The 70,940-nt window shown below is 38.5% G+C and overlaps 7 protein-coding genes across 7 annotated transcripts; 1 reads left to right on the top strand and 6 right to left on the bottom strand.

The window, feature by feature from the left end:
- Positions 1 to 11,634: 11,634 nt before the first annotated feature.
- On the bottom strand, positions 11,635 to 12,570 carry LOC308660266 (olfactory receptor 10K1-like; the record flags this gene model as incomplete). Its single annotated transcript, XM_081314522.1, has 1 exon — positions 11,635 to 12,570. One exon carries the CDS (start codon positions 12,568 to 12,570, stop codon positions 11,635 to 11,637), a length of 936 nt encoding a protein of 311 aa, XP_081170648.1.
- A 4,438-nt stretch (positions 12,571 to 17,008) lies between these two features.
- On the bottom strand, positions 17,009 to 18,022 carry LOC308660269 (olfactory receptor 5J3-like; the record flags this gene model as incomplete). The annotated part of the gene is made up of 1 exon (XM_081314525.1): positions 17,009 to 18,022. Exon 1 carries the CDS (start codon positions 17,930 to 17,932, stop codon positions 17,009 to 17,011), a length of 924 nt encoding a protein of 307 aa, XP_081170651.1. The 5' UTR covers positions 17,933 to 18,022.
- Positions 18,023 to 23,484: 5,462 nt separating this feature from the next.
- Positions 23,485 to 24,432, bottom strand: LOC308660254 (olfactory receptor 5J3-like; the record flags this gene model as incomplete). Its single annotated transcript, XM_081314511.1, has 1 exon — positions 23,485 to 24,432. One exon carries the CDS (start codon positions 24,430 to 24,432, stop codon positions 23,485 to 23,487), a length of 948 nt encoding a protein of 315 aa, XP_081170637.1.
- A 13,989-nt stretch (positions 24,433 to 38,421) lies between these two features.
- LOC308660028 (olfactory receptor 5AR1-like) lies at positions 38,422 to 39,411 on the top strand (the record flags this gene model as incomplete). The annotated part of the gene is made up of 1 exon (XM_081314235.1): positions 38,422 to 39,411. The coding sequence occupies one exon, from the start codon at positions 38,422 to 38,424 to the stop codon at positions 39,409 to 39,411; it is 990 nt and encodes a 329-aa protein (XP_081170361.1).
- A 9,264-nt stretch (positions 39,412 to 48,675) lies between these two features.
- Positions 48,676 to 49,617, bottom strand: LOC308660255 (olfactory receptor 5AS1-like; the record flags this gene model as incomplete). The annotated part of the gene is made up of 1 exon (XM_081314512.1): positions 48,676 to 49,617. One exon carries the CDS (start codon positions 49,615 to 49,617, stop codon positions 48,676 to 48,678), a length of 942 nt encoding a protein of 313 aa, XP_081170638.1.
- Positions 49,618 to 57,829: 8,212 nt separating this feature from the next.
- Positions 57,830 to 58,705, bottom strand: LOC308660027 (olfactory receptor 5F1-like; the record flags this gene model as incomplete). The annotated part of the gene is made up of 1 exon (XM_081314234.1): positions 57,830 to 58,705. One exon carries the CDS (start codon positions 58,703 to 58,705, stop codon positions 57,830 to 57,832), a length of 876 nt encoding a protein of 291 aa, XP_081170360.1.
- Positions 58,706 to 63,677: 4,972 nt separating this feature from the next.
- On the bottom strand, positions 63,678 to 64,622 carry LOC308660026 (olfactory receptor 5F1-like; the record flags this gene model as incomplete). The annotated part of the gene is made up of 1 exon (XM_081314233.1): positions 63,678 to 64,622. The coding sequence occupies one exon, from the start codon at positions 64,620 to 64,622 to the stop codon at positions 63,678 to 63,680; it is 945 nt and encodes a 314-aa protein (XP_081170359.1).
- Positions 64,623 to 70,940: the final 6,318 nt, after the last annotated feature.

Below are 70,940 nucleotides of genomic sequence, written 5' to 3'. Positions count from 1 at the left end.
TTATAAGTAATAGTAATTGATTGAGGAGATGCTGTAGGTAACACTTTCCTTCAATCTACAAATAATAGGATTAACCACTGCAGCCTGTACTAGTAAGCTGGAAGAAAGAACCATCCGTTCACTCATGAATTTCATACGTTGCCACCCAGGAGCAAAAATCAAAGATGTGATTGAGACTCTTAGCAAAATAATCAAGTCCACAGATTACTATCTCTTTCTTCTTTTTCATATGGGGATGAGTGATATGACAATGAACCTGAAAACAATATCAAGAGATTATAAGCAACTTAGCAAGATAATCAAAGAGTTAGGAGCACAGGTAGTGTTTTCAACTTTACTTTTAGCAAAAGGTCAACATTCAACGAGAGAACAAAAGATTTTATAATTAAACTATTGGCTTAAGGGATGGTGCAGTCAAGAGAACTTCAGATTCTTAGACCATAGTCTATGTTACCTACCTGAAGGGCTTCTGACATGGGATAGACTGCAACTGAAAAGAATTAGAATGTATTTGGAAAATGACTGGCTTAGTTTATCTGAAGGGCTTTAAACTAAAACTGAGGGAGAAGGGTGACCAATCTTTAGGATATTTAGGACTTAATCCCAAGCATAAACATCAAGACAACCAATCAGACAAGGAAATAGGGAGTGGTGGAAAAGAAGGAAAACTCAGATATAGAAAGGGAGATATAGGAAGCAAACCTGGGGTCACCCATAAAGGACTCAGATGGCTATACACTAATGCTCAAAGTCTGAGGAAGAAACAGGGTGAACTTGAAGTAATAGTATACAAGGGCAGGCATTATATTGTTGCCATTACTGAAACTTGGTGGGATGAAACTCATGACTGGAATGTCATAATGGGATACTTTAATTACCCTTACATCAATTGGGAGACAAACTCAGCATGAAGTGAGAGATCAAACAAGCTCCTGATGAACCTGGATGACAACTTTGTTATCCTAAAGGTAGAGGAGGGAAACAGAGGGTCAGCTAACCTGGACTTAATTCTTACTAACAGAGATGAAGTGATAGAGGGGGCTGAAGTAGCAGGAACTGTGGGTGACTGCAACCATGTCGTATTGGGATTCAATATAATGCAGACAGAAGCAATAGAAGAAAATCAAACTAGTGTTTTAGAATTTAAAAGAACTGACTTCAACAAACTTAAAGAGAGCTTGGGAAGGGTTCCATGAATGAAAACCTTAAAGGGGAAAATAATTAAAGACGCTTGGGAAACTCTAAAAAAATGTAATTATAAAAGTCCAGCAATGAAAAGAAAAATAAGAGATCCAAGAAGAAACCAGCATGCTTGTAAAAAGAACTATCTAATAAACTGAAAGACAAAAAGGACAAGTATAAAAAAGTGGAAAGACGGACACAAAACTAATACCAGCATACATACATGCCAATTGTGCAAAGATGAAGTCAGGAAAAGTAAGGGTCAGAATGAATTATTATTAAATTAAATTAAATTAAAATAGGCAAGAAAATAGTAAGAGAATAGCTGCCATCCAGATGAGTTCTAATCACCAGGACCATGGAATATATCCCAAAGCTTTGAAGGAGCTGGCAGACATGATCTCGGAATCACTGAGACATACCTTTCAAAGATCCTGGAGCACCATGGATTTACCAAAGGACTGGAAAAGAGGTGGCATGGTTCTCATCTTCAAAAAAGGGGAAAAAAGGGATCCAGGAAACTATAGACCAATCAGGCTGACATTAATACCTCAGAAGAATCTACAAAAGATAATCAAGTAACAGATCTGTGAACACCTAGAAGCAAGCAAAATTGTAACCAAAAACCAACAAGGGTTTGTCAAAGACAGATCATGCCGAACAAATCTTATTGCATTCTTTGACAAAATGATTAAATTAGTGGAGCGAAATACTGTGGATATACTGTAGTACCCTTGGCATTTGACAAAGTAGATCACCTACTTCTTGCTAAAATAGAAAATAGGATTTGTAACTGGCTGACAAACCACACTCAATGTGTAGTCCTCAATGGAACTACATCTACATGGAAGGAAGGAAGCAGCGGGATACGCCAAGGCTCTGTCTTAGGCCCAGTACTCTTCAACATTTTCATAAATGATTTAGATGAGGGGATAAAAGGGGAACTCATTAAATTTGCAGATGATACTAAGCTGGCACGAATAGCCAACACTTCAGATGGTAGGCTCAAAATCCAGAAGGATCTTACACTATAACACTGGGCCCTATCTAACAAAATGAAATTCAATGGTGAGAAAAGTAAAATTGTACATTTGTACAATTGTACAACCTGGTTCAATACCAGTAACTGTGAGAGGGTTCTAGGATTCCTAATGAACAACCACTTAAATATGAGCCAACAATATGCTGCAGCTGCCTAAAAAACTCAGTGCAGTACTAGGCTGCATTAACAAAGGGATTTAATCAAGTCATGTGAAGTGTTAGTATCACTTTATAATGCCTTAGTAAAACCACACCTGGAATATTGCATCCAGTTTTGCTCACCATGATATAAAAAAATGTTTAGACTCTAGAAAGGTTGCAGAGAAGAGCAACAAAGATGATTAGGGGGCTGAAACATATGAAGAATGGTTGCAGGAATTGGGTATGTATAGTCTAGTAAAAACAAGAGCTAGAGATGACATGGTAGTACTGTTCCAATATTTGAGGAAATGCCACAAGGTAGAGGGGATCAGTCTATTCTCCAAAGCATCTGAAGGCAGGACAAGAAGCAATGGATGGAAACTAATCAAGGAGGGAACCAATCTAGAACTAAGGAGAAATTTCCTGACAGTTGATGACTTGCCTCCCAAAATTGTGGGTGCTCTATCACTGGAAAGTTTTAAGAAGAGATTGGACACCCATTTGTCTGAAATGGCATAGGGTTAGGGTTGAGCAGGAGGTTGGACTAGAAGACCTCCAGGGTCTCTTCCAACTCTGTTATCTTACTATTCTGCATTTTTGTATTTAATTTACTACAGTACTACAATACAGGCTGCAGTGGTTAATCCTATTATTTGTAGATTGAGGGAAAGTGTTACCTACAGCATCTCCTCAATCAATTACTATTACTTATAATGTAGTAAACATATTAATGTTCAAATGGACAACAATTACATATACCTGTTCAACTGTAATAACCATAATCATTACAATGTAGCTATGAAGATATCATGCTGCCAGTGGAATAATCTATTGCAGGACATAGTTGGTCCCTGCCAGTTAAAATCCAGCTAATCTAAACTGCAGAGTTAGATATGTTTGCAATTGCACTTAAGAGTGTTTCTACTTGGAAGAAAAAATACTAAACAGAACTCTACTGTAGGACAGAGCCATAGTGTATGCTAATCAGTCAATTTGAAATGCTCTTAAACTAGTTGTAAAAGTTAAAATTATGAATCACAAACTTGAACTAATTTCTGATGATATTTGTTAATGAATAGTAAATACATTATGATGCATAAATGTTAATGCATAGTAGCCAATAGACTAGATAAATGTTAATGCATAGTATAAATGTTAATGCATAGATAAATGTTAATGCATAGTAGCCAATAGACACCAATGACTATTTCACAGAAAACTCCCTGCCAAAGTAAATTACATTTCATTCCACACAATTCAAATAATTGACCAAATTGAGCTTCTTTGGAGAGTACTGGAATGTAATGACTTCTAGCTTCTTGGAGCAAGAAGTCTACATTCTTTCACACAGAAAAATGCTTCCTGGAAAATACAATGAAGAGGTCAACTTATTTTCCAAACCATCGGAAGGCTTTGGAAACAAGAACAAGACAAGAAACAATGGGTGGGAACTAATCAAGGAGAGAACCAACCTGGAATTGAGCAGAAATTTCCTCTTGAGGTTGGACTAAAAGACCTCCAATGTCCCTTCCAACTCTGTTATCTTGTAATTCTGCATTTTTACATCTCATGTACTGCAAGAGAAATAATTCACACAAAGCATCATGAAGAATCTTTTGTCATTTTGGTGACAAGGGAATACTAAGTAAAATACAGATCAATATTTTGACATCTGAACAGTTGAGTATTCCTGTTTCTGCAAAAGGATGATGATGAAGAAGATAGGCATTTACTGAAGATATAAGCATTTAAAAGTATATTAGTCTAAGTAGAAAAGTTTAATTAAATTTACCAGATTAGAAATCAAGATTCCATTTTCAAAGATGAAAAATGAAATATTTGGATAGAATTGCTCATTTTATATTTTGTTTACCATTAATTAAAAACCAATCCATTAAACTCTCAGCTGAAGTATCAACACATCATTAACATATACAATATGACCTCCAGTCCCCCCACACACACACAACCCTGAGGATGTACTGGGAATTCATATTTCACATTCACAATTAGTTCATTAGTCCTTTGCAGTTCACTAAGAAACTTTATTACATAACTTGATCTCTTTTATCTTGAAACATGAACTTGCAGATTGAAGCATTATAGATTAAAGGACCCCAATCAGACTATGTTTAGATTCCTTAATCTATAAATTCCTCAATCTGCAAATTCATGTTTCAAGATAAAATAGATTGAGGGATGAATAGTCTGAAGGCAGAAACAATGAAGCTAAAACAATAATGGCCAAGTAGTAAAAATACCTGTTTTTAAATCATGCAGAATTGACAATCTAATGTTGCATGTTAGACATATAGTTAGTCCTTGTCTTATAACCATTTGTTTAACGATTGTTCAAAGTTACAATGGCACTGAAAAAAGTGACTTATGATTGTTTTTCACACTTACAACTGTTGCAGCATCCCAATGATCACATGATCAAAATTTGGATGCTTGGCAACTGACTCATATTTAATAATAATAATAATAAGTTGGAAGGGACCTTGGAGGTCATCTAGTCCAACCCCTTGCTAAGGCAGGAAACCCTATACCATTTCAGACAAATGGCTGTCCAGTCTCTTCTTAAAAACTTCCAGTGTTGGAGCATTCACCACTTCTGGAGGCAGGTTGTTCCACTGGTTAATTGTTCTAACTGTCAGGAAGTTTCTCCTTAGTTCTAGGTTGCTTCACTCCTTGACTAGTTTCCATCCGTTGCTTCTTGTCCTGCTTTCAGGTGCTTTGGAGAATAGCTTGGCTCCCTCTTCTTTGTGGCGGCCCCTGAGATATTGGAACACTGCTATCATGTCACCCCTCACCCTTCTCTTCATTAAACTACACATACCCAATTCCAGCAACCGTTCCCTGTATGTTTTAGCCTCCAGTCCCCCAATCATCTTTGTTGCTCTTCTCTGTACTCTTTCTATACTCTATTTATGGTGATTGCAGTGTCCCAGAGTCATACGATCACCTTTTGCAACCTTGTGACAAGCAAAACCAATGGGAGAAGCCAGATTCACTTTACAACCATGTTACTATCTTAACAATTGCAGTAACTCAACTGTCAATTGTGACAAAAAAGGGTTGTAAAATTGAGCAAAACTCACTTAACAACTGTCTCACTTAGCAATGGAAATTTTGGGCTCCATTGAGGTCATAAGTTGAGAACTACCTATAGTCTATCCAAACATGAAGTGGCAACATGGGAGTTTTCTCTTCTTTTAAATGTTTCTAGTAACTGTGAGAGAGATCTCGGAGTCCTAGTGGGCAATCACTTAAATATGAGCCAGCAGTGTGCTGCAGCTGCCAAAAAAGCCAACACAGTGCTAGGCTGCATTAACAGAGGGATAGAATCAAGATCACGTGAAGTACTAATACCACTTTACAATGCCTTGGTAAGGCCACACCTTGAACACTGCATCCAGTTTTGGTCACCACGATGTAAAAAAGATGTTGAGACTCTAGAAAGGGTACAGAGAAAAGCAACAAAGATGATTGGGGGACTGGAGGCTAAAACATATGGGGAATGGTTGCTGGAATTGGGTATGTGTAGTTTAATGAAGAGAAGGGTGAGGGGGGACATGATAGCAGTGTTCCAATATCTCAGGGGCTGCCACAAAGTAGAGGGAGTCAAGCTATTCTCCAAAGCACCTGAAAGCAGGACAAGAAGCAACGGATGGTAACTAGTCAAGGAGAGAAGCAACCTAGAACTAAGGAGAAACTTCCTGACAGTTAGAACAACTAACCAGTGGAACAACCTGCCTCCAGAGGTGGTGAATGCTCCAACACTGGAGGTTTTTAAGAGGAGACTGGACAGCCATTTGTCTGAAATGGTATAGGGTTTCCTGCCTTAGCAGGGGGTTGGACTAGATGACCTCCAAGGTCCCTTCCAACTTTATTATTATTATTATTATTATTATTATTATTATTATTATTATTATTATTATTATTATTATTATTATTATTATTATTATTATTATTCTATCTGGGCACATGTCCTTTGGCTTCCATTTTTATTTACTAGCAAAAACTATGGATTGATGGTTGTGAATGAACATTGTTGTACTACTGTAGTTGGGTAGAAGGGAGAGCTTTGGGGTGCATATCATTCCCTCTTTTAAAACATTTTCCTTAGATTAATTTTCATTTCCAGACTATAAGTATTAGAATAGTGATCAGGACAACTCATGAACATTAGAGATGTGTATACAAATTTTGACAGGTACGACTCAATAAAATACTGAATTGCTGTGAAATCTTGTAGCTTAGTTGTTCCCTCACAGTATTTGCCTTTTCCAATTCTTCATCTGAGTTGCATTTTTATTAGAGAATCTGAACAAAAATGAGATCTCTTCATGTGCAGGCTTCTGATCCTTCATCTGCTTATGATGAGTGGATCCTCACTCTTTTCAGAAATTCTAAAATTAATCTTGGAATATCTCCAGCATCCATAGTTTGCATATTTTCTGAAAAGCTTTCTACTTTTAAAATAATGTCCTTCATTATATTCACTGAATCATAGTGGTGATGGATAAATGAGAACATACAGCCCTCTCTGTTGAGCCGGGTGGCCATCCCTTTGCCCAAGGGGGCAGTTTGCAGTAGCCCACCAGCATGAAGAATGAAGAAGGCTATTGCTAAGCACATTGATTTGTGCTTCTTAGATTGTAAGCCACCCTGAGTCTTCAGAGAAGGGCAGGATATAAATGGGATTAAAACAACAACAACAACAACCCAGTTTTAATGTATTTGTTAATAAGATTTATATGGCCATCCAGGGCTTTTTTTCTCATAGAATGCTCAGAACGGAGTTCCGGCACCTTTTTTGGATAGAACCTTGTAGGGTAGGCAAGGTGGGTTGTATGACATGTGTGAGTTCCGGCACCTTTTTCTTTTACAAAAAAAGCACTGTGGCCATCCATCTCATTAGAAGTGACTCTGAGTGGTATACAATAATTAATACAGTAATATAAAAAACAATCCCATATAACTGGGCAAGAATCAGTCCCAGGGAACTCCTCTGGACCTGCATCGAGGCCGGTGTTCAGTTAAGTTTGATTTGAGTGATTTTGTTTAATCGATGCTGAGAAATTCCTCCACGTGTCCCTGCAAAATGTTTCCCAGGTCTCCATTTCTCATGAGGACTTTTGTCACTAACAACAGGCTTCAGGGGCAGCAGTTTGTGAGTGCAATAAGAGTGGAGAAGTACTACTGTTTCACTTCCCTACCATCAGAAGGTAGGCCTTGATAGAGACTCTGACCCATTTTCTATTGGGTTTGCCTTGGCTGTGTGCCACTTATGCTCTAGACACCTCTGTTCTCATTAGGCAGGATCCCTAAGAGGGACAAGGATTCCACAGAGAAGTGAGGCTGCATGGGTGCTATCTGCTTCAATGCCCCTTATTCCAAGCAGCAACCAAGGATTCAGATGAACGTTGCAACAGACTAACCGCAACAGTCCCCAGCACCTTCTGAAATGCATCAGGGTTCTTCAACTGTTAGAGGCAGACCCATTTAATGGTTCCAGCTTCCCTACAGTGGAGTATTTAGTGGATACTACAGAATCCCATGGAAATCAGGGCATGATCTCGCCATGACAAAGGGAGATCCCAAGAGTGTCCTCAGTTTCAGATCACATAATTTAGGCTTTGACAGGAACCAATTCTGCAATGTGACCACTACCCTGTATTTGGTTATGGATAATCTGAGATAGGTGCATGATTGTTAGGGTGGCCATTAACTTATGAACCACCTCAAATGTCATTCTTAGAGAAGGCAGGTTGGTTTCTGGTTTCATTAGGGATATACTCTGAGAATCTCCAGGGAGGAACTGTCTTAACTCTCTTTCTCCCAACCAAAGTATCTAAACTTCACTGTCTTTTGGTTCTTTGGAATGCAGTCCCTCCTTTCTGGGAATTCAGACTACATCCCACCATATTAGAGCATTTAAAAAAAACACAACACCAGAGACTTTGTATCAGAGATGTAGTGAGAAGATGAGTAAATAAAGGGGAAAAATAGTGTGATGTGATGAACAATAGGTACATATTCAAATATTTTAAACATTGTCTATCATGTTTACTAATTGGAATTAAAATTGGATCCTGAAATATCAGTATCATGTATCCCTAACCATGGAAGAAACATGTGCTGGTAACTCTTTTTATATGATGCTGAATTCAACACATTCCGAAGCTTCAATGGCTGCTTAGAATTGTCATTTTAGACACTGTAGTTTAAAAGTAAAGTTTCTGCTTCATCCAGAGAGTTTTTGTTAAACTTTTTATTTTCTGTGTAAATATTTTATTGAATTTTTTTAACATAACATAAATCATTATAAAACAGAATGTTGTCTGGGTAACATTTATAAAACAGTCCTTAACAATTAAATTCTATAATCTATGTTCCATATGTTAATTTCATTTGATTTCCCCTTTCCCCTACATATCTTTCTTTGCAAAACATTAGATTAAGACAGTTCTGTTTGCTTAACAACAGTTAAATATATAGTTTCAGTACTCCTATGTATCATTTTAATTGCCTTATCATAAATCCTGTCACCGTATTTATTTCAGCTTATTTCTCCCCACAAATTCTAAATACTTTTACCAGTAACAATCTTTTTTAGCACTTAACTATATTTAAACTGGTGGATTTCATTCTGTTTTTTTTCCATGCAAACCCTCTCATGATTTTATAATTCCCAATCAATAAGTAAAAAAAGTAAAAAGAAACAATAACAACAAAAAAAGAGAACAGCTTGTTTCTCCCTCCAAATTCTAGATTTTCTTATAAATAACAATCATTTCAACATTCCACTATATTTACATTAGTGAATTTAATTCTGTTTTTTCCATACATACCCTCTTATGCTTTAATTTCAAAACACGTTTTTTTATATTTTTCTTATCATCACATTTAAGTAGCTAAAATGTTTGCTTTTATTTACATCAATTCAACTCAGCAGAATAGAAAAAAAAACAAAGAGAAAAAAACAAACAAAACACAATTATATTGATTTGGAGGAAGAAAAGAAAGAAAATATTTCCCTCTAAGAGTAGTTTTTTTAAATTTTCCCATTTCTTAGCCATATTCAAACAAATGTTTCTTTTTGAAATATTCTTTCTGAAATATTGCATCCTTTTCCTGCTGTTTCATCATCCTTTGTTTCCCTACAGGGAATTTTTTCTCATTCTCTTCCTTATCTTCAAAGTTGTTTCCCATTTGGATTAAATCATAACTCTTTATTTTATATGATTCCATCTTTAAATTTCCATCCTCAAAATTATATTTAATCATCTCTGTTGTATTTTCCTGAGAACATTCTTGAAGTGAAATTAAATTGAAAATAAGTTGATTCATGCACTCAAAGTTCTTCTGCATTTCCTTGTGGTTTAAAGTCATTGTCCTTTGAATTTTTTGCTGCTTATCATATGTTTCCTTTTGTGAAATGAGCTGTTTATAAGATTCCTTTAAGTCTCTATCTTCAGAGGTTCTTTGAGTCATCTCTACTGTATTTTGAGAGATTTCTTGGAGTGAAATTAGGTTGGAAATAAGTTGGTTCATGTTTTCAAAGTTGTTGTGAATTTCTATGTAGTTTAAAGTCATTGTACTTTGGAATTGTTGTTGCTCATCGCAAGTTTCCTTTTGTAGAGTATTCATTGCTTCAGCTGTGTTATCCAATTTGTTTAAACAGGTGCATTCAAAGCTTAAGAGTTCAAAGGTAAAAAAAAAGAAAAAATTCTCCTCCACCAGCAGGGGTCAGCATTTGCTCATTTGTCATGTCTTTCTGGTTATTTTCCTTCTCTAAAATAGCAAATTTTGCTGCCCAAGTGAGAGAGAAGGAACGAAGTCCCCCTCCCCCTTTCCTTCTTCAGAGAACTCTTATTTTGGGGATTTTCTTCTTCAGGAAAGTAGGTAGGATAGAGAAAATCAATATTCTTACCCAGATTCAAGCATGCTGCTTTGCTATTCATTTAGTTTAACCGCTTGTGACTTTCCTTTGGTTCAGCTATGACTGGACAGGGCGTTGGCCAGCCTTTTCTTCGATTGGTTTCTGGGAGGCTTCTCCTGGACTGTTCGGAGAGACCGCCATCTCTCCTAAGTCCCTGGGATTTCCTTCCTTCAGTCCACCCCTTCAGGGTGGATTCTGGCCCCTTAGGGTCCCCAACAAAAAGAAATTTCAGCTGGAGGATCTGACGTTTTGGATTCTCCAACTGCTACACAGGAAGTCAAGTTTTTGTTAAACTTTTTAAACGTGGTCTTGATTATGTTTACAGAAGAGGATTAGCATAGAAATTCAAGAGAGGGAAGAGAGTTGCTGATTCTCTCTCTGGCTTGTGCATTAAACTTTTCACGCTGCTTCTGAGAAAAGGACTTTTGCCTGGCTGTGCTCTTTCACATTTTTATTACCTTGGAAGGCACCATTTTGTCAATCCATTGATTCCCTCTGGGTGCTGTGGGTGACATCTACTTGCTGATAGTCCAGCCATTCCCTTGCACCATCATGTTGATTTTTTAAAAATACAGACATGAAGAGAGTCTTTCAGCATAAATGATCAAATCATGGTGGACAGAAATAAAATTTATTGCTCAAGTACAAAATTATGAACAGTTCAGCTGGTGAGCAAAAGTTTTTGTCTAATCAGCATCTAATGAAAGTAAAGGCCAGTAGAAGATTTTATTAGGAGGTGTTGTTCCTGTCCTCCTGTGTGCAATTTTACAGGCTTTATTTCCAGGCTAAGTAGCAGTTCCAGTGCATAAATACTTCCATGTATGCTTGTATGCTTGTTGTTTGAGAGAGAAAGAATGGGATTATTTCTTAACCTCTTGGGAAAAAGAAAATGTTAATCATAACACTGAGCCTGGTGGCACAGTGGTTAGAATGCAGTATTGCAGGTTCACTCAGCTCACTGCCAGCAGATCGATCCTGACCGGCTGATGATTGACTCAGCCTTCCATCCTTTCGAGGTCAGTAAAATGAGGACCTACATTGTTGGGGGCAATATGCTGACTCTGCAAACTGCTTAGAGAGGGCTGTAAAGCACTATGAAGCTGTATATACTGTAAGTCTAAGTGCTATTGTTATAAATCATATGCTCAACACTAACTTTTGCTCTAAAGACTATACTTAAACATTGCATAATATTTTTCTATCTTTTCAGTGGTCTGTATTACAACTATTCCAATATATGCTAGTGTCTTGGCTCTGAGCTTCCTCAGACTTTAAGATGCACATCCCCCCCCATTAAATTACATCAAAATCACCTCTTCTGTTTAGAGATTCTGAGAACAAAATGAATTTCTCAGCAATTTTTGAATGGCTAATTTAACTTCCTTGTTTCTCAAGGTATAAATCAAAGGGTTCAGCAGAGGGGTTATAAAGACAAAAACGGTTGAGATCCATGTGTCTTGACCTAGTGAAGAAGCTGCCTTTGGTCTCAAATACACAAAACCAGCACAACTGAAGTGGGTGATCACCACAATGAGATGGGAAGCACAGGTGGAGAACATTTTTTTCCTTCCCAAACTGGAGCAGATCCTTAGGATAGCAGAAATAATATAGGCGTATGAAACAAAGGTCAATAGGACTGTGCCCAGCACAACAACAGCACATAAAAGAACCACCACCAGACGGGTTAGGGAAGTGTCAGTACAAGTCAGGCTCAGCACAGGGGAAATGTCAGAGAAGAAATGTTGGATTTCTTTTGGCCCACAAAAAGGCAACCTGAAAATAAGGATGCAAATAACTAGAGATATATAGCATCCTGTTAGATATGATGCAGCTGCTAGTTTGATGCAAACCCTTTTCTCCATCAGCACTTGGTACTGAAGTGGGTAGCAAATTGCTGCATACCGATCATAAGACATAGCGACTAAAAGGAAACAGTTGTTGGCTCCCAAACTAAAAAAGCAAAACATCTGCATGGCACATCCAAGAAAGGAAATGGACTGTCTGCCGGTCAACAGAAGGAATAGAAGTTTGGGGACAGTGACAAAGGTAATACAAGTTTCTGAGACAGATAATGCAAAAAGTAAAAAGTACATTGGACAATGCAGAGTCCGGTCTAGCCATATGACTGACATGATAGTGATGTTGAAAGACAGGATGGTGCCATAGGTGAGGGAGAAAATCGCAAAAAGTAAAGTTGATTTCTTTCCAAAACCCAGCAAGAGAAAATCATTCTCGGAACTGTCATTATTGTTTTTCATACCAGGTATAAAATTGCCAAAAATTGTCAAGAAAAAGGTGGGGAAGATATTTATAAATCATAAGATGATCCTTCAATCGTTTCCAATGAAACTAAATTTGATCTTTTGGTTCAGGGTTTTCACAGAAAAGGCAAGCATGCATGAAACAGGCAATCCACTTAAATGTCAGCAGGGACATCAGGTAAAATAGCTTTCCTTGTCTATAATGTAGGCAAATATAATAATAATATAAGGCAAAATAATGTAAGATACTGAACAAGTCAGATGATAGCTAATGCCACCACACACAAGTTCTTAATATTTCCTCTTCATGTGGCTACTAGTCATAACTATATTTGTATAACATTCCTGCTTCAGTTAATTATGCAAAAAAAATATTACTACCACAAACACAATCTTGCCCCCATTTCTTTTCCTGAAATTGAGTAGCACACTAAAAAAACCATGAAAATAAGCCCAAATTATACTAATTTCTTTCTTTTCAGGCTTTTAAAATATAAATCTGGTGACAGAATGTTTGATATTGACTGCCATCAGTGCCACAAACCTCCATCCTGAAAAAATCCCAAGTCCCACTGTTTCTCTATCAGGTTTTAAGAAGGAACTCTTCTCAATTTGGGGATGACATTTGTGACTTTATCACTGAAGCAGGGATAGGGGGAGGATCCAGCCACAAGAGCATATATAGGCTGATGCTGATACTTCCAAGCTATCCTCAAAGAAACAGCTTTATTTACAACAGATCTGTATTCAGTTTCATTAAGATTCACAAAGGTACTGATTTACTCTTTGGGAATAGGTTCCCCTGATAATGTAGGTGATTCACATTAGGAAAAAGTAATTTATCTTTAGAGGCATGAAGCCTTTTTCTCTGTTGGGCAAAATACTATGGTGTATTCCCTCAGTTTCTCCTTTTTAAACGAGTAAAAGAGTTGAGCTTTCTCCCAGTATAGCAAATAAACCTTTTAAGGAAACAGAACAGATGCTATAAACTAAAGTAACCAGAAGCAATGCCGAGTTCATTATTTGGTATTGAAAAGATGGAATCAATCCCAAGGCCTTGACAACAAATATATGACAAGCAAATAACAAACCAAATAAAATTGTATCAGTAATACAGTGAAACATTAAAAATTAACAATCTATATCAAGCCAAGACAGCTCTTTTTTGAAAATAGAGTCCAGTTCATTGTGACTGGAAAAGAGAGTGCTTTGGGGCATTGAAGAACATGAGTGCATCACTCATGTACAGAATGCAGCCGCGAGAGTTGTCTTGGGAGTCTCCCGGTACTCCCATGTTACACCTTTGCTCCGCGAGCTGCATTGGCTGCCAGTTGTCTTCCGGGTGAGGTTCAAGGTTTTGGTAATGGTCTTTAAGGCCCTACATGGCATGGGTCCGGAGTACCTCGGGGATCACCTGCTGCCGGCGTCAACTTCCCTTCGCCCTGTGCGTTCCCACAGAGAGGGCCTCCTCAGGGTGCCACCGGTCAGAGAATGTCGGATGGTGGCCCCCAGGGGGAGGGCCTTCTCTGTGGGTGCCCCGGCTTTATGGAATCAGCTGCCGGTTGAGCTCTGGATGGCACCTGACCTTCGCTCCTTCCGACGTGACTTGAAGACCTACCTATTTGAACAAGCCGGCCTGGCCTGATGGGGGATGCGCTGGGGTTTTTACTGGGGATTTTTACATTTTTCTACTGTTTTTAGTTCGGGCTCGTATTTAATTCTCTTTTTAATTTTTGTATTCTGTATTTTTATATGTGCCCTGTTCACCGCCCTGAGTCCTTCGGGAGAAGGGCGGTATACAAATATAATAAACAAACAATAAACAAACAAACTATTCTGCAATCCTCAAAGCTGCTGCATTTTTTCCTGAGACCACAGGGCAGGTGCAGAGAACAGCCATGCAACCTAGGAGAACCTGCAGCAACAACTTTCAGAGATTGCAGAAAAGTGCTGCAGTTTATGCAGAATGGATCTGAAGCTCCTGGGTGTGAGGATTAAAGCAAGCACTGGAGATTCTGAATAGCTAGGCCTTTGGCAAGCGAGAGTGAGAGTCCTTGCTTCATTGCACTTGACATCTTTTAAATTTAATGTTTTATTCTTTTTGTGTGTGTGAAATGCCTAGAATCTTTTTGAGAGTCTGATTGCGTACAAATTTAATAAATAATAATAATAATTCTGCAAGGATACCTTTTAACACTATCAAACAGCAACAGCTGCCTATTCAAGGTTGTTGGGAAAGACTTGACGGGTGGATAACATGCCAAATCCAGGCTAAACATTTGATCGTAAAAAAAAAATCAACTGCAGATCCTTGTAGGTCACATGAAGCACATACAGCATATATGTGCCAAGTGTACAGGATCATAATTATTTTTATTTGGTGTTTTGAATGATGACAATGTTGATGCAAGGCATACTGTTTGGCATAGTGGGAAAGGTGCCAGACTAGAAACGAGGCGACAAAGAGTTCTAGTTCAGCCTTAGCCATGAAAACCAGCTGGATGTCTGAGACAGTCACTCGCTCTCAGCCCAACTCACCTCAAAGGGTGGGAAAATAAGAGGAGGAAGCTGCCTTGACTTATTTGTAAAAATGAATAAATGAATAAATGAGTGAATACATGAAAAATAAATAAATAAATAGATAAAAAGATAGATAAATAAATAAATAAATAAATAAATAAATAAATAAATAAATTTCTCCCTGTGTGCCATATGTATCAACTATCTGTATTTAAAGTATTGCCAAGGGATGCGGTGGCTCAGTGGGTTAGGACGCTGAGCTTGTCAATCAGAAGGTTGGCAGTTTGGCGGGTAGAATCCCAAGTGCCGCGTAGCAGAGTGAGTGCCTGTTACTCGTCCCAGCTTCTGCCAACCTAGCAGTTCAAAAGCACGTAAAAATGCAAGTAGAAAAATAGGGACCACTACGGTGGGAAGGTAACAGCGTTCTGTGCACTTTTGGCATCTAGTCATGCCAGCCACATGACCACGGAGTTGTCCTCAGACAAGCGCTGGCTATTTGGCTTTGAAACGGAGATGAGCACCGGCCCCTAGAGTTGGAAACGACTAGCACGCATGTGTGGGGGAACCTTTACCTTTACCTTATTTAAAGTATCAACCAAAAATATTTTTAAAAGATACAGTAGCTTAATAATTTTCCATTTTACTTGCTTCAAAATTGCTCAAAATAGGCCTTTGCTTGCTAGGTTCATTATATTTAAAATCCTCAAAAACGGTGAAACAAAACAAGTCCCAGAAAGTTGGGTTCTGAATGATTTAGGCTTATCTATAATCAATAGTGACAAAAATGGGGTTAGGGTTACTTAATTAGGTTTGTTAATCATTGAAAGTGGAGTTAGTAAATAGGCTTTCTGAAATCATAGCAATATCATTTTGGGAGAAAGTTCATGACCAACTAAGGTCTACACTGGGTAGACCAATGACTCATCAAAACTATTGAGTCCAAAGGCATATAGAATTCCTGCTGTCCAGACCTTCAGAGAAATGGTGGTATATCATCTTGCATGGTTTTTCCTGTTCTCAAAATGCTACAATATTGTATCCATTTATGTGGGCATAAGCTGCAATGAAATAAAAATGGCTTTATGACTGCACTGTAAGTAATGGCCTGTGAGACCTGACAAGCAACTTTACTTGATGTTAATTTCCTCTGATGTAAAGCTTTTATTTCTATCTAGGAAATTCTTTAATGGCCAATTTCCCCAAGTATTTTAAATCATTAATACAGACATATATGATCTGTTAGGCAGCAGTTCTATGATCATTTAGAAGGACAGACTACATCCTACTACAAGCATGACCGGAGTTGGGTTTGTCTTTGGCTGCCATGACTTTTCTTTTTCTTATTGTAACTTTTTGTTTGGTTATATCCCTATGCATGACATCACAATTGTGAGATGGGTAGCTGTATAAATTGATTAAACAGTTAACCATAAACAGATTTGCATGTTCACTTTGCTTGTCTGAAGAATGAGATTTAAGTGTTTCATTCTGACTGTTTTCTTATCTTCATTGTTTCACAGAGTCGGTGGGGAATGAAAGAGCCAGTTGCTGGAGAGAACTCACAGGAATGAATGTGTGGTTTAATTTATTAATTAAATTATTTTAAAATAATTTCTTTTTTCCTTGTATTGGCAGATGGGAGACAGCATTATAAATTATAAGTGATGGATAAAGAAAAGGGGTGGAAATCACAGGAGGAGGCAATCGTTCTCCCTTCTATGTATACATTGTATATGCCTATCAAAAATTTTTGTAACTTGAATTTTCCACACTGATTGATTTTCAAATTGTTTTTTTTAATTAGGAGAATCATATGTGTAAATTGAATAAACTATCAGTTTCCTTCCAATTTTGCAATGAGAATCCCCCATAGGATTAAAAAATTATTCTAAACCATCTTAGGGCAGCAAAAACTTTATTCTTTTTGACAATTAATCACTTTCTTCAAGGCATCTTTTACCTCTTTGTTCCTCAAACTGTAGATCACTGGATTGAGCATTGGGACTATCAGAGTGTAGAACACAGCTGAGATCTTCTCTTGTTGCTGAATGTACATGGAGCTGAGTTGCAAATGGCTTAAACTAACTGGCCCATAGAACATGGTGACTGCTGTTAGGTGGGAAGCACAGGTGGAAAAAGCTTTGTATCTATTTCCAGAAGAACGCATCTTTATGATGCTAGTCAAGATAAACAGGTAGGAGATTATAATTATCAGGAGAGTAGAAAGAGCAATTATTCCAGAGAAGGTGACCAATATAAGTTCATTAATATGGGTAGCACTGCATGAAATTTTCAACATAGCTGGTGTATCACAGAAGAAGTGGTTAATTACACCTGGGGCACAGAATGACACCATAAGCAAGCCAGAAGTGTGGGTGAGGGAATTCACTATTCCACCTAGATATGAACCTGCTACTAGCAGGACATAGACCCTTTTTGTCATCATAGTGGTATAGAGTAATGGCTTACAAATGGCTACATAGCGGTCATATGCCATTACTGCAAGCAGAAAGCCCTCGGTACTCACAAAGACTACAAAAAAGCAATGTTGGGTGATGCATCCAGCATATGAAATAGTTTTAAATTGCGCTAAATTCATCAAGAGTCTTGGTGCAAAGACGGAAGAGTAGCAGACATCAACTATAGACAGATTGCTGAGGAAGAAGTACATTGGGGTATGAAGCCGGGGACTGACTTTGATCAATACAACCATCCCCATGTTCCCAGCCAATATCAGAAAATAGATCAGAAAAAATGTCATGAAGAGGGGGCCTTCAAGTGCCACCTTGTCTGTTAGCCCAAGAAGAATGAATTCCGCTACCATGGTGTAGTTGTTCATGATCAGTTAGAGAGACACTGCATCTGGTAAGCAGAAAGAAAGGCTGTCAGAATGGCATCGCTTAACTAAACTTTAAGGAACCAGTTTGAAATTGGCATCTTAGCAGAAAATTTGATTTTTAAGTGAGATCAGAATTTTTGGAAGATCTTTTTTATGTGAGAGGTATTTTGTTTGAAAAAAATACAAACAGGATGAATACCAAGGAAAACTGCTTGATGGAGGGACAAGACAGCTTATGCAAAAGATCTTATTTTTCCCTTTCTCCTCCTGGAACTCCCAGCCTTTCTAGATATTCAGATGAACCCCAAATTGTTGATTGTGTCTTACATGATTGTAGTAGGAAACAAAAATTAACCAACAATTATGTAGAATAACTTTGCATTATTTCTTATACTGGCTGTATGCTTCTCCCCATTGCTCCCTTGAAAAAGGGCACAACTCACAATGTTAAGAAGGTCCTTCTGAATCATTTGAAGAGGTTTTTCAAGAAACATGGAGAGCTTCAAAGAGAGGAGACAAAGGGAAAAATGCAAGACATGAGTTGCCCTTTGTTCAAATAGCATAGGATACAATTTGAGCACTTTCCCTAATGACCCCGGCAATTTTTCTAAAGGATTGTTCCCATACCTGCATGGTTTTTGTGGTGAAAAAATGAAAATCACTTGAAGATTTTAACTGCAGTTGCTTTTAGCATTATAGCTACATCAAGCTAAGACAAACTACAAATGATTAATGATTACCTGGATCTTTTGAGTATTGTGCAACTTCAGTGAAAATAAAGGTATAAGCTTCCTTGGCTTCTTTTGAAGATTTGTCCTTCATTGTAAATTTATCAGATGCATTGTTTGGAGTTTTTTTTCCTGGTTAACATCAACATATTGTTTCAAGTTAACAAGATTAATTAAATTATATAAATCATTCCAATTGTTCCCAATCCCAAATAAACTGTGCCTAGAAATCCTAAATCACTACTCTGTTGCTGTGTGAGTCAAAGAGCATTCTGGGATTCATGCAAAAATATATGAGCTAAGCAAGCAAGTCAACTGCTCAGAGCATTTGCTTGTCCTTCACTTTTCCTGAGATTCCTGTGCAGAAATAGAATTGCATAAACTATTTATAGAGCAGATGGACTCCTTTATGTAGGGCCTAACACCTCTTAGATAGTCAAATACTTGAATGCTAACCAAAGTAAAGTAAATTTTAGGCACTTTCAGAAGGATCACATTTAGCAGAATAACTTAGAAGAGACACTCATTACTGAAGGTGGCCAAACAACCATAGAGTGAGGGTGCAAATTTGGAGGACAGAGATTACAGAAGAAGATAGGTTTAGTGGCTGCCTTGTGGCTATCACAATCTTCTGCCTACATTTGTTAAATGTAATTATAACCCATTGCACAAAGTGATCTAGACTTTGCAGCATTTATACTCCAAAGTGGTGGGGTCAAGAACAATATTCTCTCTTCTTTCTAAATGTTCCCCTTCCCCCTTTTCAAAATAAATGTATCACATTTATACTAAACTTCTTCTAGTCTCTTTTCTTGCAACTTGGGCTGTAAGTTTAATTCATGATGGAAAGAGGAATACCTAAGGAGCATTTGAAGGATATGCCAGATGCAGAACAGTTAAGAATCCTTTCTGTCTGCTAGTCTGGTTCTGAAAATTATTCTTTTTTGCATGATTGTTGTTGTTGTTGTTAGTTGCGAAGTCGTGTCCGACCCATCGTGACCCTATGGACAACATTCCTCCAGGCTTTGCTGTCCTGTACCATCTTCTGGAGTCCAGTCACGCCTACTGCTTCAGTAACTCCATCCAGCCCCCTCATTCTCTGTCGTCCCCTTCTTCTATTGTTGCATGATTATAAATCACTTAAAAAAACCTTAATTATTAAAAATAAGAAAATAAATAAATACCAACCTTTGCAAAGGTAGCCTTGGGCATTTGCAACAGACAAAATGATGTTCATTTCAGCCTTTAGAAACTATTTGCTGCCACACAAGAAGTATTTTTAATTGAAAAATACCAGTAGCTTTGCTGATTTTTTTAGTTTCTGCTTTTAATCACAGGCATTTGATTCATCTTCATAGACCATCCTGCTGGAAATATTCAATTTTTTTTCTATGTTCTTGTACTTCTCTATGTTCTTTGAGCAATGTAGAGGCAATCCAAAAATAATTTTTATCACTGACACTATCCCGAATGAATATAAGAAACCAATCAACCTTGACCTTGGAATGGCTGTATCACTTTTCAGTATAGATTTATACAGGAGAAGTGAGTTGGTCACATACTTGATGATTTATGACAGAAAGAACCTATTCGTTTAAATAAACTGAATCATTAGCATCCCTGAAGTAACTTCATCTTCAGAGTCTTAAGGGAATCAATTTCAGGCTAAATGTTGAAGTACTAAAATTATTCATAATGCTAACATAAAATTATTCATAATGCTTATTTTTGTTAAATAGACAAACCAATACCATTTTCTAATTCTAATTACTTTAATTTTGCCCCATTATTAGGACTTTCTATGCCAGACTGATGAAGAAAAGTAACACACTGTTCCAAAATCTGATCCTGCAATGTGATTTCTATACATATGGATTGCTAGTGTGTTTGTGTGTGAAAGACAATAGATAATATAAAGGAATAAATTTGTATGAAATAAGACTGTAGTTCACTTGGATTTTGTACAAATTAGATAAAACTTGGATTTATGAAGATCCTCAGAGATCCCCATGAATGTATGTGGGTTTCATTTGACACCATCATCAAATCAAAGCTCACACCCATCTGTAAGATGTTATAATGATAAAACTAATATTGTTTGGCATCATTGAATGTACAAAACCACAAATCCAAGTGATGGATTCTCATATACCCTCACTATTTTTACATGAAATTTAACTAATGTTACCATCAAAACAAATACAACATTCATCTGCATGGAGTGATCCACAATCATCATGTACCCCAAAGGACTGGAATGGATTCAGAGCCAAAAAGATGAACCAGAAATCTTGGATCACATATCACCTGCTGAAATAAAATTCATTATTTTGCTTTGTGAGCACAGGAAAAGACACATTTTCTTTATGGAGTAGCCAACAAATGGGATGGGAGGGTACATATTTTCTCCTCAGAATCTGGATTATTAAATCCCAATATCCAATAATATTTCAAAGAAGGGTCTAGGACAACTCGCTGTGGCCAACTCACCATGGCCATTTTGCCCTGGCCATCTCACTGCAGCCATTTTGCCACAGCCAACTTCCCACAGCCATTTTTCCATGGCCATCTCACTGCAACCAGCTTGCCACAGGATAACTCACCATGTCCAACTCATCTTGGGACAACTCACCATGGACAATTCCATGTAGGATAACTCAACACAATAAATGTTATGTGCTGCTATTTCTTTTACATTATTTCCACAAAAATGGAACTAATCTCAAAGAACAATGGCAGGTAACATTGATTGTGGCGAGTTATCCCAGGTGGAATTGTCTGTGGTGAGTTATCCTGAGGCATGTTGGACTCATAGTGCGTTGTCCCACAGTGAAATGGTTGCGGTGAATTTGCAGTGGCAAATTGTCCCAGTCTGTTCAAGGAATCCTCTAAAAAATCTTGTAGGAATGCATTATGCTTGCCTCGGATCTATCTTTTAAATTCTTCTGATGTTATATTCTTCTAATTGTGAATGGGTTGCATGTCATAATGTGATAAATATCTACTTCTCATTAAAGAGTTCAAATGAACAAATAATCAAAAAGTCAACATTGATGACATGCTGCCAAAGTGTCACCACCCCCCAAAAAAAAACAACCAACAGCCCCTGAGTTATATATTGGCAGTTTTCTTTTATTAGTTACATGCAAAACAATTCTGTCTGGGGTGGGAAACTGAATAATATGGAGAATAGTGGGTGCCAATCCAATTCAGATGCTTCTGGTAATATTTTTTCTGCTTTAAGTCATTCCAATCTTTTACTCCTCTGGTACAGATTTGTAGAAGTTTAAAAGAAAAAAAAACAAGAACTCAGGTTCTGTTTAACTGTGGGACTTCTCTTTATAACTTTTGCTTTTCAGCATAAACCAGAAAAATGTCCAAAGCCTTGTATCAGACAGTTAAAATATGTAATATAAAGCAACTCAATGCAGACAGTAAGGTAAATAGGCTACTATGCTTCTCCAAGCTCATAACTGCAAATTTAATAACAATCTTCCAATCCAAGTTAGTGGACTGTCTAGATCAGGGATAGGCAACCTTGGCTCTTTTATGACTTGTGGACTTCATCTCCCAGAATTCCTGAGCCAGCATGGCTCAGCTTGGAAATCTCTCCCTTTCCCCTCAGCATGGCTGGCTCAGGAATTCTGGGAGTTGAAGTCCACGAGTCATAAAAGAGCCAAGGTTGCCTACCTCTAGTCTAGATGGTGTGAAAACTGTGACACATGAGAGACAAGGATAAGTGCAATGGTGAGGGGAAGAAGATAGCAATATTGAGGAACATTTATGTATATATGGCTTTATTCAACAAATTACATGCTGTCTATTATGAAAAGGCAATTGCATCGAATGTGCTTCATTACAGTATGAACACTTGTTTTCTTCCATGGAAATGTATGTAGAGAGGCATACACCCTTCTTGTTCTGTTCTTAAAGCCATATCTTCATAATGCATTTCCAAGGACTGGAGATATCCTCTATCAGCAGTTTCTGTGTGGGTGGGAGAAATTAAGGTGGAATATTGGAAACTTTTAAAAGAGATAGAGTATAAAATCTTGCATTGTGTATATGAGTGTGAGTGTTTGTATAAATGGGAGGAGGGCAGAAGGGAAACTAGAGTGAGATTTAAAATTATTGAGGACTATGAAGAGGTTTCCCTTCTCCCTTAGATTACTTTAAGCAAAATCAAGGATCAGGGAAGAGCATTACCAATCCTACTGGTTGCTGGAGCATACTTCGCTAATTAGGCCCCGAAAAGATTCCTCTACAAAAGAAACTTTATCAAATTTACACACTTGCTGGGGTTTTTTTATTCATTAGAGCAGACATGTCAAACTTAAGGCCCGGGGGCCAGATCTGGCCCATGAAGTGGTTTCATGCAGCCCGCAAAGCCATCCTGGAAACAGTGAGGGAACGGCCCCCACTGCCTTGGCCCTGGCCCAGAGATCCTCCTCCTGCCAGAGACCTTCAGATCTGTCCCACTCCTGCCCAGGCCCCCATAGGCACCCTTGATGCGAATGATGTAGAGTTGGCCACACCCACACAGTAGGCCATATGCACTTTAGCCACTCCCACCCAGGCCACACCCACCCAGCCCCCTGAGGGCAACCGCAATGCTGATGCGGCCCTCAATGAAATTGAGTTTGACACCCCTGCATTAGAGGGTCGATTTTAAGGTATATTTAGCAATATGGAAGAATTGCTAGAATTCTATTAATAATCTACAGACCACATTATATTTAAGAGATTCTTTGTTAAGACTTCATACGTTTTTCTGAAATGTGGGCACTTTTGTTCATTTACTCGAAAATAAAGTAAAAGAGATATTTATTGGGAGCCCAGTTCTCTTCCAAACACTTTTTTCACAGCATATTTTACATCCTTATTCCTCAGGCTGTAGATCAATGGATTCAACAGGGGTATTATTACTGTGTAAAACACAGATGCTGTTTTGTCAGTTTCAAGGGAATAGCTAGAACTGGGCCGGAAGTACATGAAGAGAATAGTTCCATGATATATGGACACTGCTGTGAGATGGGATGCACAGGTAGAAAAAGCTTTATGCCTCCCCTCTGTGGAATGAATCCTTAGAACTGCAGTAATAATGAATACATAAGAGGTAATAATGATCATCAAGGTGCTCATTTCAAACAAGCTGCCAAAAATGAATATCAGCATCTCATTCAAAGAGACGTCATTGCAAGCCAGTTTCAGAAGGGGGGTGACATCACAGAAAAAGTGATTGATACTGCTGGAGCCACAAAAGGACAACCTTAACAAACCACCAGTTTGAATCATAGAGTTCACAACTCCCGCAAAATATGAGCCAGCTATCAATCCTGTACAGAGCCTCTTAGTCATCACCGAAGTGTAGAGCAAAGGGTTGCAGATGGCCACATAGCGATCATATGCCATTGCAGCCAATAGGAAGAACTCTGTAGTGGCAAATATTGCAAAGAAATAATACTGTGCAATACAGGAAGCATATGATATCGTTTTCTTTTCCACTAGGAAGGTCATCAGCATTATAGGTGTGATGGTGGTGGAATAACAGGCATCTAAAAAGGACAGGCTGCTAATAAAGAAGTACATGGGGGTATGCAACTGGGGAACAACCCAAATTAATAAAACCATCCCAAGATTCCCCAGCAGAGTAGCAATGTAGATGATTAAAAATGTTGCAAAGAGCAATGGCCACATTTCAAGATGTTCTGTGAGTCCAAAAAGAACGAAGTTGGTCACCAAAGTGTAATTTGTTCCAGATGTTAGCTTCATTCCCTTTTTCCTTTGTGGAAAAACAACAAAAATGTTTCTTTAAAAACACAGATTACAGAACTCTGAGCAGGTAGCTTCAATTTTCCCTTTCTCCTGAACATAGGATTCGTGATGAGAGAGTGTTTGATACACTAGATGAATTTGGGCAGAGAAAGGAGATTGTTGTTTTTCTCTCTTTACTTCTTTGCTATATCTTCATTCTGCTTGCAAAAAGAGGAATCTCATTGTTTTGAAGAGGACATCTCTGAGAGAACATTTTAATTTTGATCCTGTCAACAACAGTCAAGAGGACAATGCAATTATTTTAATTTTAGGTTTATTTTGCCTGTAACATATACCCTAAATGTTTTTTAAATTTATTTTCCAATAAATAGATTTATTGAAGAATATTTTACTGACAATGAGATTGTTTGAACTGCCCTATTTTGTTTCAAAAGTTTAAAGTGATCACACAATGATTTTTGCAGATATTATAAATATGTGTTCATACAGCTGGCTTGATTTACAGGACTGAATGTGTGATATATAGTATTTTTGTCATTGGAGATAATGGTTTAGGATTTCCTGTCTAAGCAGGGAGTTGGACTAGAAGACCTCCAAAGTCCCTTCTAACTCTGTTATTCTATTGTCATTAAAAATTCCCTGGATTGGAAAAACAATGCCCATGAAGTTCCTCCAGTACATGTGATGAAACACATAATGTTCCATGTGGACTTTATCAATTGCCTTCATACCTAACTCTGTGAAAGAACACCAGTTTCCTCAAATCTGTGAGGTGATCATCTCACTAAAACCATAGAGAGCAGTGCTCAAAATATATTATGGTATAGAAAGATGAACTGCCCTGAAACAAAAAAATGTTATAAGTGACATTTTTCAAGATCAAAGTTTTTCTTTGGTAGTTTGTCAGGGGTTAGCTTAAGCACATAGGCAGTTACAGAAGAAGGGGTGGGGGTGGGGGAGTTTAAACTTCTTAGAATCACCTGCAGCTGGAATGTAGGTTTTGAAAGAAAGAAGTGTCAAATAAGCCAAAGCAGATAGACAAAGAAGTGTGTGTGTTTGTGTGTGTTTTCTTCTAGGTCAGGGGTAGGCAACCTCGGCTCTTTTATGACTCATGGACTTCAACTCCCAGAATTCCTGAGCCAGCTTGGCTGGCTCAGGAATTCTGGGAGTTGAAGTCCATGAGTCATAAAAGAGCCGAGCTTGCCTACCCCTGTTCTAGGTCCTAGGAGGTGCTGCTGGAGTGTGAGGTAACAGGATAGAAGATGGAAGGGAGAAAGCAGTGGCTGAGAGAAAACCATAAACCAGACCATCCCCAGCCAAAAGACGCAGAGATTGGGAAGATGCTTATGGAACCAGGAACCAGAGGAGGAATCTGCAAAGAGAGAGCCAAAAGGAGAATACAGCCAAAGATTGTAGATGGTGGAAAGCAAATACACCAGGGGATTCAGGTGCTGGAACTGGACCAAGCAAGTAAAGAAGGATAAACCTTGCTATAGTTATAGTTAGGCAGACAGGAGAAGTTTCTAGCATTCTTAAGGTTTAGGGTGGAAGGGAGAAACTAGCAGCTAAAAGTTTTGTATTACCAAGTAAAAGAGTTGAGGTTTGACTCATTTAGTTAAAATTCTTTTAAGTATCCCTTCAATTTAGACTTCATTAGTGCACATACTTAGGTATACACTTGATTCTCCCTCTGCCTCCCTCCCTCTTTTTCTCTCTTACACACACACACACACACACACACACACACTTATGTCTAGAACTATTGTAATATCTAAAATTACATAGCAATAAACAGCACTGTATTCACTTGTTAACGATGTGTATGTCCATACTCAATCTGTGATGGAAGAAATCTAGGTTTCTCTGGAAATATTAATATTTCTATTATTGCAAGTATTAATACCAAGTTATCAAATCAAAGAAAGCTGTATGTTTGGTAATGTGTGGAAAATCTTGCAGGTATAATATTTATAATATCTTGTGTGAGTGGGGTTTTGGGGGCATGTGTGGTGGGGGAATAATTAGATATAAAGATTTGACTAACATGCTATGTGTGTTAGCCAAGTGACATCATAAAATTACATCTACTTGAGGAAATATAAACATAGTTAAGAAAAGAGAGATGAGCTTGAAAACACATATACATTTTCTTGTGATCTTCAAAAGCAATCAAACTGAATCCTGTCTTATCTGAGACATTTGCACCATTTGCGAGTTCTAAACAGAATCAGCTTGCTCATCTCCAACTATTTATTTTTGCATTATGTAATATCCCCATTACTTTTGCAATCCAATATTTATTTAGAAACTTTTATGGTGCGTATATTATATAAAATAATCCTCAGCAGCTCACATTAATATTACATAAAAAAAAGAATAAATAAAACCAATCAACCCTATGACACCACATATCTCAAGCACAGAATCAGATCACATAGACTCCTCCTGCTCTTACATTTCCTGGGCTAACTAGGCCAAAGCCTGGGTGATGAGGCAGGTCTTTTCAGCACTCTGAAATGCTAGGGCTGGAGTACCTTGGAATCCCAGTGTGTAAACGTCAAGACACAAATGTTCAGGCTCAAATTATCCTACTTTGGGCACATGATGTGAAGATCCAGCTCTCTAGAGAAGGCTCTAATGCTGAGAAAGATGGAAGGAAAGGAAAGAAGAGAACAATCAGCAGTAAAGTGGATGGACTCAGTTACAGCGGTGATAGATGCACTGTTGGAAGACCTAAAGGAAGAAATTAGGATATGTCATCATTAACAAATGCGTGGTTACATTGACTTCATGGCATATTAACAATAATTATCAATAGACAAAAGGAGTTCTTAATCGAAAATGAAGCCATACATGGCAGCTGGGCTCTCTTCCAAGCTATTTCTTTCCTTCTGTGAATATGGAAATATGAATATAGAAGTATTCATTTAGGGGTCTCTCTTGCCTACCCTAAGTGGAAAAGAAATCAAGCCAACTCCAAGGATGTCCTTCATTTGGAAGCTACAGACTCAAATGCACCAATTCAGTTTTGTAGCTGGAGCATGAAAAAATGATGCCCATCTAAATAAGAAGATGACCTTGTCATGGTAATCTGTGGAAGCTTCTTAAAGAATGAATCATATATCTTACATTGTAGGTTTAGTAGATCAGATATTGTAGCAGCCAAATTATTTAGCAGGTTCTTCTGTAGACTACATATGACTAAGAACTTTGAATCTGAATAGATCATTTTATGGGAAATAGTCAATACTGAGTCAAGCTAATAAAAGATGTGTTGCTTACCTTTAAGCAGGAATGTAGTATTTCAAAACTCAAGCAATAAATTGAAGGCTGTGTTTTCTGAAGTATTTATATCAAAGCTTATAAAATGCTCAGTAACATCCCTAAAGCAGGGTAATTAAAGTTCTTCCCAGATGTACATATTTAGAGGATTGTAATTGATCTCAAAGGGACGCGGTGGCTCAGTGGGTTAGGACACTGAGCTTGTCGATCAGAAGGTTGGCGGTTTGGCGGGTTGAATCCCGAGTGCCACGTAACAGAGTGAGCGCCTCTTACTCGTCCTAGCTTCTGCCAACCTAGCAGTTTGAAAGCATGTAAAAATGCAAGTAGAAAAATAGGGACCACTATGGTGGGAAGGTAACAGCGTTCCATGCACCTTTGGCATCTAGTCATGCCATCCACATGACCACGGAGACATCGGGCAAACACTGGCTCTTCGGCTTTGAAACGGAGATGAGCACCGGCCCCTAGAGTTGGAAACGACTAGCACGCATGTGCCGGGGAACCTTTACCTTTACCTTTAATTGATCTCAAAATGATCCTGATTGTTGCATCATATCCTTTTTTTAAAAAAATCTTTCTCTCTTTTTAATGAGAAACAACTCTCTTCGTACATGTTCCTGTGAAGATTCTCAATACTTGATGTTCATATCTGTAAAAAGACAGGCAGGTTTACATGGAAAGAGATAATCTGTGAAATAACAGCCTGTAGGGAGGTTTTATTTGGGGGGGGGGATTGAAAAATAATAACAAGTGCCTGGAAATTAATTGATAGCATCTGGAAAGGAACTACAGTCAATATAGTTGACAGTACACAGGTACAGTATACTGTGTTTCCACGAAAGTAAGACCCGGTCTTATATTATTTTCTTGTAGGCCAGTTTGGGCTCTCCAGTAGTCAGTAAGCATTCCTGATATACTAATTTCAGTGCATCTTCATCATTGTTCTTCAGATATTCTTCCAAAGCCATTTCTTCTTCTTCAACCATCTGATGTACTTGCAGCATTCCATGTCCACCTATTTGCCTTGGTAGATAGAGTCTGTCAATGTCACTGTATGGATGAAGGGCATGATTCATTGTCATTATTTTTCTGGTCTTCCTATCCATTGCTTTTAGTTCTGCTTGAGTCCAGTCCACTATTCCAGCTGTGTATCTAATGACTGGAATTGCCCAGGTGTTGATTGCCTTCATTGTAGTTCCTCCATTGAGTTTGGACTTTAAGATCTTCTTCACTCTCTTGATGTATTCACCTCTAATCTTTTTCTTGACTTCCGTGTGCTTGATGTTGTCAGCTTGAAGGATACCCAAGTATTTGTAGTAATCTTCCTCATCCAGACTCTTAATATTATTTTCGTGGGGCATCTTGATTCCTTCAGTTTTCACAATTTTCCTTGTTTGAGAGTAAGTGTGGCACATTTGTCCAAGCCAAACTCCATTGCAATATCTTGGCTATATATACGGACAGTGTTCAGCAGCGATTCTATTTCAGATGATGTTTTCCCATACAGCTTCAGATCATCCATGTAAAGGAGGTGGGATAATTTGGCAGATGTTTTTGATGTTTGATAGCCATGTCTTGAATTATTCAGTATTGTTGACAGAGCAAACAATGTAATAACAAATAGTAATAGTGATAATGAATCTCCTTGAAATATTCCTCTCTTGATATTAACCTCTCCCAGTCTTTCACCATTGACCTGCAACTGTGTCTTCCATTGTGCCATCGATCTTTGCACAAATTTTCTGATGTTTCTACTGACTCCTGTTATTTCTAGGCACTTGATTATCCAGTCATGTGGCAGAGAGTCAAATGCCTTTTTGTAGTCAATCCATGCCACATTCAGGTTGGTCTTCCTTTTACTGCAGTTTTCCAAGATCATTTTGTCTATTAGCAGTTGATCTTTTGTTCCTCTGTTATTGGGGTGGTTTCCTTTCTGCTTGGGTGGAAAGAGATTGTTTTCAACTAGATGCTATTGTACTGCATCAGCTACCACACCAGTTAGCAATTTGAAAGTTGTTGGTAAGCAGGTAATTGGCCTGTAGTTGCCTGGTGTTGCCCCTTTTGCTGGATTTTTCATTATTAGATAGGTTTTCCCAGTTGTTAGTTACTTTTCAATTTCTCCTCCTTGTAGTATATTGTTGAATTGCTTGGCAATGAGTGGGTATATAACAGTTAGACGTTTCAACCAAAACTCATGCAGTTCATCTTCACCTGGTGCTGACCAATTTTTGATCTTCCTTGCTCTTTTTTCTACCATTTTTGTTGTTATTACGTTCTTTCATTTCAACTTCTGTTTTATTTACATCCAACTTTTTAACCAAGCTGCATCCTTGTTGTGTTTCTTTGTGTTATCCCATATCTGCTTCCAGAACTGCACTGTTTCTTCCTCGTCAGGTACTGACTGATTCATTGCAGTTTCTCCATTGATGGACTGGTAGAAACATTTCTGATTGGATTGAAATTGGAGGTTCTGCCTATAATTTGCAATTCGAGCTTCGTATCTGCTGATTTTCCTGGCTATAGCTGTTATTTGCTGCTTTATTATTTCCAGTGCTTCCTTGATCTTCCTTGTTTCTAAGTGGTATTTCTTGATTGGGTATTCTTTGGTCTTCTTGTTCTTCAGCTTCTTTTCTTTCATCTGTTCTAGCTTGCTTGCATGTGATATTGTTGTTGTTGTTGTTATTTGTTATGATATTATAGTCCATTTTCCTTTAAGTTATCACAGTAGAAAAGTACAAATATTACATTAGGTAATTTAGATGTTTCACATGATTTCTATTCTATCTTCCTTTGTGAGGAGAAGGTGGGGATTCTGTTTTTAACGGTGTATATCCTATGTTGACCACCAGGAAGCAGTATGTGACTAGTTTTGTCCTATTTGGGACACTTCAGCATGTTTGCCTTTAAACTGTGGTCTCCAAAGTTGAGAAGACAAAGAAAGGAGGGATCACTGGTAGCTACAGTATTTGAAGCTGAAACCTAAGAACAGTCAAAAGCTGAATTTATTCTTGCTGAACAAGAGAAAGTGGCAGGGAAATTAACACAAAAAGAAAATTACACGGAGGAGTTTGTCATTTTAATAGCTCCTGCTCATGATTTATAGGCTTTTAAAACTACTGAATTCATACAGATAAAAACTTCAGAGGATGAGACAGAACTGAACATTTTGGTGACAAAGCAGAGATCTGATTTTCTGGTGTAAACATGGAAGTGCTGTCATAGTAAATGATTCACATGAAAAAAATACTGATATCAGCCTGAAAATACTGTTAAACATGGGGAATCAGGGGCTTTTATGCTCCAAAGGACTTTCTCTCTCCCCCACAAGCAATGGACAACTATACTACTTATGTTCAAAGCTTCTGAATTATCTTCAAAACCAATTCTTCACAGAATACTTTGCAGTTCTGTACTCTGGAATTAAAAAGTGTATTAATGATTTGGGGGGTTCATTATGCTACAACATATAGTAATTATCCTGTGTAGAGCAATATATTGTATAACCTTCTAGTTGAGAGAATACTGGGTAAAACATACTGGCTTGAAAGTTTCTAGATGAGAGATCTTCCATTACATAGAATAGCATGAGCACTGTTTTGTATTAAGCTTTATTGCAACACCTAAAGCTGGGTATAAGAGTCACCACCAGGAGGCATTGAACTGTAACTGTTTTGGCGGGAAGCATTTCGGCGGGAAACAGAGGTTCAAACCAATTGGTTGGTTGAGTACCCGGCCAGGTACTGGCCAGGTATATATAAGAGTGCAGGTAGCCCCTATTCCCCAGTACAGTCCCTTCACCTAATAAAGAGCTGCTATGCTGTACTCATCATCTCGGCGTCCTTCCTACTCTCCAGAACCCACTACACAACAGTGGCGACGAGGATGGGATCCTGCTTCTCATTAAAGAGCTGAATTCATGAGGGGACGGCTTTGTGTGCTGGAGGAAAGAGGCATCTTTCTCCCCTCCTTCTACGGCCAGCTAGTCACCTAGCTAGCGGCCTCACATACTCAGAACCAACTGTCTGAGTCAGTGGAGCAGGATCCGAGAATGAGAGGAAGATGCCGAAGGTCGGCCAGCCCAGAGAATTCGACATCCGCCATCCCGAATGATGGCCATCACACCTGGGGCAAGTCAAGAACTATCTCCGGGTGAACCAAATCGCCGAGGATGGCCTAAAAGCGGCGACTGGTGGTACTCCAATGTTGCCATGTCCTAAAAGTGGCAACAAAATTAAGGTGATTACATTAAATTATAAACAGGGATTTGTTACTGTTCCTCATTGCTGAAATACAATTTCCTTGTGCTTTGTGAAAAAAAAGTACCTGGATTTTGAAATGGCTAATAAAAGTTTGAGAAAATATTAGAAACTTCATTCAGTTCTTCAGGACTACTTTTCTACATGTCATTAAGCTCCACCCCAGGAGACACAAAGGGCATTTTAATTATCCTAACTGTACCTTTTTTGAAAGGCAGATCTTTAAAGTTTTTTTTCCTTTCCCAAAGTGGGAATATGTTAGATGGAAAGAAACTCAACATTCTCTTGTCCATCATCAGCAATGAAATTGGATAACCATGCTTCTCATCCGAAAGGTATGATCATTATTCTATGATAAACTAAAAGAGACAGGCTGATGAAGCTTCGAAAGAACTTGCAATCTGCAATGTAAGATTTTGCTGTGACTTTTTTTGCACTCTCTTTTGAAATTTATTATCATAGCACTGCTACACTTTTACATTCTCATTTGATGTTTGCCAAAAGCAACTCAAAAGTGAATTTTAATAAGAATGAAGTGCTAGATTAATCAACTAGCAATGTTGATTTAATTCATGGAACTAAAAGTTTAGTTTTTAGGTACCAGTACATTTCAGTAATTCTTTAAAATGTTAAGGATAAAGGGATTAAATTATGATTTATCCTATAGTGAGCTTCAAGTTGAATTATATTAATTAAATGAAAAATAAGTGGGATAAAATTGAGCTAACAAATAAAGAAAAGCATTTAAAACACCTAGGCATACATGGTTTCTTTTTCTTCTATCATTGCTATGTATTTATTTATTAAACAGGCCACATCTGGAATGTTTTCTTCTTTCATGAAAATGAAAGAAAGTCTATTTTGAAGTACAGCATTAATTATTCACACTATAGGTCTTATTACCTGCACAATACTTTTCATTCTTTGTGTAGTCATAGTATTCTAATAGTTCTTCCCATTTTAAGTCTGAAAAACTGTCTTGTCTGAAACCTTAGCTGAGATCAAATGTGAACCCCAGGCTCCCAAGCCAAGTTGACCTGTTGAACCTGGACTGACTTTTCTCATTTTTTGATGTTAAAAAGATTTCACTTTTTAAATGCATAGTGGTTCAGTAGGAATGTGAATTTGTCTTACTGTCAGAGAATAGAAGGCAGAGGATGTGTGCTCTCCACACATTTGTGCTCTCCACACAAGAGTTGGCTCTGGAAAGGATATATTTGAAAAAGGAGTTGGAAAAAGAGTCCCTAACTTACCAAAATCTACCTTATTGTCGTTGTGTCTTTTTTACAAAAGTATATAAAATAGCTGACAATATTATCAACCTGGAGTGAATGAGCTAAACATTCAACCTGAAAAGTCAAAGCGCAGAGCTCCTCAGGCTGCCTTCTAAATCTTATTCGGGGACTGAGGGAAATTGTACCTCTAATTTGAGTATTAGACAGCCCTTTTGCCTGATTGATTATGTGCCATCAAGTTGCTGTTGACTCTCAGTGATCACATAGATAGAGCTTTTCCATGATTATCTATATCTAACCTGGTCCTTCATCACTCATCATCACTGTAACGGAGTCCATCCATCTTGCTGCTTGTCACCATCTTCTTCTTTTTCCTTCCATCTTTCTTAGCATCTGAGATTTTTACAGAGAAATAGGTCTTCACATAATATGTCCAAAGTAGGATAATTTGAGCCTGGTCATTCGTGTCTCGAGTGAGAACTCTGGGTTGAGGACAGTCTTTTTAGAGGAATCTTATTTAGTAGCAACAGAATGAGTGTGAAAACCTATCACTCTCTACATTGTGTTTTTGATAACCATGTCACAATAATGAATATTGTTGCTTTATCACATTTGATTTGTTAGATGTTTTGGATTTTGTCATTATCATCATCATCTGAATTCTATCTATGTGCAAAATATGCAGCCTATTTTTGTGTGTGTTTGTCCTTCTTCCAATTATTTTATTTTTTATTACTTTAACTTTAAACACAAAATAGTTTTGCACACATAGATATGCATACACAAACTCATCTCTTTTTAGTACTAGTTTAGTTAGGTGCTATCAAATGAAGCCTGGTGACTATTCTTGGAAAACAAGTTTAAAGTTTCAGAAGCCATATGATGTTTGAACCTCCATGTTTCAGAAGAACTCTCCTCTATGAGACTGTGCTAAGGTTCAAAGCTAATGAATCCATGTATATGAATTTGATGCTGGAGAAGATACAAAAGACATGAATGTCTATGATTAGGGTGGCAATATTTAGACAGGGAGACAGATAGAAAAAACTGCAGATCCTCAGTACAAATTTCCCTACCTTTTGATATTCCTTCAGAATGTGAGGAAAAAATTGACAATCTTGGGTCTGGCAAATTTTTGATCCTTTCCATGGAAAGGAAAGGAAGAAGAATCTAAACCAAACAGAAGGTCATCTGAAATACCTTGGGATTTTTTTTCCTTTATTCTCCCCCACAACCAAGTTCTGTTACTGTGTTTTTATAGGAGGGAAAATGAATCAGAAAGGTGTCCAGATTGAATACATTTAGTTCATACCAGCCTTGGTTTAGCATTTTATAGTTACAAATTTCTAAGAAGATGTGATGTGTAATTCTTCCTAAGTTATGTGTAATTCTCATATTCTGTGTTTTAATTTAAAAACAAAAGCAAGTATCCACTCCTTGCCATATTCCATATATGGTGCAAAATAGGCAACTTATTTTCTATGTGCTTGTCCTTCCTTCAATATTTTTAGCCTGTCAACAAAGTCATAGCAATAATTGGCACACGTTCTACCTGGAGAAGGAACTGAAGGAAAGAGTTACTCCTCTTGCAATATGGCATCAGTCTAAGTAACCAATATGCTGTACCATTATGCTGTGGAATACCAATAGGATAAAGATAATGGAGAAACAATGGTTGGTCTAAATTTTCTCCTGAAGGGAAGGAAATATAGTGGAAGAGAAGGGCTTTTGGTTTATTAGATCTAAAGGTTTACTTATTCACTCTGGTCACAGGGTTTCTCAGCAATAGAAAAAGCTGAGCATAGATTTAGATACTGGAGAGAAAGGTGAAGCGAGAATTTGATATAAGATTTTTCTCTACTCTAATCAGGTTGTCTTCAAACGCAAAGGAGACATCCAAGGAATCCTCCACCCCTTTGATGTTACCCCTATTCTGCTTGTTCATATTCATCCTCATCCATATACTAGAGTGGAGGTTCAAGTGCGCTAGAGATCAAGATATAATGAATATACATGAATATATGTGTGTGTGTGTGTGTGTGTGTGTGTTAGAAAAGAATACTCGAACACTGGGATAGAGTCAAAACTAAACAGTTTAATACACCTAGCTTTCATTGCCAACTGCCAACGTCGTCAGAGTAAAATTGCCAGAGATGAGGGAACGCGTTTATATTGCTGGCGTTTTTTGTGCTCTGCTCATAGAGTGTGTCACAGGTCTATTTGCCTCCACTGGCCATATTGTCCTGAGCTGCCTCACACTCATTCTCGCCCATGTGTTCTCAGGTTGAGGGCATTGTGCCCTCCTCATAGAGTGCAAATGTGTCTGGATGCCTGTTGTCAGGGGCAGATCGTGGGCCATTCTTTCTGCCATGATCGGCACTCCCATCATCACACATGCCTCCATGCTAGATGTTTTTGGGGATTCCTTCCCTCCCTTTTTTACCTATTGCAATGCGATGGCGCTGCATCACTGAGGTTTCATCAGTCAAATGGCTGTAAGAGCTCTGGTCACGGAGCACGTGACTGGTCTACCCGCCCCTCGCTCTCCCATATTTGATCCTGGCTTCACAGTACAAGCTGGAATCCACCGCGATTTTAACACTTTCGCTCCCCTCATCTGCTCCACCCGCTGGTTGCATTCATCTCACGGCATGCAGCTGTTCGACGGTGCTGCTGGATCACTCTCCCCACTGGCAGTGCCATCAATTTGCCATGCAGTCGTGTCCCCCAACAACACTCCTGCCGCATGTCTCATCATGATCACGCCAGTCCACCATCCTCTCCCCAATTCTGTAATGGGTTTTGCTCATGTTTCTATCTTCCCACTCACTACGGCACTCTGCTGCTCAATGGGTAAGTGTGTGTGCATATATATATATAAAAGTAAAGGTAAAGGTTCCCCCGCACAGGCGTGCTAGTCGTTTCTGACTCTAGGGGCTGGTGCTCATCTCCGTTTCAAAGCCGAAGAGCCAGAGCTTGTCCGAAGACGTCTCCGTAGTCATCTGGATGGCATGACTAGACACCAAAGGCACACGAAACGCTGTTACCTTCCCACCGTAGTGGTCCCTATTTTTCTACTTGCATTTTTACGTGCTTTCGAACTGCTGGGTTGGCAGAAGCTGGGACGAGTAACAGGCGCTCACTCTGTTACGCAGCACTTGGGATTCGACCCGCCAAACTGCCGACCTTCTGACAATATATATATATATATATATATATATATATATATATATATATATATATATATATATATATATATATATATATATATATACACTCACTAATTTATTAATCTGATTTTATATATATATATAAAATCAGATTAATAAATTAATGAGTAGGCTCTTCACAAGGACAGGGAAGACTCAAGATTCAGAATCTAGTTCTAACATAAGCATAATTTAAGAACTAAGAGGTCCACAGATCATCTAGAACAGAGGTGTCAAACTGCCGGCTCTTGAACCAGTTCATCATACCATTTGCTGGCAATGCAAAAAGTGTCACGTGACATGGCGAGTTTGACACCCATGATCTAGAGTACCAAGTAGTAGTTACAGACAGATGGTGGTTTAATCATTAGCAACCCTCAATTTAAAGATTTAAAAATTTCCAGATTTTAAAGCTACAGCCAATGTCCTATTGTAGATAATCTGCAGTGTCTGCAGTGTTTCTGAAGGGTACAACTTGCAAAGAAAGGAATTTACTTATTTTATTTATTTATATATTCAACTTATTAACTGCCAGTCTCAATCACAAGGTGGCTCTGGGCGGAGTTGCTCTTGAATAAACCTTGTATTGGGTGGTGCTTTACACAGTCATCTTCATTACTTTGGGGGAAGTAATGTAATGTTGTGATGTCATAAGATGAAAATCCCATCCCTCTTATATCAGTATGATATGAATGGATGGGACATTCATTGTGAAGTTATGATACTTATATTGGAATATTAGTGAGTCATTCACTGGTTCCAATTTATGCCGTCGTCATTGACTCTGTTAAAAGTTAAGTCATCTTCAGTCTGTCATTGCTTTCCTGGAAGTGATGGCTTTCTTTTAGTGATAGTTGCTCTCTAGGAATGAAAGGTGCCTCGCATCCATTTGGTACTCAAATAGGGTTCCTCATATCCCAAAGATTCATCAGTAAAAAATCCTTTCAAGGGATGAAATCTTTTTAGTTTGGTCTCAAAGCAGCTGCTATTAATTTTAATAAGTTTCCAAATCATCTTGAAAGAAAAATAGGCCAGAATGGACAGAATAGTCCCAAGGATTAAACAATTTCAGAATTTTCTTTTTTAGAAAAAGCAACAACAACAGTATGTATCGTCCTTTATAAGGTAAAGGTAAAGGTTCCCCCGCACATGCGTGCTAGTCGTTTCCAACTCTAGGGGCTGGTGCTCATCTCTGTTTCAAAGCCAAAGAGCCAGCGCTTGTCCAAGGACGTCTCTGTGGTCATGTGGCCGGCATAACTACACGCCAAAGGCGCACGGAACGCTGTTACCTTCCCACCATAGTGGTCCCTATTTTTCTACTTGCATTTTTACGTGCTTTCGAACTGCTAGGTTGGCAGAAGCTGGGATGAGTAACAGGCGCTCACTCTGTTACGCAGCACTCGGGATTCGACCCGCCAAACTGCCGACCTTCTGATCGACAAGCTCAGCGTCCTAACCCACTGAGCCACCACCTCCCTCTATCGTCCTTTATAGGAACATATTAAAACATGTTAAAATAGCACATTAAACATGTTCAAAACAACAACATAGATGTTCAGATTGTAATGTAAATGCAGTTAAGCATCATTAACACCTTAAACAATTACAACAAAATCACCATTCATGATTTTCGTAACTCAGGGTTTCTTCCTCCTCCTCCTCCTTCTCTTCTTCTTTTTTTTCCAATTCTCTTTTACTTTGTAAATGTTCAGTAATATAGTCAGCCAGTACGGATATAATCATTTATCATATTATTACATCTATTATCTTCTTCTCAATATACCTAATTAACATGTGACACTTAAGACCATTAATGCTACTATGGGAACATTAGAGAAAATTCTTAAATTGATAGATTGAAGCAATTTAATTGAAAGTTTAAAGCGGGTGATTGATTACAGTATTAATTATCTCTTTCAGAAAGTCCCTGAAGTCTGAAGGAAGCAAGTTTTTACAGCAACTGATCAGCTATCCCAGCCTCCACTAGTGGAAACTTCAGAATAAATGAATAAAGAAACCAGAAAAATGGGCAAATGGAACCAAACAACAGTGACTGAGTTTGTTCTTCTTGGTTTCACTGACCATCAAAAGATCAAGGCTGTCTTCTTTGTTCTCTTCTTAGCCATCTATCTAGTCACTTTGGTGGGAAATATTGGTATCATCATATTAATCTGGATCAGCCCATGCCTCCACAGTCCAATGTACTTTTTCCTCAGCAACTTGGCCTTCCTAGACTTCTGTTATTCTTCTGCCATTACACCTAAAATGCTTCTCAGTTTCATAACTGGAAAGAAGGCAATCTCACTGGCAGGATGCATTACACAAATGTATCTATTTGCTTCTTTTGCAGATGCTGAGTGCCTTCTTCTGGCTGCCATGGCATATGACCGCTACATGGCTATTTGTAACCCACTAATTTATCCCATTCTTATGTCCCATCGAGTTTGTTTCGGGTTAGTAGCTGGCTCTTATCTTATTGGTAGTGTAACTTCACTAATTCACACTTATTACACATTTCACTTGTCATTTTGTGGATCCAATGTCATCAATCATTTCTTCTGTGACATCCCTCCACTGTTAGCTCTCTCCTGCTCCAATACTCACATTAATGAAATTCTTCTTTTTGCCTTGTGTGGTTTTATCCAAATGAGCACTTTTTTGTTGATTGTTATCTCCTATACTTATATCATTTGCACTATTGTGAGGATCCATTCAGCTGAAGGCCGCCAGAAGGCCTTTTCAACTTGTACCTCCCACTTGACAGCTGTTGCTTTGTATTATGGAACCCTTCTCTTTACTTATTTGCGACCAAGCTCCAGCTATATCCTGAATACAGACAAAATAATCTCTGTTTTTTATACTGTGGTTTTTCCCATGCTAAACCCCTTGATCTATACCTTGAGAAATGAAGAAGTAAAGGATACCTTCAATAAATTATTGCAAAGAAAACTGATTGCCCTCAGAAGGATTAGATTTTTTCAGTGTTTTCACTAGCAAAAATGCCACTTGTAGACTTGAAGCTGGGAATACACATATACACAAACCCCTGTGATTACATTTCATTGACTTAATTTCAACTGCATTCATTTTACTTCATATAAAACCTTTTGTTCAATTAGTGGTCTTCAAATATTTAGTGGCTGTATGCAATAAAGTACTTTTATATGGGGATTCATAAATCACTTAAGATGGAGAACTTTTATTTTGAAATTTGAAATAGATGCATGAGTGAAAGAGTTATGGATCACTGCCATAAAGCTTCATCTTGTGTAGATAAATTCTATATTGGAGCTTTTTAAGAAGAGACTGGACAGCCATTTGTCTGAAATGATATAGGGTTTCCTGCCTGAGAAGGGGGTTGGACTAGATGACCTCCAAGGTCCTTCCAACTTCTTCTTCTTCTTATGATGATGATGATGTGTTGAAGTAGTATGTGAGGCCTCACCAATGCCTGATCAACTGTGTTTCACTTTCTGCCCTCATTTGGTACTTCCAGTAATTAGGAGAGGCTTCTTTGCATTTTGTCATTAATTTTGGCTACTGGAACTGGTAGATGAGTACTCAGCAATGTGAAAAGCCTCAAACAGGCTAATTCTATCAGTTCTTCTATAATGTAAGGATGACCTTGGGAGACAGGAGGAAGAGCTCAGACAAGGCAAAAGCCATGAAAAATCTCAAATCACAGAAGGAAAAGGGATCTCAGAAGATCTCAGAAAGGAACCTCTCTAGTTTTCAGGAATGTGAAAATAAAGGGGAGAGAGAGGCTTTCAGACTTGCAAGATTCTGTTACAATAAAGGTAATATTAGTACACAAGATTTGTGTTTCTTGTTCACATTAGTTTGAAGAGCTGACATGTTCCACCTTGACCAGGTGGATTACATTATATCTGTAGCACAAAGCTCAGGTTAAAACCATTTACAGAAGCCTATTTTTCCTTTGATTTATTTATTTAATCCCATTTATATCCCGCCCTTCTCCGAAGACTCAGGGCAGCTTACAATCTAAAGCACAAATCAATGTGCTTAGCAATAGCCTTCATTCTATGTATATGCCTGCTTATTAGGGCTTCCCCCCCCCCAAGTGGCATTATTACAAGGTCAGCTTATTGCCCCCAACAATCTGGGTCCTCATTTTACCTACCTCGGAAGGTTGGAAAGCTGAGTCAACCTTGAGCCTGGTGGGATGCGAACCTGCACTAATTGCAGGCAGCTGGTGTTACTTAAGGAGGCATTAGCCCACTGCTCCACCAAGGCTCTTTGCTTAGGTCAAAGATACAAAAACTATGTGGTGACCACATTTTCTTCCATACCACTTTGGACAATATTTAGGTCAAAAATAGTGAAGCTATCTTTGTTCCTCTACCTATACTTCACTTGATTAACTACTGTTTTAAGATAGCTGGTGATAGCATATTGTATTTTCTTTAGAAAACATTGCCATTGTCCCATTATAGAGCATAAGCAGATATGGATGAAATTAGTATGACGATTTAAAAGAACACAAGAAGTAGAAGCAGATGCTAACAGGCTGTATTCAAGAAATGTGATTGAGCAAGTCAAGTCAGTGAACTGGAAGCAAGTAATCTAAACCTAGCAGCAAAGATCAACATGGCTTTTCTCTCAGTTTTAGTTATTTCTGCTTCATGTCAGAATCCATTTATATCACATTTCAAAATGTATAGGTAGAACATTGGGCTTATTCTGGGGATTCTGCCATCTCTCCGAGGGGGGGGGAGAGGATGGTTACTTAAGGCGATCTTCAAACAACAGGGAAACGTTTGAACTGGGGGAAGGAGGGGGAGAGACAGATCTGGATCGCATCTTCATTTACAACTGAAAAGGAAAGCAATAACCATAAAAACAAGGAGAGTTCCCTTTCCCATGGAAGGGCCTGACACCTAAGCAAATGATGGGAGCCTGACCAAATGGATGAGGGGAGGGGCTGAAATGGGAATGCTTTATATAGGATTGAAATGTAACTTTGTTAGATTCCGTCTTGTATTGCCACAATCGATTCCATCCTAGTAAACATTTTCCTTTTGGACTAAACTTGCATCCAAGAGTTCTTATTTCCTAAGATATGGATTGAGGTGAGTCCTGACACTTCATTCTCCAGAGTTGCCTTCCAGTGTGACCTGATGTTCATTATAGATTAACCAATCATGTGGATTTACAAGTAAGGATTTAATTTTAAGTAGTGTGCTATTCCCAAGGAAATTTCCTTATCATGTGTGCTGTTTTAATATTTTGCATTTTCTTTGTCTTTTGTTGTATGAACTGAGTTAAGCTTGACACTAGTACAGGGGTGTCAAACTCAATTTCATTGAGGGCCGCATCAGCATTGTGGTTGCCCTCAGGGGGCCGGGTGGGTGTGGCCTGGGTGGGCGTGGCCTGCTGGGTGGGCATGGCTAGAGTGCGTATGGCCTACTGGGTGGGCGTGGCCAGCTCTACATCGTTCGCATCAAGGGTGCCTATGGGGGCCTGGGCAGGAGTGGGAGAGATCTGGGGGTCTCTGGCAGAAGGAGGGTCTCTGGGCCAGGGCCAAGGTAGTGGGGGCCATTCCCTCACTGTTTCCAGGATGGCTTCGCGGGCCACATGAAACCACTTCGTGGGCCGGATCTGGCCCCCGGGCCTTGTGTTTGACATGTCTGCACTAGTACATTTAAGTACATTTTAAAAATCGCAACAAACTGAGTATCCTATTTCTCAGCTTTCTGTTCTAAAATGTTTTGTGTTTTCAGCCTCAAGTCTCACAATTTAAATTGAGCTTAGTTAATATGATCTCAGAACTGAGCCTACATGTTGCGATGAGCGACCGGTCAGGGTTCTGGCTTCAACTCTTAGAGCCCCTTAACAGGGGTGGGAATTTAGAGGGACCCTCGCAAAGGTGGACACCTTGAATAAGGAAGGATCTTGCCCTTTACCCCCGACCCAGTATGCCGGAAGTTCCAACGGTCATACTTGGGAACTGCGGGTAGTTTCAGAAGCAAAGTCCTAGGACAGACTGAGACACCAACACAAGTTTGCTCAAGGTGAGAGCACAGAGTGCTCGGGGAAGATGTTATGCCCCCGAATACCTCTGGACACTCTCTCTTTATTAGGCTGTTTCATTTGGGAGGGGTGAAGTACACATGAGGAATTAACATAAAGGAAAACATAACTCATTGCATACATCTGCTAATGAACATATGTGAGGTCAAAGGAAACAATAAAACATAGTTTATGCTAACAGAGAACTGATAATGAAGAGGGTAAAGGTTATTACAGGAAACAATAAAGCATAGCTTATCATATTACAGAGAATACAAGGGTTGTCATAACTTGAAAGTCATGACTTGAAACATAACTTGAAACATAACTTGAAACATAGACAATTATAAAAGACAAGTCTTTGTTATAAATGAAGCAAGGAGCAAAGGTTTATCACAGGAATGCAGACTTAAATGGGGGAAGGCAGAGGCCCCATCTTGAAGCAAGGACAACTTCAGGAGACAGGAAAACTATATACTGGGCAATTTAAATGAAACAAGTCTTTGTTGTATACACATGTGAATCAGAGACAGGAATGTGGTTGTAAATAAGAAAAGAGTTTTATCACCAGAGGCAGAGATGGAATGTAGGAATGTGGCCTTACAATTGCAGATCAGGTAGAAGTGCTAAACTGAATGCAGGAATGTGACTTAACGATTGCTAATTGGGGAAAAGGCAGAAGTGTTTCAAAGAAGGTCTTTTGCAGGCAGAGGAAAGCAGATTTTACACTGGCAGAAATATTATCACTAGAGACAGGAAGGGAGAATTCTGTGATTTTTTAATATAGGAATAAAAAAGGTCTTTTGTAGGTCTGGGATATCTACAACTCCTCTTTTTCTGTTTTTTAAAGCCAATTACTGAGAAGGCCCCTCAAAATCCAGAACTTTCTCTTCTAGGATACTTACGCGGGAAAAAGAGAAATCCTTCGATACCTCCTGAGCCTGCGCCAGTGTTCCTTTCAAAGAGTGTTGGTGTGAGGGTGCGTCAGTCTCTGGGTCAGAAGTGAATTCTAAAAGAGGATGTTTGTATTCACTGTCAACAGTGTGTTTCATCAACAGAATGTCATCGCTAATGCTGCTCAGCCTTCGTTGTAGAAAATCTAAAAGTTTACCCATAATACATGGGCCAATTGCGCATACAAGTAGTAATAAAATTAAAGGACCAGCTATAGCTGAAAAAAGGGTGGTCAGCCAGGGAGAAAAGTTAAACATTCCTTGATACCAAGTATGATGCTGGGAGCGTTCCCCTTCTCTGTCTTTCAATCGTTTGTTTAATTCTGCCATGGAGTCAAGCACAGTCAAAGAAATACTGTTAGTAATACTTCTGATAAAAATAGGCAAGACACAAGGTAAAATAATACATCCTAATACAATCATACTAATAAAAGCTACAATAGCTTGTAAACCAGGTACTTTGAGAAACCAGGAGCTAAGTAATTCCTGAAAGTTGAAACCATTTCAAGTTTGGACAGGAACATGAGCTACAGAGTTCACATAGATGATGATGGTAGACTCGTTGTTAACAACAGGTTGTTCCTTCTGGGTCCATGCGATGGGCAAAAACAGTGTGAAAGGAGTCATTTTTGACTGGAAGCAATGTCAAAGGTGTGAGAGGCGGCAAGACTTTGACGTCTGGGGTAAGCTTTCAGATGGAATTGTGTTTTAGCAGCATCAGTCAGTGGTGTTAGAGCTGAAAAAAGTCACAAACCATGCTGTCATCTTTAATGGGTTCTGCAGTTGTGTTTGTGGAGGCATGATATGGGTGAACGTAGCGACCTGGGATCCACAGTACTTTGTCTGGCAGTTGAGCAACTGCGTAGCCTCTTCCCCAAGTGATAAGGTCTGCAGGGCCTTTCCAAGTTAGGTCTGGAAGTTGGCGATACCAAACCTGTGGCTTAGGGGGATCTGAAGAAGAAGAAGAAGAAGAAAAATGCTGCTCTGCAGCTGTGGTTAAGGGATAGCCAGTGAAGTTTGAAAAGTTTAGAGTGTAGAGGCAAAGGTTAAGACTTTCTCGCATTGCTGGGAGGTTGGGGTTTCGTTTTCCCCTGTTCTGATTTTTATAGTGATCTAAAGCATGTTTCAAGGTTTGGTTAACCCATTCCACCAAGGCTTGGCCTTGGCTATTATATGGAATTCCAAATTTGTGTGTGATTTGCCAATGATGACAAAATTCTGCCATGGCTTGACTGCTGTAGGCAGGGCCATTATCTGTTTTGAGTTCTTTTGGACATCCCAGCACTGCAAAGGTCCGAATACAATGATTAATGACATGTTTGGTGGCTTCTCCCCTTTGGGGGGTAGCCATGATGAATCCTGAAAAAGTATCAATTGAAACATGAAAATAAACTGCTTCTGCAAAGCTTTGGAATTTTGATGAAAATATGAATGACTTTTCCAGGGGGTGAGGGGTTGCAAAGAACAGGCTGAAGGTCCGGAGGCAGCCTGATCTGCAACATTGTTTCCCACTTGCAAAAAACCTGGAAAAGGCTGATGACTACGAATGTGAGCAATAAAAATAGGATGTTGGTGTTCAAAAAGCAAATTTTGCAAGGTTAAAAAAAGTTGTAACAAATCTGGTTGAATGGATGGGGATAGATAAGATCCATAAATCACTTGAATTGTGTGATAAACATAGGTTGAAAGGAAAAAAATTTGACAAGCAAAAATTGAAGCAGCCAGTTCAGTTTTTTGAGCTGACCGCTGGGGTGTTGTTTACTTGGTTAGTGCGAACAATTTGCATTGCAAACGATAATGGGTGGTGGGTGGCAAGAAACCTTGCCATGCCAATAAGCTAAGGAAAATTGCACTTCACTTGAGGTTTGAAAAAATGATTCCCAAATTTGCAAAGACATAAAAATCAATTGAGCTAATTGTGCTTCTCTGGTTAAAACAGAAACTTTGGGCGTATGGGATAAATGAATCTACTCCAAAATTTTCAATTGGTTAAACAATAGCAACATTCGACTCCCATCATGCAACATCTACCTCTCACTTTCTACTACTTCCCATGTTTCTCCCTATAGTACATTCTTGTTCCTTCAGTATTCTAAGGCTTGTGTTCACAAATCCGTGCAAACCAACTTAAAAACCACTTTTCTGTTTCTCCCTTCTCTTTTCCATTCATTCACTGCCCTTCTGCCATTCTGGCCTAACTTCTGTCTTTTTTGCTTCCAGCTTCTATCAACTTGTGCATGAGGCAACTGTGTCTCTTAGCTATTAATCAATCCTTTACATTAATCATATTTGGAGTCAGTGTATATGTTCCTCCTTTCCTGTATTAACAATCTCAGAGCCTGTTGTAAGGTATAAAATTCACAGGTTAGTGCTGATTAAGGGAGGGAAATTTTCCCAGATATCACCTTCTATCAATGTGTCCTGCACACAGACACAAAAACATCAAAAACAAAAAAAACAAAAACAAAAAACAACTCCACAAAAAGATCAGAGTAATTTCTTTTGGGTGATGTTTAACTAAAACTCAAAGAATTCCAAAAACTTCTTTTGGGTGATGTTTAACTAAAACTCAAAGAATTTCAAAAACTTCTCCAACAAAGAATCTCTCCTCTTTCGAGTAAAAAAAATTGCAAGCTGAAACTGCAAGAGTGGGCATCAAGTTTCACATCCACCACCCTTTCTCAGACTGGAATTCTAAGCAGAGAAAAAAAAATGGTTAAAAGGACCAGCCACCCCCCCTTCTTCTGGCTGTCTCTCCCTTTCTCACTCTTAAAGTAACACAGCAGGGTTGGGGGGGGGGGTAAAAGAAACTTTACAAAAATCTCACCACCAAAAAAAAATAAATAAAAATAGTTTGCTCTCCTTTACATGCATTTACTCTCACACATAAACAAGATATTGTGATAGTCAAAACCATGTTAGCTTACCTATACTTATTAAAAATCCTTGCACATAGTTGATCAATTCATGATGCAAGGGTGGATTGGTGAACCTCCGGCTGCTGGTGGTGGCAAAAAATTAACAAGATAACAAGATGACAAATCTTCCTCATAAGGAGGGGGAGGTGGAGAAACTGAAAAGGCTTAATGAAAAAGAGAATCATTAAGAGGAAAAGAAATGTCCCAGAGGCATGAGCCATAAGCATAGAGTGAACAAAAGGTGCCTCTTGAGTGAGGAGAGAGATTTGGAGAAGGAGGAGGAGGGAAGGGGGGAGGGGGGGGTTTAGAAATAGCAACAAGCCTAGAGGCTTTTTCCTCTTTGCCGAGAGCAGAAAGAGAGACAGGCACAGCAGGGCAAAAATAAAAGGCAGAAGGAAGATTCTCCGGAGGCAGAGCAGAGGGGGGGACATGCACAGCAATAGGAGGAAGTTTCTCTGATTTTTCATAGGGGGGGGTGGCAAGGATGAAGGCAGAAGATCAGAAGAGTGATCAAGAGGTTTAGAGATAGAAGATGTTAGATCTAAAGGAGATGGCAAGAGTTTTAATACTGCCATCACGGCTTGCCATGCAGACAGAATGTCAGCAGGCACCCTGGGATGATTGTGAAAATATTTACCTAGCTTTTCCCAGGTTATAACAGACAAAGTGCCTGATTCTGGATAAGCCAGACAATTTTTGTTAATATATCGTAAAAGTTTTGTTAAAAGTCTCCTTCCTACAAGATGGACCATGGTGCCATTGTGTTTTTGAACAAAATTAGCCTTCTGCATTATATTAAAAAGTTCGTCCCTATGACCTGACGAAACTTTGAAAAGTGGTGAGCCCATTTACTCACGATTTGAAGCCTTCTCCGAGGTGCGTGAGAACAGGGAATGCAGGCAGCACACGCCTGGACAGGAGTCGTGCTGTGGAGTTGAAGCCGCGATCCAATGGACGAGCCCCCAGTTGTTGCGATGAGCGACCGGTCAGGGTTCTGGCTTCAACTCTTAGAGCCCCTTAACAGGGGTGGGAATTTAGAGGGACCCTCGCAAAGGTGGACACCTTGAATAAGGAAGGATCTTGCCCTTTACCCCCGACCCAGTATGCCGGAAGTTCCAACGGTCATACTTGGGAACTGCGGGTAGTTTCAGAAGCAAAGTCCTAGGACAGACTGAGACACCAACACAAGTTTGCTCAAGGTGAGAGCACAGAGTGCTCGGGGAAGATGTTATGCCCCCGAATACCTCTGGACACTCTCTCTTTATTAGGCTGTTTCATTTGGGAGGGGTGAAGTACACATGAGGAATTAACATAAAGGAAAACATAACTCATTGCATACATCTGCTAATGAACATATGTGAGGTCAAAGGAAACAATAAAACATAGTTTATGCTAACAGAGAACTGATAATGAAGAGGGTAAAGGTTATTACAGGAAACAATAAAGCATAGCTTATCATATTACAGAGAATACAAGGGTTGTCATAACTTGAAAGTCATGACTTGAAACATAACTTGAAACATAACTTGAAACATAGACAATTATAAAAGACAAGTCTTTGTTATAAATGAAGCAAGGAGCAAAGGTTTATCACAGGAATGCAGACTTAAATGGGGGAAGGCAGAGGCCCCATCTTGAAGCAAGGACAACTTCAGGAGACAGGAAAACTATATACTGGGCAATTTAAATGAAACAAGTCTTTGTTGTATACACATGTGAATCAGAGACAGGAATGTGGTTGTAAATAAGAAAAGAGTTTTATCACCAGAGGCAGAGATGGAATGTAGGAATGTGGCCTTACAATTGCAGATCAGGTAGAAGTGCTAAACTGAATGCAGGAATGTGACTTAACGATTGCTAATTGGGGAAAAGGCAGAAGTGTTTCAAAGAAGGTCTTTTGCAGGCAGAGGAAAGCAGATTTTACACTGGCAGAAATATTATCACTAGAGACAGGAAGGGAGAATTCTGTGATTTTTTAATATAGGAATAAAAAAGGTCTTTTGTAGGTCTGGGATATCTACACCTACATTGCACCTCTCTGAGGGCTTTTCATTGTCAAGGCCCATGACCAGGGACATATGAGAAAGAGACAGACTTGGCAAGAACCTGATAATTCATTATTCTTTTTTAAAAATGCCTTTTTAACTAGCAGCCAAGAAGAAAAACATTATCACTGGGAAAATGTCATTCTTTAATTGAAAAACATGAAACACTACTACTGTGCATAACAATATCATAAAGAATTATGGCTTTTTAGTATAATCTGCCCAAAAGTATGAATTCACATTAGTATTTTGATTTGGCAGTTTAATGTTCGGATGTCTGCTTTCCACTCCTCCTTTTCTCTTTGCATGCCATCATGAAGGGCAGGAAACTTTTCTTGCCAATGTTTTCTTCCAGGCATCCTTCACTTCTTTGTTCCTCAGGCTGTAGATCAAGGGGTTCATCATGGGAAACACCACAGTATAAAAAACAGAGATTATTTTATCAGTATCTGGGGCATAACTGGAAGTAGGCTGAAGGTAAGTGAAAAGGAGAGCACCATAGAAGAGGGCAACAGCAATTAAATGGGAGCTGCAAGTCGAAAAAGCTTTATGGCGGCCTTTGTCGGTAGGAATTTTCAAAACGGTGCAAAGGATAGAGGAATAGGAGATGAGGATGAACAAGAAAGTACTCATCTGTATAAAACCACACAGAGCAAAGAGGAGCATCTCATTTATGTAGGTATTAGAACAGGAGAGGGCCAAGAGTGGAGGAATGTCACAGAAGAAGTGATTGATGACATTTGATCCACAGAAGGAGATGTGAAAAATAAAACAAGTGTGCATCAATGAGGTCATGTTACTAATCAGATAAGAACCTGCTATCAAAGAGATGCACACTTTCTGAGACATAAGGACAGGGTAGAGTAGTGGGTTGCAAATGGCCATGTAGCGGTCATATGCCATGGCAGCCAGAAGAAGGCACTCAGCATCTGCAAAGGAAGCAAATAGATACATTTGAACAATGCATCCTGTAAATGAAATGGCCTTCTTCTCTCTTAAGAAATTGACCAGCATCTTGGGAGCAATGGTGGAAGAATAACTAATATCTAGGAAAGCCAAATTGCTGAGGAAAAAGTACATCGGACTGTGTAAACTGGGGCAGATCAAGGTTAATAAGATAATACCAATGTTCCCGACCAGAGTGATCACATAGATGGCTATGAAGAGGACAAAAAGGCCTGCATTGATTTCTTGACGATCAGTGAAGCCAAGGAGAAGGAACTCATGCACTGTTGTGTGGTTCCACTTGGCCATTTTGTTCAGTCTTTGGTTCCTTGACTCAGGATCTGAAATCAAGGAGAGATATGAACTGTGGGGAAAAAGACAAACACATGGTTTAGAAAAGATGCTTCCTCTCTCCCACTGAAACTGGAAAAAAAATTATTTGATATTTTATAAATAAAATGCTGAGAAATGATAAGCAGGCAAACCAATGACCAAGGAAACCTGACAATGGTTTGCTTGGTTTGGTTGAGTTTGCATTCTCTTTGAAGGAACATTTTCTCAATATACTTCATATCTATTCAAACATATTTTTTGCACATACAGTGTGTTGACTGGTGTGCATTCTCTAGAATAGGGGTGGGAAACTATGGCCCTTTTATGATTTGTGGACTTGAACTCCCAGAATTCCTGAGCCGGCCATAGTTCCCCATCTCTGCTCTAAAAGAAGGCCAATGAGGCCAATTTCACACAAATTTTGTTTCTAGCCAGGCTGATCTATGCATTGTTGAATTGATTTTCATATTTATTTATTGATAGGTTGGTAGATTTATATATGTATAACTCCCATTTCTAAAACTGCCCAATTTCTTGACAGTTCTGGGTGGCATACAAAAGGAAAACCAAAGAAAAAGAACACCATGACACAGTGGTAAAAGGAAACAAATGTCTCCTTTGTCGCCTTTATATCTAATTAGCAAGAAAGACCAAAGCTAGACAGTGACCATAATGTCTTTAAAAATTTGAATGGTTTACAATTTGAAAGAGAGAAAAACATCATAGACCAGCTTTGAACCAAAATATGAGTGAGTATCAAGGGCAATTATGTTTGCAGTCTTCTCTGAAAGTCTCTGGATTTGAATGGGATATTAATGTTAATAAACAAAGAAATAAATTAAATTTAAAAATACAAGAGATAACCCATAAGAGATATGACATATAATTTAATGCCGGAATACTGTTTATTAATATTAGTATAAGTAATTAGTATTAGTATTGTTTACCTTTGCTTGAAAGGATAGATATGACAGAAAAGGAATTTACAGGTATTCATCATTACTGTATCTGATTTAGAGAGGGACAGACCTTTCAGTGCCTGATTTTTCCAACCTTAAATTCACGTACAGAGGGGGAAAGGAAGGAAGGAAGGAAGGAAGGGAAGGAAGGAAGGAGGAAAGAAGGAAGGAAGGAAGGAAGGAAGGAAGGAAGGAAGGAAGGAAGGAAGGAAGGAAGGAAGGAAGGAAGGAAGGAAGGAGATTTCTTTCCGTTCAAATTTCTCAGCAAATCTAAAACAGATCTCCCATTTAAAGCCTTCCTTTTAGAAAAAAAAATAATAGCACTGCAATATAATATTTTCTGGCACTTATTTTCACAAATGTATACATTTATATGCACTGTGTTATTTCCCCCCCCCCTCTATTTTTTGCTGCTTTTGGCTTGGAAAATGGTGTTGCAAAAGTAAAAAAGGTGAAAATTTTGAAATTCAATGCCATTTTTGTGTGGGAATTAGTTCACAATGCTTAACTAAGTGTATATTAAATGTATGTCCAGTCAATCCCATCTTCTTCCAATGCCTAAACCCAGTGCTTTATTTGTTAAAAAAAAAGGGTGCCGGAACTCACACGTCATACAGCCTGCCATGCCTATCCTAGAAGGTTTACCTTTGTAGTTGAAAAAAACAAAACTTCAATTTTTAGTGTATCTAAAGGACTAGGATTTTGTTCAAGGTAAGTTAATACTATTAACGTTACCATGCACTGTGTGGCTTTAAATTTCAAGAAGGCATTTTATTAATCTTTTGGGACATTTACCACTGGCATTCCCATTTAGTTTAATGAGTGGAAATGTCAGCTTTCTATGTGGAATGAAATTGGCCTAATAAAACAAAATTTGGTTGCTTGTAAAACATTGAATTATTTTTAAAAAGTCGTCAGACAAGGTGGAAAAATTGGATATTGACTTGAAACAAATTAAAGTTGAAACTTTGTCAGTGTACAGATTACTTTTAAGTTAAACCCAATTTAATAAATAGATCTGAATAAACCTCATATTGTAGGTCTACCTTTACATCTGACCAATACATAATTAATAATAATACCTCCAAATCACAAGACATTGGCTTTATTCTTATTCTTCCCCTCTGCAGTTTTAATATAAACTATAAAAATAGATTTTCGTAGACATCCCAGCCTTTGAACTACCCAAGGAACCAAAACAGCAAAGTTTAGCTGTCGGGCAAGCTTCCACGCCAGCTGCCTTTCTTTCCTCTTTTTAACCTCACACCCCACCTTCTGTGAAGAAAGGCAAAAGGTTTGCTCACCCTCTCATGAAAGATGGCCTCCATGTTTGTGTGTCTCCCACCGCCACCATTGACTTCCATGCCACATGGTCCAACCCAGCCAACCAAGCCACTGTCTGGCTGTGGTGCTCTGGTGCCTCATGGCTCCTCCTAGAGGAGGCAGACAGCGCCGGAGGGGACACCACTCACACCGTACTGCCAGTGGGGCATTTTGAAAAACAAATGAGGATAGGAAGGGAAACAATAGGAAAAGAACGCAACTCTGGAAAATCCGTTGAAAAAAGGTGCCAGAACTCTGTTCTGGCGCGTACTATGACAAAAAAAGCCCTGCCTAAACCTATTATTGCTTACCTTCCAGAATTGAAATAACACAGCATTAAAAAGTAAAAGAAATTATACAGATAATATTATTCCATAACAATTGTTTTCCTTGCAGGGATAAACACTTTTTCTATTTTCCCCAAGGCTCAAAACATTTACCTCCAGATTATTGTCAATTTGTATCCTGATTTTCTGTCCAGGTCCAGTCAAATGCCAGTTTGAGTCACCAATATCCTTTCTCAAGGAACATCATCACCAATTCCTGCTGTAGCACCGCCCATATTACATTCAGAGCACCATCTTCAGATTCAGTTTCTGCTCTAATGGTTTTGACTTACCATGGAGGCAGGGTGGAAATATTGGATGCTTTGTTACAAAAACTGCTGCTTTTAAGGGTTTCGAATTAATCATTCTGACACCAGAGACCAAGATCCCTGGAGTAGCTTAAAGTGGTTAAGCAAGGAATGATTCTTAAATGTGCAGAACAATCAATTAAACTATGCTCTGGGGCGAAAGATATGGATTGTCTACTTTGTAAAAACTTGCAGTTTTATTTTTCCAGAGGCAGTGTGTGTACCTACAGGTGAAACTCGAAAAATTAGAATATCGTGCAAAAGTTCATTTATGTCAGTAATGCAACTTAAAAGGGGAAACTAATATATGAGATAGACTCATTATATGCAAAGCAAGATAGTTCAAGCTGTGATTTGTCATAATTGTGATGATTATGGCTTACAGCTCATGAAAACCCCAAATCCACAATCTCAGTAAATTAGAATATTGTGAAAAGGTGCAATATTCTAGGCTCAAAGTGTCCCACTCTAATCAGCTAATTAAGCCACAACACCTGCAAAGGGTTCCTGAGCCTTTAAATGGTCTCTCAGTCTGGTTCAGTAGGAATAACAATCATGGGGAAGACTGCTGACCTGACAGTTGTGCAGAAAACCATCACTGACACCCTCCATAAGGAGGGAAAGCCTCAAAAGGTAATTGCAAAAGAAGTTGGATGTTCCCAAAGTGCTGTATCAAAGCACATTAATAGAAAGTTATGTGGAAGGGAAAAGTGTGGAAGAAAAAGGTGCACAAGTAGCAGGGATGACTGCAGCCTGGAGATGATTGTCAGGAAAAGGCCATTCAAAAGTGGCCAGGATGATCTCAATTCCATTGGTCAGCTGTCCCAGAACCACATGCTGTTGGTGGTTCTGCTCATCAATAAACTGGAACTTTCTTTCTAAGCAGCCTCCATTTTTTATTTCCAGTGTCTTAGCCTCCATTTTGTTTACTCCCAGCTTGGACCTGGACCTGGTTTTTCTTCCCACTGGGTCTTTGTATTCTAATATGGCTACAGCCAAGCCTCTCTGGGAAGGGCATTCTGTCAATGGGGAGCCACCACAGGCAAAGCACTTGCAGAGACTTAGAGAAAGGGGGGTGAGGCCTGCATTACAACATTGCAGTTATGCTTGTGTCAGTTTTATCCCACTTGCCCTCCTGTGGATGGTGTGGAACTTGAAAGTTAAAATAATTCAAAGATTGGATTTGATCATTTATTTCAGGGATGTGTACACTTCAAGTGAATCCTCTTCCAACTGATCATAAGGCTCTGAGACTTTGAAGTGGAAATGTTTCTGGGTTGTGCAATGAGGTGGGCTTTTGTGTCTTTTGCAGTCTGAAGAGGATGTTGGGTTAATCCTAGTATGTCCTAAAGGTCATGTCCTGTTCTTAGATTTTGGGTGGGGGGAATGTAAATTATTAATCCCATCAGCTGTGGAGGCTGAAGGCATTTTGCTTATGAATGGTGTGTCCCAAATCTGCATTTCTAAAAGCTGGTCTCCCTGAGTTTCTGCTTGAACAGAGGCTGCCTTTAAGATTTTTCTCCATTATTCCTTTGGGGAAATATAATATTCTGCCTTTTTGTAAATATCCTGCCAAAATATTCCCTTCTCTAGGAGGGTGGGTGGGTGCTGACTTTCTGCAACCTCTTCATTTTTCCAGCTTTTCAGTCATATTTTAATCACATTCTAATTCATATAATTTCAAATTACAATGGCTGTCTTGCTGCTATCTAATTTGTACGGCTTCTTTGTTTTGTATTTTATTGATTTTATTTGTTTCAAATTGCCTTTTTGGCAAGTTTTCTTGTAAACCAGCTAGAGAACTGCAACTATTGGACAGCTATAGAACTTTAATAAATAAATGTGTTGAATGTTGGAAAATACTATGCACACACGTACCTGTAGTACAAAGTTTCCAGACTGCTTATCGAGACTGCTGGTCAATTCTAATGAGATATCTCCAAGTCTCTTTGGAGAGATTTGTTCAAGAAAAAAATAATAATATTTGAACATAGGTACAGGTGAAGGCAGTTTTATTTACTTGGAAAGACATAAGATTAATTGTATCTTTCTTAATTAAAATATCATATATTCAAAATTTATGTATATATCTCAGACAGACAGTTGTAAGAGAATCACAGTAAAAAAACAGAATGTACCTGATAAGAATACGCTGCTTCCTCCTTCAGCAGTTAAGATGCTAAGGAATTGCTGCTCTCAGGAAACTAATATTGATTGATCAAGTGATTACGCATCATCAAGTTGATGGCCACTCACTTAACCACTTAAATAGATTTTCTCCAGGATGATCTGTCCCTAAACAGGTCCTTCAAGTCTTCCAATAGCACACCGATTACCACTGCAACTGACTCCATCCATCTTGAGCTGGTTATCCTCTTCTGCCTTTTCTTTCTACTTTTCCAGAGAGCTAGTTCTTTGCATAAAGTTCCAAAAGTAGGATAATCTGAGTCTGGTCATCTGAACCTCAGCAAATGAGAATCACTGGGTTGATTTTCTCAATGAGCCATTTGTTTGTTTTCTTGGCTGTCTTTTGGCTGTCCTATCATGGTTAGTTTAATCGGTTTTCTGGCACATTGCAGAGGGTTGGATAGGTGATCTTTATGGACTCCTTCCAACTCTACAGTTCTATCATTCTAACAATTAAGTGTGATTTGAGAATTATTTGTCAACCATGATATTCAGTATTTCCCCCTCCAACTTTTTCACTCCCAGCCATTTGTGCAAGCAAATGTTTTATAATAGTAACAGACAAATTTAGGGAAGAGTTCTAATAAGGGATTTTTAAGACAGGCAGACTGTATTGGAGCTGTTTGTCCAGTCCAATTTGAATACAACTATTCTAAATTGTCTTTCCTTGGCTGAGTTTGGGGTTCACTCTCAATCAGAACAGAATTCTAATAAAGAGGTTGAATACCAATGTTGGCTGGTAATCATGGGAGCTAAACTCCTATGAATCTGAAGTGTTCCAGTTGACCTGGCCTTTTGCTAGCTGGCCATTCCAGTGAATGTGGAAATAGATGGCATTCTTCATTCTCTGTTGAATGAAGAAAGGACAAGTGGTTGCTTATGAAGATGGCGAACATGAACAGCTGGTGGTTTCTATGAAATCTTTGGAGTGATGAATTACAATACATCAGCCCTAAGGGCATAAGTCATGATTGGATGATAAAAATTAAAAAAAAGAATTATCAAATCATTTATAATGCTTGAAATGGGTTAAAAAGAAGTGACCACATCCCCTCTAGAAAGAATTCTCTGAAGAAGGAAAATAAGAGAGATCTCACGCTTAGCAGGTGCAAGTTCAACCTAAGAGATTTATATGCAGTATGTCTTAGGAGTCTCCTTGCCTAATGCCTTCAATAAAGAACATCTTGAAAACTTTTTTTATAATAAAGCAGTTCAGCCTGGCAATTTCTTAGGATCAGGAGATTTAGAATGGAGCTGGAACAAATTAGATTTTAGAAATATAAAAAGTTCTATAGTAGAAGACAATTTGGAAAATGTTTCTTGGTTGATGCCAATAATGCTGCAAAACAACGTTAAACATTCTTGGTATGGGATAATTATGCCCAAGAGAAGGTTCCTCATTTATATACTTCTGAGATTCAGCAACTATTTGAATGTTTTGTAAACAAGAGCCTGCAGATCAGTAAAAGTCTGGTCTTATTAAAATTGCTTTTAAGTTTACTGGGAGGCCCTGATGAGGAGTCATCAGGGGTTGGGGTTAATTTATTATTCTGTGTTTGGAAATCAGTGTTGCCTCACCTTCCCAGGATGAATTCACAGCACAATCCCATTCCCTTGGCTTTAGAGCAAGCACAGTTCAACTTGTTCCTACAGATCCTGAATACATTCCTCTTCCATCTTTTGACTGAGCAGATGGAGCCTTAAAATGCTGTCTTCTCCAATACACCTGTCTTGTTTTTCCTTTTTGGGCTTGACTTCCCATGCAAACCTCAAGTAGCCATAGAAAAGACAGGGTTGTTGTTGGAAGTTGTGGGTGTACGTGTGAGTGGAATCAGACCTAGGCAATGATTAGTGAAGTACTGTAAGTTGTATGTAGAACTATGAAGAAAGGTGGAGAATATTTACAAGAAATGCAAGACAAGTGTAGACAAAGCCCACTATGTCCTGTCAGAAGAAGCGTCAAGGAGCATGCACTCTCTGTACCCGGGCCTAGGAAGAAAGGGAGAAGGAAGTGTCCTCCCAATCTCATGGACAAAAAGCAGGCAAAGTGTTGTGCCACAAGAGTACAAACATTGAATATTTAACACTCTATACCTTGTGGTCATTCAGTTACGAATCAGTGTCATTGGATTCCTATATCCAACTTTTTTTTTACATTACAGTAATATAAAATAGGTATTTGACTCATTGGTCTTTCAACAGTTTTTTAAAAATCCATTTGAAGAACATGTGTTTTCTTTTATATGTAATTTTTCAAGCACACAAAGCTTCTGTATGCAGCTTTCTCTAATTGGCATAGCCATTAATATAAATTCCTGAAGCACATTTTTTAATACAGACTTCCGTGATGTTATTCTTGAGATAAGCTTTTAAGATATATTTTTTCCTGGAATTAAAGGGTTGGGTTTTTTTACCTCCAACCACACCCACTAGTAGTTTTCACCTGCAACTAGATTTTGTAAACCGGTATCCATAGAAATCTGTGAGAAGAATACAGTTAAAATGTGACCACATTCAAAACAATTTCAGATAGCAGGTGGAAGACTTCGTTTTAAATGATCCTGGTGTTTTAAAAAATCCCAGTAATACAAATTCAGCACAGCAAGCAACAGGACTCGGAATCCTTTTTCTTATTCTGCCTATTTTTTTCTCTCTCTATTTTCCTGCCTACTCATCTAATATGGAAATTTCTTCTGGAGTTGGGGTGAAAAACTGGCATTGTGCCATGTGACTGGAGGTGGGTTACTATTAGACTTCCCAGTTCCATGATAGAGCTTCATGATACTCACCCAAAATAAAACAAGAAAGTGTGTCATTCTATTACACTCTTTGAGATGAAAAATTATTTTAAAGGATGCCCTCTAGCCTCAGGAATGTTATTTATCCCCAATTTAAATAAAAAAGAACTTTGTTTTAATTCAGCTTAGTTCAGGTTCTTGAAGATAATAAACAGCTGAGTGAACATTCAAAGGTCTCATTTAACACAAAACATAAGTTTAAATATTCTACAGAATCAGGACACAATTCTGGCCACTTTATTGAACTGAATTCATATTCACTGCACTCTACAGATGAAAATGTTACCTTATAATATATGTGAAACATTCTTATTCATTGCTCTTATCAGGGCATCCTTTACCTCCTTGTTCCTCAAACTGTAGATCAAGGGATTTAGCATAGGGATGAGGAAGGCATACAGTACAGCCATAATTTTATGCTGACGTTCAGAATAGTTTGAACTGGGTTGCAAATAAACAAACAAACCTGTTCCATAAAACATGGTCACAACAACCAGATGGGAGAGGCAGGTAGAGATGGCCTTTTGCTGGCCTCCCAGTGAGTTAACCTTGAGCACCGTTGAAAAGATGCACATGTAGGAGATGAGGATAATTAGAAAATTTACCAAAATAATGGTTCCAGCACCAGTGAAACCATATATTTTAGGCACAAGGATGTCTGAGCATGAGAGCTTAAGGAGTGGTGGGAGATCACAGAAAAAATGATTGATTTCATTAGACTGGCAGAAGGACAAGGTCCCTATCAAGGTGGTATGAATAATGGAGTTCAGGAAGCCAGCTACAAAGGCTCCTCCTGCCATTCTGAGACATTGGGCATGCAACATGAGGGATGGGTACAGCAAGGGATTGCAGATGGCCACGTAACGGTCATATGCCATCAGCCCCAAAAGAATGCACTCAGTACTGGCAAGAGAAAGAAAGAAATACATTTGGATGAAGCATCCTGTGAAGGAAATGGTTTTCCTTCTTGACAGGAAAATTGCCAAAATCTTGGGGAGGGTGGTAGAAGAATAGCAAAAATCTATGAAAGCCAAGTTGCTGAGGAAAAAGTACATGGGAGTATGAAGCTGAGGGTCCATTCTGATCAGCAAAATCATGCCCAAGTTACCTAATATTGTGATAACATAGATCAGAAGGAAAAACAAGAAAAGAAGAACTTTCATTTCTGGTTGTTCTGTGTTAAGGATTTTGTTGTGCAGAGTCTCCTTGTGGCTATCAAAGAGTTGCACAGATAAGGAAGGGTACTGAGAGCAGCAAGAGTCACACAAGAGTACACTGAGTTGTAAAAGCAAAAAGTATTTTACTTTTAAGGTGGTGTAAAAACAAAAATGCACAGTCAAAAAATAAACAGTCCAGGTCATACACAATAGCAACAGTCCAAGGAGTAATCCAAAATACAAAGTCTTCTTACCAGTCCAGAGGTCAATACACAGTTCAGGTTTACAACAGTAGTAAACCAACAGCAGAGCAAAAACAGTAATAGTAGAAAGCAGTGAATTCAGAGAGAGAAAGAAGAGAGAGAGAGAAGAGAGAAAGAATCTACATTCCTAGCTCCTAGCTCAAATTCAAGAAAGATGAATTCAGATACTGTTGTGTGATTTTCTCCAGACATCTCTGTGGCTGAATTTATCCTGTCTTCTTTATGATTATGGATCTCCATGCACATTAGATGTCAGAAGCAATAATGTTAAAAATTTAGCTGTGGAATAACTCAACTGTTTCTTTCATTCTGTAGAACAAATACTTTTATTCTTTTATTTCCTAAAAAACATAAGGTAAAATAAATCTCATCTATGGTGTAAAGAGATTATGGATAAAAATCTACATACAGTACACTGTGACTATAGAATTTGACAATTTCATGTGAATGATAAAATGACAGAAAGTCCAAACAATTTGATATCTGATACAGCAAAGCTATTCAGTGAGTTGTATACAGTAATTGTGATGTCTGTCCAACAAAGGATGCAAGAGCCAAAAGTATGTTTTTCTTTTCCTGCCGAAACTTTCAGAAAAACTAATTCCAGTGACACTGCAATAATTAAAGAAGCATTTCAAGGTAATTGAGTAGCAGTACAAGTTCATTGATGTTTTTTTAATAAACCAGCAATAGCAATAGCCCAGTCCAATTGTCTGATTACATGACAGAAAAAAGGAAAATTTTTTGCTTAGAACAGGCTGAAAATTAATATTGAGTTACGGAAATTATTTTTTTGCAGCTGTGTTTATCCCCAGGAAGAACATACTGTTTCTCTTAGCGCCAAGGGATATGAAATTCCTGCTAGTAAATGACCACATTGGTTTAGTTCTCAGTGCAGCAAGGAAATTTGGGATGCTTAGATGCATCTTTTAGACATCTGAGTTTATTGATCAATAGAACTGATATTTGATCATTTGTGAAGAACAGCTGAAATGCACCAAAAGAGAACCAAAGAGGAGTTAAATTTGCTAGTGGTTTTTGTTTGTTTGTTTGTTTGCTTATTTTCAGTTACTTTTCATTCATCCAAAGCAAATAAACATCCCTCAAGTAATCCTCTGCTTCAGAACAGTACAGCCTCAGAGCAGCAGTACTGATAGCTTTAACTGCTGGATGTAGATGTGGTGAGACCCTAAGCTTCAGGAAGCTGTAGAGGTTATAAATGCAAGTGCTAATAGAAGATAAGAGGGACAGTTTGGTACAGTGGTTAAGGCACGAGGCTACAAAAGGGGAGACCATGATTCTAGTCTTGCCTTAGGCACAAACTCAGCTGGGTGACTTAGAGCCAGTCACTCTCCCTCAGCCCTAGGAAGGAGGCAGGGGCAAACCACTTCTGAAATCTTAGCCAGAAAATTGCAGAGACTAGTCCACCAGAAGTCAAAATGGCTGTGAAGGCTCAACATAAAATAGCAAGACTGCTGCCAAGCTGGGGTGGAGAAGGACCTACTTTGAATGAAAGTTGTAAATGCATGGAGAAGCAAAGCATAGCTGAATAAACTAATGAGAGTCATGAGAGCACCATACAGTAGAGGAGGGCTTAACTTACTTTCATATATGAGACTGTAACAAATGTCCCTCACACCTCCCATACACACACACCTCAGGCTGTGAAGTCCTAACCTGTAGCTTGTTTAGTTTATGCCTGAATCTATGCAGGCATCTATGGAAAAAATAGAAAAAATTCAGGCCATTTTTCCTTCTATTGTTGCTTTACACTCTGCTGAACTCCAGAAGCATTCTAAAAGTAACTGTTTGCTGAGGGAAAGGATTTTCTTTTAAAGATTCATGAAGAATCCAGATTTTTGCAAACATTCTTCCTCCCTATTGTGTAGTGGGTCCGACGCAAGGAAGAGACGCCAGCCGGTGTGTGAGTTCAGCTCTTTATTGGAGGGGGGTAGTGAACTGGGGAATGAGGGCTACCTGGCCTCCTTAAATACCTAGCCAGGTAGGCTAACAGCCAATGGGGTTGGCCCTAGGTTTCCCACCGAAACTAGGTTTCCCGCCAAACCGTTCAGGCCAACGCCCCCTGGTGGCTGTTGCTATGCAGGTGCCTGCATACATAACACTCCCCCTCCCCCCTATTTAAATCAGGGGAAAAATAAAGACAAGCCTGGCAAACATGATTTCTTAGGGCCCAGCTAGGAGAAAGAGAAGTTCTGAAAAGGCAGGGCAGCCTTGATAGGCAGCCTGCATCCGCTACTCTTCTCAAAAGGACATTGATGCCCCATGGAATTATGGGATGGGAGAAAAGTCCCCCTCTGTTGGTTTGTAGAAGAACCACTGGTTTTTTTGGGGGGGGGGGTTTTGTGGTTCAGAGAAGTTTCAAGGAATATTGGAAGACTCATCTAATACTTTAAAGGTTTTGTTATGTATGCAGGCACCTGCATAGCAACAGCCACCAGGGGGCGTTGGCCTGAACGGTTTCGGCAGGAAACCCAGTTTCGGTGGGAAACCTAGGGCCAACCCCATTGGCTGTCCGCTTACCTGGCCGGGTATTTAAGGAGGCCAGGTAACCCTCATTCCCCAGTTCACTACCCCCCTCCAATAAAGAGCTGAACTCACACTCTGGCTGGCGTCTCTTCCTTGCGTCGGACCCACTACACAATAGATTTATTAATGTAACTTTCTTGGATCAAATTCCATTTCACCAAATGCCTGGAGTTCATATATTTGTTTATTTTATTACATTCTACCTTTCCTCCCAAAAAGGCAGCTTAAATAGAGAAGCAGCCCTGAGAAGCTAATGGCGGTTCTGCATTTTGCTAAGTAAGAATTGCTATTAATTTAGATATTTGGGGCAGTTTTGCAAAAGAGTAGAACAGTCTCTTTCTATAATTGTTGCATGAGGACATGTCAAGACATAATTCCACTATTCTTTTGAGAATCACTATAATGCAGAATTTTTGTGGGGAGAAATGGGGAGAAGTACCTCTGTGTATGGAAGAAGAAGAAGAAGAAGAAGAAGAAGAAGAAGAAGAAGAAGAAGAAGAAGAAGAAGAAGAAGAAGAAGAAGAAGAAGAAGAAGAAGAAGAAGAAGAAGAAGAAGAAGAAGAAGAAGAAGAAGAAGAAGAAGAAGAAGAAGAAGAAGAAAAATAATGATAATTCCCAATTCACAAATATACTACACTTTCATGCAGACATCCCCTATTCAAATATACATATGTATCTATAATCAAATTCATCATCCTCATCCCAAAATTGTGTTAATACCTCTCTGCATCACTTGCATATATTCAACTGATATAAAACAATCAGGCTGTATCACACAGATCATTTCCTGTATCTCCCTATTTTCTCTCCCGCTTTCTCATTCTCAGGAATGTAACAAGAGTAATGATGAATTACTCACTCGAACAATTGTGCTCATAGACAACCTACCTGTATGAATAAGAGGTAACTCATGTGATAATATAAATGTCTCATAATATTTCCAGAAGCCCTTTCTTTCTCTGTCTCAAAGATTGTACTGTATTTGCACACTTAATCTATCATATGAACTTATCACAGTGCCTCTTTCAGAGCACAGCTGATATTATTATGCTGAAGCAGCAAGTTAACAAAAGTGCTATTGCTTTCTTCCTTGGTTCCCTTAAATACCTTTCAGAAAAAAAATCTGCATGGGAGTTCAAAATTTACGATGTCTGGGGATAACGTGAATCACTGTCCCCTATCCCTGCAGAATTTAGTATTATTGAACAGCTTGAAAATGGTTTGTAAAAAGTTCGGATTTTTAATGGCCAGAAAGAGGCTATTTCTACAGGCCTCCCAGAAGGGACAGTTCAAATTCATCAGCTGAATATCATCGTATGATATTCAAAAGTTCCCTCCTTAGTTTCTTAATTGGTTACTCAAAGGATCATGATGAGTGGCTAACTATCTGCTCTAATTTTAGACTGATTGTCACTATTCAATGAATTAAGTGTTGTTATCTTCCAAATTGCAGTTGAAGGTTAAATGAAAAGCCATACCTTTATCTCCATAACTTTAAATGGGGATATTTTTAAAAATGAAGCAAGAAAATAATCCTTGAAATTAACTATTTCGTTATTCATGTTTATTTTCTTTACATGATCACCATCAGTGGCTACACAAGTCTGCCAATGATGGACACCTAATGGATCACCTAGCAGAGGTCTGTGCCCAGTGCAAGAATCAAGTGGTATTGCATTCCCAACAGATGGCAATTCAGGATGCCTTTAAAGATCTTTAGTGAGGGAGGCTCTACCATTTTCTGAGGTAGTAATAGGTAACCCTATTACTGAAAAGTTCTTAGGAAATTTTTCCTGAGGTCCATCTGAAATCTGCTTCCTTGCAATCTAAAAACATTGTTTCTTGTTCCGTCATCGTGGACAGTTCTGAACAGTCCTGCACCATTTTCAATATGATAATCCTTGAGATGCTAGAAGGGAGTATCTTTTCTTCATTTGGATTAGCAAACACAATACCTTCAACCATTCTCCATCACTTTTTCATTTCATGACACTTTCTATTATAAAAGGCCATTAAATTTGTTTACCATTTTAATAATAAATTGCCATATTTTACAAATATGGACAATATTTACAGCATTTTACAGTTTCAAAGTATAATACAATGGTTACACAGTAAAATACAAATTGAGGAGCATATCTAGGTGGGTTGAAACATTCTCAGCATAATTATTTCAAATGTGGAAATAGATTTCTATCCATTGTTCTCTTCAATGAATCCTTCACCTCCTTGTTTCTCAGACTGTAGATTAAGGGGTTAAGCATTGGGATGATAATGGCATAAAACAAAGAAACAGTTTTATTCTGATTCTCTGAATAGTTTGAACTGGGTTGCAAGTATATAAAGAGACCTGTTCCATAAAATATGATTACAGCAATCAAATGAGAAATACAAGTAGAGAAGGCTTTTTGGCGGCCAACCACTGAATTCATCTTAAATATTGTAGACAGGATATGTATGTATGAGCTCAGTATTATCAGGAGAGAGCCCAGCATATTAATTCCAGCACAAACAAAAATAAGTATTTCAGTTAAAAAGGTTTTGGAACATGAGAGCTTGAGGAGTTGGGGAATTTCACAGAAGAAATGGTTTATTTCATTAGATTGGCAGAACGATAAAGTACCTACCAAACTAGTATGAATGATAGAGTTCAGGAAACCAGCTGTGAAGGCTCCCCCTGCCATTTTGAGACATTGGGCATGGGACATGAGGGAAGGATACAGCAAAGGATTGCAGATGGCCACATAACGGTCATATGCCATCAACCCAAAAAGAATGATCTCTGTACTTGAAAGAGCAACAAAGAAATAAATCTGGATGATGCATCCTGTGAAGGAAATGGTTTTCTTCTCTGCCAGAAAATTTTCCAAGGCCTTGGGGATAATATTGGAGGAATAACAAAAATCTATGAAAGCCAAGTTACTGAGGAAAAAGTACATGGGTGTATGAAGCTGAATGTCCATTTCAATCAGAAAAATCATGCCCAAATTAGTTACCACTGTGATAGAATAGATTAGTAAGAAAAATATAAAAATTGGAACTTTCAGTTTGTGGTTTTCTGGAAAGCCCAGGAGGATGAATTCAGATACTGCAGTGTAATTTTTAATAGACATCTCTGTTTCTGAATAATTCTTGTAATGTTCATGGAGAATAGATAGAATGGATCTTCGTGTATCTTCCAAAGTTACAATTAAACATTTTATTTAAAAAATAATAATAATGAAAACTAAATAAGAACAACACTCCATTCCAAATCCTACATCCTCAACAGATTCTTAAATATAATACTATTCAGGGGATTTTCTGCCAATAGATCCTAATTTGTCACTCTAGAGTGACAAATAATGCTCCACGAGTCTTTCTCAATCTGCAAATATAAAATCAATGTCATTGTAAAGTCAGGTGTATTTTAATAGTTTGCATATTTGTCAAATATTATTAAAGTTTGATAATCATGAGCTTTAGGTATATTTGTTTGTAATATGCAGCAATATGTTATTTTATGAATTTGTTTTTCCCCCAATTTTTAATCCAGGTAGTTTAAAATGCAGTTATTAATAACACAAAGCAGTTTTAAGCAATATCTATTTCATAAGGAGATTCTAGCACAATTCTCATCATATTCAGTGAAAGTTTGGGCATGCATGATCACTTTATCTCCTTCTGGAAGATGTACTCAGGTGTCGGTATTATACGATATACTAGTAGGAATCACTTAAGCAGTCTTTCATGAAACAATGGGCTTTCATATTCCCCTTTTTCTTAGAAAAGATGATTAGCATTTACTTTGACTGTAGAACTGTCAGTGCTAATTACTGCTGGTAAATATTTCCAGATGTGGACAGATTTATTTTGAATTTTGTAAAACTCATTTCACAAATGTTCCAATACCACAGATAATATTTTAAACTGGTGGGAATAGGGAAAGTCTGTCCCTTGCTCGTAGCCTTGGAAAAGATCCTAGACTATAAAAGGAAAAGGTTGGATCCAGAAACTTTCTTCCATCTGCCTATTGCATTATATGTATTATATGGCTACATACATACTGTAGTAATGCACACCAGTCATTGATTTCTCCTGAATAAAGAGGAATAGTATATTTCTGCCTTTTAGCATATATATGTTACTACAGTATATGTTTTCTTCTATGTGAATTTTGGATTAGTAGAAAGGTGATTTTCCCCCTGGAAGCTATTTGAAAAATCTAATTGCACAGGATAACTGCATTGGATAGGATTAGACAGCATTATTTATGTCACAAAAAGAATAACAGCAGCCATCTGTCTTTGTTTCTCTGTCTCTCTGTCTCTCTGTTTCTGTCTATTTTGATCCTATTCTAATTCACAACATGCACGAAGGAGCTTTTTTTGTATGTATGGAATTGTCTATTAATTTCTATAAATGGAACAGTTCTGCAATGGGTTATGGAATCTTGAGAATATAGAACAGAATTGCAAAGAGCTCCCTTTTGCACAGTGACAAAAAGTTATGTTATAAATATATATAGATTTTTCCAACATTGTTTATTTTGGCTGTTACAGTGTACATGTACATGCACACATATACAACCCAAGTCACTACTCAAGTATCCCAGTCAAACAGCCGCTGGTAGTTTTTCTTCCTCCATATTTAGATATTGTGATCTATTTTACACACTGTACATCCAGTATTCCTGTCTTAGCTACCTTTCATATTCTGAACATATGAATGAGCAAATGGAAAAAAAACAGAAATTTATCTAACCTATGATAATAGCACTTCCCACCTTTAGGACCAGAAAGAAATTAACTGGACAATGAGTTACCTGTTAGATAGCTCCAAATCCATTGTTTCATTGATGTTATGATGCCGGGTTAATCCCTTTTGGTAATACCTAATGTCCAGTGTTCCTAAAAGGTTTGGGTAAGCTTATTCATTTCTAGGTCCCATTCACTTTCTGAGACCAATCTGAGAATCATTTCTCCCTGCTATTAACAAGCACTTCAAATACTCTCAGTCAATATTCTTATGGGAGCACGCAATTTAAATTACTAATTTAACTTACTAACTTGGGAGATTTAATATTTAAAAATAAAGGAAAATAGTAGTTGTGAGGGTTTTTTTCTCCCTCCTTTCCTCCTTCTCCCTCTCTTTTTAATTACATATGACAGGTTGTATTTCTAATTATTACCCTTTTTCCAGCTGTTATCCTATCTCAGGGGTGTCAAACTCAATTTCATTGAGGGCCACATCAGCATTGCAGTTGCCCTCAAGGGGCCGGGTGAGTATGGCCTGGGTGGGCATGGCCTACTGGGTGGGCGTGGCCAGCTCTACATTGTTTGCATCAAGGGTGCCTATGGGGGCCTGGGCAGGAATGGGACAGATCTGAGGGTCTCTGGCAGAAGGAGGGTCTCTGGGCCAGGGCCAAGGCAGTGGGGGCCATTCCCTCACTGTTTTCAGGATGGCTTCGCGGGCCGCATGAAACCACTTTGCGGGCCGGATCTGGCCCCCGGGCCTTGTGTTTGACATGTCTGTCCTATCTAGTTTAAGCCATATAATTGCATAACATTTGAAATATGTGAACTTTGACATTTGTATTTTTAATTATTATTACAATGATTAGGATATTTAATAAAAATGTTTAAATGACTGAATATCTGAGAAGCACAGTTTATTTCATTGCTTCCTTGATGGTGAAGTTCCAGATTATAGACTAAAAGCTTTATTTATACAGTATGTAGGTATTTTTTTCATTTCACTAGGGAATACATTTAAGTCTGACACAAATTCTCTTTTACTTTGCTCCATCTTGCAAAAAGAGTCTTCACAGTCTACATTTATATTCTACAAAACTCCAGCAAAATTTCAGTTAAGTTAAAGAAACATTAAATTCTGCAGGGGCTTAGTCATACTGACTGAGAATACACTGTTCTATAAGTTTAGGGGATCCTATACATCAGAGGTCAACAAGAATTGTGCCAATATTGCTGAAGTAAGTCAAAAGCAGATAGGAATAGAAACATGGCTGTTTGAAAGGGTGGCATTTCAAATACATTAAAGTCAACCTTCAAGGACATCTCCTCCATATTCTTCGCAGCCCCTCAAACCTTTGGTTAACTATCCTGTCCATTTATTGTGCAAAGAAAAAGATTTATCTGTACTGTTTTTGCTGAGATTGCACTACTTGGTTCCATTGGCACCATGAAGAATGGAATCTGCAGAAAAAGTGGCTGATCTTATGAAAATGGCAGAATGGGAGACAAAATATAGAGAAAGTACTTATAGCGGAGCTCATCACACCTATGACATATGCCCCGGCCAGTAACCTCTCACAAACATTCTGTGACATGACAACTGTGTAAAGCAGAAACTTGCAAACTGCAACATAACAGTCATAGAAATTATCTTTCTGCCCGCTAAGAAATTCACCAGAGTTTTGGGAACAATTGTAGATGAATAGCACATGTCTAAAAGAGAAAGATGACTCAGGAAGAAGTACATAGGTGTCTGGAGTCATGAATCAATCCTGATTAATACAATCATGCCAAGATTTCCAACAATGGTAAAAATATAAACAGCTGAGAAAAACAAAAATGACAACATTTGAAACGTATACTGATCTGTAAAGCCCACAAGAATAAAATCACTTCCCATAGAGCCATTTCCTTCAGACTTTTCTTTGATGAAAAGTTTGCTTGCCAGTCTTTAATTTCATCAGATGGACACCACTGAAACTAGAGAGAAGCACATTCTTTAAAATAGGAAATATTTAAAAATAACAGGCTATAAGCTATTTTACCAGTCACTTGCATTGTCATTCTAACATGAAATTTCCCTCCTTCTCATGTAGCCTACCCTCTGCCACATCTAGTTATATATTCAAGGTCAGAATTTCAGATGTTTGTTTCCTAAACACTCATTCATGTTCCTGATACATACTGTAATCAATTATTTTCCTCTTTCAGCCCTCTTTTATATCCTTGCAACATGTTTTTAATAAATCTCTTCCCCCAATCTAATTTAAATCTCTGCCCTGCTATTTAAAGGCAGGGATTTTTTTTAGTTGTATGTTTCAAAAGATGCACACATCATTATAACTATTTATATCTAGTACTGATACTGAAATAAAAGAAAGCTCTTTCATTCACACAAAATACACTCTCCAGTTTTCAGTTACTTCTCCTCTTCATTGGTGTCCTTCTTCTTTTGGAAAGTTGCTCCAGCATGAAATATGGTGCAAAATTATATAGCAGGCAGGGGGGAAGGTTGACTATTAGATGCCTTCTCGCATAAGAAACAGCCCTTTCTGAATGGGCAAAGCCATAACCCAGTGCAACTGATTAATGGAGGAAATAGTATCACATGCCCCAGACAAAAAAGGGAAAGTACCTTGGAAAAGTAATGAATGGATAGAATACGTCTTCTCATTTTAACCCCACTAAGATATCCTGCTTCTTGCTGTTGTATACTTGTTTATCTGGAACTATGAATTGTTGCAAATAATTTATTCTTCCCCCAAGCACTTCTGAATAGTGATCTCACTCACTCTTGGGACACAAGAATAATGGTTAATTTTGAACTTGCTTATATCTTGCTTCCAATGGTTTCTACTTGTGGTTAACTATGTGCTGAAGGGAGCCTTGGAGGATTCCTTTAGGAAAATCACTATGAAATTATTTAGAGGTTCATTCATTTATACAGTACACCTTCATTTATGCATATTATTAGGGACCTTATGTCCTGCTTGTGACACCAATTTGTCAGTTTATATCTGTCACTAAAGGTAAAGGTTCCCCCACACATGCGTGCTAGGCTATTTTCTTCTGAATCACTTACTGTAACTGTTATCCCATTAGTTAATGGGATTTTCAGAATGGGGCAGGCCATTTACATAAACTCACTTTCTTTGGCTTTGGTAATAAATTGGAATATATTAAGCTTGGAAGTGTTTGTGGGCTACAGGTGACGTATCTCTTTCAAACAGACCAATTTCAGGAAATATATTTTTAAAAGGTTGTGTCGAACCACAAAGAGAAGATTGTTGAGTGATGTCAGCCATGCAATCAAACAAAGAAATAAAGCAAGCTGTTGAGAGAACTTTAGGTATAAGGGTCAAAGTGTTGGGCTTGGACTGGGAACACCCAAGTAGTCATCCTCAGACATGGATTACTACTGTTTATTGGTTTGGGGCCAATCATTATCATTCAACCAACACTAACACATTTTTGGGAAAAATGAAGGAGAATGAGTACTCTGTACACTGCCTTATTCTCCTAGAGAAAGAAGCAAAGGTAATGATTTCTTCAAATCAAGTTTTTCCTGATGTTTTCATCGACAGTCTTTGTGGGGTGTGGTGGGATTTTCTTGAAGAACGTCAACACTGTGAAACTTGTTTGCTATTGCCTTCCTTCAAGATGTTTTTCAACTTCCCAATCTAGTTATCAAGCATGGAATTTTGCAGTGTTGTCAGTGGTCTCCTATTCAAGGGTCTGACCCTGTTTAATTTTTTTCAGTCTTAGCCCAGGACAGCTAAGTGTTACTGCTGCTACCTTCTGAGAACAGGAGAAAAGGTGGGATATTAATCTAATGTGGCTACAGATACAGATGTAGATGTAAGAAGTTTCAAGGGCTTTTAAAATTTATTGATGAGATAGGCATTGGTAATATTTTTAGACAAACGTATGCAAATATTCCTGTGCTACAGAAACCTTTTCAGTTCAGTCTCCTTATTCCCCTCCCCAGTTTTGAGGAAGAGATTCCATATGAATATAACTAGTATAAGGTAAAGGTAAAGGTTCCCCTGCACATGCGTGCTAGTCATTTCCAACTCTAGGGGCCGGTGCTCATCTCCGTTTCAAAGCTGAAGAGCCAGCGCTTGTCCGAGGACGTCTCTGTGGTCATGTGGCCGGCATGACTAGACGCCAAAGGCGCACGGAACACTGTTACCTTCCCACCATAGTGGTCCCTATTTTTCTACTTGCATTTTTTTACATGCTTTTGAACTGCTAGGTTGGCAGAAGCTGGGATGAGTAACAGGCACTCACTCTGTTACACGGCACTCGGGATTCAACACGCCAAACTGCTGACCTTCTGATCGACAAGCTCAGCATCCTAACCCACTGAGCCACCTATAACCTAGTATAGGTTATGTCTAAAAATTGATCTGAACAATTCACAATCTATTAATAAGTACACATCATATAAGGATCACTGAGCAATTAAGCTAGAACGCATCCGAGGGATGTTGATGAAGATTCTCAGTCATCCAGGTAAAGCTGTCTAAAAGTTGAATCATAGCAACTAGACTTATTTTCTTATTAGAGACATTTTACTGCTCATCCAAGCAGCTTCCTCAGTCAGAGCAAGTTAGTTAGACAGACCCAAAGGTGCTATTTCAAAAGGCAACTGGACGGTCTTGTTTTTTCCTTGAAGAGAAATGTTTTCAAGGAAAA

The sequence above is a fragment of the Vipera berus genome (genome assembly GCF_964194415.1).
Source record: "Vipera berus genome assembly, chromosome: 1".
In the NCBI taxonomy this organism is placed as follows: Eukaryota; Metazoa; Chordata; class Lepidosauria; order Squamata; family Viperidae; genus Vipera; species Vipera berus.
Note: the sequence above shows the minus strand (reverse complement) of the source record. Positions and strands in the feature narration are given on the sequence as shown.